At 40.4% G+C, this 72,089-nt stretch overlaps 1 long non-coding RNA gene across 1 annotated transcript; it reads left to right on the forward strand.

The window, feature by feature from the left end:
• The first annotated feature begins 373 nt into the window (after positions 1-373).
• LOC109495971 lies at positions 374-54,011 on the forward strand. Its single transcript, XR_002151700.2, has 3 exons — positions 374-1,371; positions 52,005-52,076; positions 52,195-54,011. It is a non-coding gene; the product is annotated as an uncharacterized LOC109495971 (long non-coding RNA).
• The last annotated feature ends 18,078 nt before the right edge of the window (positions 54,012-72,089 follow it).

Here is a 72,089-nt window from a genome sequence, read left to right on the forward strand (position 1 = left end):
CTCATGAACTGCGAGATCATGACCTGAGTCGAAGTCAGACGCTTAATTGACTAAGCCACCCAGGTGCCCCTCATTCATCATTTCTTACAATCAGTAAATGTGTATTGATCCCCATGCTCTCATGTAATTTGCAGGTCAATGGAGGAGACAGATGGTAGATAACTAAACCCAGTATTTAATATATAATGAAAAATAAATGGGAATTTTATGTAAGAAAGAGCGTGGGGGCAGATTTTCAGGCATCAGGGAAGACCTCGTTGAAAAAAGGACCCTTCGATCGGACACACTGAAATCACACTGAAATCTGAAAAGTCTGTGTAATTGCTGTGCCGTGCGCCCTGCAGTCAAGATTCGTTCAGAACCTTCATAAGGCAGAACGAGGTCCGACTTCCTACCGGAAAATGGAGGCGGAAAATCAAAGTCTTTATCTGGCTGACATAGGGAGAGAAACACAGGTCCAAAGTAAAGCTTTGGCAGATCTGAAGGCTAGAGCCTGAGATCTCACGGCAGGATTCCAGACGATTGGACAAAGGCAAACTTCAGGACCGGCTGTGGCCTAAGGGGATTGAGTGAAGAAACGAATATTCACCCTTTTAGTCTTGCCTACTTTCTATTTTCCTTGGCTCTTGGAAATGAGTAAAAAATGATCTTGAGGGCTCACTACTAGACAGAAATACTTGCCATTACTTCTACCACGACTCTCTCAAGAGGGTGAATAATCAGGTTGAAAAACTCGAAGCAAAGCTACTTGTAACTGATTCGACTCCTTCCCGTTAGCATGCATTTCACACAGGACTCCTAGCCTATTGCCACTTCTCTCTTTCGCTTTTTGTTTGTCTTCACAACCGGACGCTGATCACAAAAGTAGAGGGCAGATATACGCAGGAAAAAAAAAAAACCCACAAAAACACGAGGAGACACCTGTTTTCCTTTAAGTATCAAAGCAGTTTGGATGCGGGTGGCTTCGTTTTATTTTGTGTTACAATTTCATCTGCGTAAGTAATTTTGATTTTTTCAAAGTGCGACTGTGAGTGTGTTTGTATTTTGCATGTCGACAATTCACACACCGGAAGACTGTTGGAGAAGCGGACGGTCTCCTGCTGGCAATGACAAGGAGTTCTGGAAAGAATTCAGGCTGCAGTAGGGCTGATGAGAACATCAGTGGGCAGCTCTCCAGTCTCATTGGCACAGGCTACACTGGAGATGAAACAGGCCCCTGATTCACTGAAGATCCAACAGCAAACGGGATTATTTTAAGGCAACCCTATGTTAAAGAAAATGTATTTTCTTTATAGCTTTTCTCACAAGGTTCCAACCTCTCATTTGTGGAGAAATGCAAACTCAGATCAGAAGATTCCGCTTAGGATCAAGGTAATTGTCTTATTGCCTTAAAGTGCGTGGCAGTACGTTTTGTTCTGGGAAGAAAATAGAATGAGGGTTTCTAAGGGTCCCTTGGAGGGCCTTGGGGCCTTAAGGAAGGCAGTGGCCGTGTGGGACAATGGCCATTTAAGACTATTTCAGTAGGAGATGGTTTAGCATTAAGAGTAATCGAGAAGCTGGGAATGGGCAGTGGGTTTTATGTTAGGCAGAGGTGGGATCGACTTGAGTGAGGTGCACAGTTCCTCCTGAAGTACTTTGTTCAGACAAATACTTGGCGATATATTTTCAGTGATTGGCGCTGGGTTAGGAGTTGGGATTACAGATTTGAGTGATACAGTTCTTACTCTTGTCCGCTTTAGAGTCTCATGGGACTCCGTTGGGGGGAACAATAAGCAAGCAATAATTTCATTGGAGCTTCATATGCATTATGGTAGAATTAGCTGTCGTACACGGGGCTTAAGACTAGGGATGTTCAAAAATGAGAAGAAAGAGATGATGACATTGACAGCATTTGAAGTGGGGCCGATCTCAGGGGAGAACTGTGAAAAATCTAAATTTGCCGTGAGATGCCTTCTTCACGGAGGCCCATGTCCCCCTTCTCTCCAAGCTTGTTCCCATAGAGATGCTGGGACCTTGGCAGTTGGGTCCATCCCACAGGAAAGCAATCTTAAAACTGAGAAACTCTTAATGCCTCCGTGTTTGCTTCATATACTTCAACCAAAACATCTTGCAACAACAGACAATGTAAGAGCAAATAGGAGCTCTCAGCTGTCTTCTGTTATACGAGGCATTAGATTTGCACAAATGTAAAACAGAGCCATACTGACCACTAGTTTTTGCTTATTTGTTTTGGAAAAGACCATTTTTCTTAAAAACATATCATTTCTATTCACATGACATATTTATGATTATTTAAATAATTTTTTAATGTTTTTATTTATTTTTGACAGAGAGAGAGAGAGACAGAGCATGAATGGGGGAAGGGCAGAGAGAGAGGGAGACACAGAATCCAAAGCAGGCTCCAGGCTCTGAGCTGTCAGCACAGAGCCCGACACGGGGCTCGAACTCACGAGCCATGAGACCATGACCCGAGCCCAAGTAGGACGCTCAACCGACTGAGCCACCCAGGCGCCCCAATTTATTATTGTTATTTTAAGACAAATCAACAAATATTTGTAAGAGTCTCGGTTTCTTTTTCTAACGTGATAAATATCAATAGATATAATCCACATAAGCAAAAGTTCTTTGGGGTCCTTGGTCATTTTTAATTGTGTAAAGGGGTCTTGAGATAAAAATGTGCGAGAACTACCAGTGTCATCAAAACAACAGGGCTTGGTTTCTTGTCCCACCTGCTGAGAACATGGACTTGAACGAGGAACCCAGTTTACTCATCTGTAAGATGGGCATGGGGACATAGCCACCTCACATGGTCATTGTGAGGAGTTAGGCAAACATCTTTGTAAGTTACCTAGATAATGCTTAATAAATACTTAATATGCTTCATCGATTAAAAAATATGCTTCGAACGCTTAAAAAATAAATATGTATTTTCTGCACAAAAAATTCAAATCTGGGAGGCATAACCCTCTTGGTCACAGATTTATTTTGTGATAAGATCCACATAATTCACCATACTGTTTTCATGTCCTAAGTAGACACGTCTTTAAGGTAACACCATTATTTTTTCTCTATGTTCTTGTTCATTTACCAACATTCAGACAATACATTCAGCTTCCTGGTTCTTCAAGGAAAGGGAAGTATCTTGGACAGTGGATGAGAACTTATATATCTAACCGCTGGAAGTTAATAATGTTCTTATTTCTACATCTATCTTTCATTTCAATTCAGGCGGCGTATGATCATAATAAAACCTGCAATTGAGCACAGACTCTGGTAAGGCCTGGGCTAAGGCTGTGGAAATAAGTCCGTAAAGCATTTTCAAACTGGTCAAATTGAATTTAGGAGCTGAGAATTTAGGCAAAAATATAGTACCCCAAAAATGTACCGATCTCAACACTCCCTGGGTGACCCTCTGTGTGAAGAAAAGGCCCCTTACCAATTTCTACCTATTTCTTCTTACCTGTTGTATAGCCCTGGATATATATATATATATATATATAGAGAGAGAGAGAGAGAGAGAGAGCACCCTGCTGTAGAAGCAAGATTATTGTTAGCAATGTTTCAAAAAATTATTTTTTTTTTCAACGTTTATTTATTTTTGGGACAGAGAGAGACAGAGCATGAACGGGGGAGGGGCAGAGAGAGAGGGAGACACAGAATCAGAAACAAGCTCCAGGCTCTGAGCCATCAGCCCAGAGCCCGATGCGGGGCTCGAACTCACGGACCGCGAGATCGTGACCTGGTTGAAGTCGGACGCTTAACCGACTGCGCCACCCAGGCGCCCCTCAAAAAATTATTTTTATCATTAACAGCTTTCTCTTATTACATAGATTTAAACTTATAAGTTAAAAAATTATTTTCTTAAAGTATCTTAAAATATATCCAAGGAAATATTATACACATATGGTACTTTCTAGAACAGCATGACGGTCAGTTGAAAAATATTTATTCCTCAAAGCAACAAATTAGAAATTGTGGACTGTTGAGGCACCTGTGTGGCTCAATCGGTTAAGTGTCTGACTTTGGCTCAGGGCATGACCTTGTGGTCCGTGAGTTCAAGCCCCGTGTTGGGCTCTGTGCTGACAGCTCGGAGCCTGGAGCCTGCTTCGGATTCTGGGTCTCCCTCTCTCCCTGCCTCTCCCCCGGACAAAAAATAATAAACATTTAAAAAAAAAAAAGAAATTGTGGACTATTTAACCACCTACCTGATGTCTCAATTTTTTTTTTGTCAGTTAAGAAATTAGGATTTTATGAAGCATTGCCTCTTCCTTCCTGTGCTGTGTAGTGCCCTTTTGAGACTAAATTTATGTGGAAAATGTGAGCCAAGAATTTTGCATTAGGATCTTAATCTAATGACCAAGGCTGTTCTTTTTTTTCCCCAAATAGTGCTCAATGTAGCAACACAGCTTTTTAGTATCGAAGGAATTGAGGCAATTAGTCCAATAAAACTTCAAAAGGATTCCTTAATTGAGTAAGTACATTCAAGAGGTGAATAGTCTACTTTAAAAACAGCAATAAAAAATTTTTTTTAATTTTTTTAACGTTTATTTTTATTTTTGAGACAGAGACAGAGCATGAACGGGGGAGGGTCAGAGAGAGAAGGAGACACAGAATCTGAAATGGGCTCCAGGCTCTGAGCTGTCAGCACAGAGCCTGATGCAGGGCTTGAACTCACGGACCGCAAGATCATGACCTGAGCCGAAGTCGGACGCTTAACCGACTGAGTCACCCAGGCGCCCTCCTCCTCTCTTTGTCTGTTCATCAACATCTTCCAGTTTTCTTTGTTCTTTCTTTCTTTCTTTCTTTCTTTTTCTTTCTTTCTTTCTTTTTTTAATGTTTATTTATTCTTGAGACAGAGCACGAGCAGGGGAGGGGCAGAGAGAGAGGGAGACCCAGAATCGGAAGCAGGCCCCAGGCTCTGAGCCATCAGCACAGAGCCCGATGCAGGGCTTGAACTCATGAACTGTGAGATCGCGACCTGAGCCAAAGTCGGAAGCTCAACCGACTGAGCCACCCAGGCGTCCAGGGTGAAGGATTCTTGATTGTTGCTGTTTCCAGAAATCCGGGGTTCCAGTAAGTCAGCATCATCACAGATTCACTTCAGGAACCAGGGCAGTACGGTGAGTCCTGCGATTCCCCAAGTCAACAGAGAGCACAGAGAGCCATGTGAGGGGAGCCAGTGCACCAAGGAACACACACCCTTGAGGTGGCTCCCCCCAGGGAGGGGCAAGAGAGCTCATTTGTCAGGGTCTGGCATGCAGTGGCAGCTTCTGGTTAGGAAGTCCCAAGCCTTCGATTTGGGCCCTGTGTGTGGTGTGGTGAGGGACGTGTTGCCGTGCCCACGGCACGGGGACAGATGTGGACAAGTGACGTGGTGATCGCTAGCGTGGCAGACTCTCTCAGGAGCCGTATTCCCATGTGAACCCTTCCGGTGGGCACCTGCCGGAGTGGGGCGGACGGTCTGATAGGGAACCCCAGTCTGGGGCCACGGTTCCCAGCCCGAGAGGGCGTGTCCTTCGTCTGCAACTGTCCGGGAGTCAGACGTGTCCCGCTTTCCAACCTGACACCGACGGACAAGCCCTGGCGCTCACCACGGGGATTCCGCTTACTTAACACCAGTGGACCGGGCTCAGGCGCTGAGGGCGACTTGGGTGAGCTCAGGATCCCATAGGGCCCAAGACTCTGAAAGGAGACCCTCTGGCGGGAGGCTGCCTGCTTTTGGACGCTGCCTCTCTTTTCCAGAGAGGCTCTGCTCCGCGAAAATCCTCAAGGGTTGCAGAAGCTGCGTCTGTCTGTAACACCTATGACGTGTCCCCCGTCTCTTCGTAGGCACAATGGGCTATGATATTTGGATAAAATCCTAACTGCTTAGTGTTTGTTTTGACCTCACGGCGTCTCTTACCTCTGTGAACCAAAACATTACCTGTAGCCCGGATCTTTAAAACCTCACGGTCTGTGCCTTAAAATGCAAGGCACAGCGTTGTTTCGTGTGGGTTTGCCTCGCCTTTCCTGAGAACAACTACGGATCGTGTGTGCATTCTTATGGTTTTGGTCACGTGGGCATTCTTAGGATTCTGAGTTTTCAGACAAGCAGATGGTCTTCTGTAGATCACCAAACATTGCACATAAGCACCCAAAGTTTAAGCGTTGTTTGAAAAATCAAAGCCCGGGGAGGGCAGCCCTCGTCTTTCTGGTCTTTCTGTCACTTGGTGATTTTCTGTCGCTCCCATCTGGTGACAGTGACCATGGTTTCTAATTCAAAAACCGAAGCTCCTGGCTTCACAAAAAGCATACGTGCCACTTTGGGGACTAAGAGGCAATTTGAGAGGTAAGTCAGTGGAAATTCTAATACGTCTTTATGTTCTTTGGGGACATTGTAGCAATGCAATTGAAATTGAGATTGTTCCCGACAGGGAACCTATACTTGGTAATTGCCAAATGATATTTTTCAAGGGATCAAATGAAATAAAAATAGATAAAGTTAATCTGGGCTGTGGCCGATAGTTGTTGTCGTTGTTTTTTAACAGTCACCCTAACCCTGGTGGCTCCATAGCCACATCCAGAGTGGACAGAGGCCCTTGAGAATGGATAGTAAAGGAAACAGAGTCAGCAATGGCAATTCACACCCAAAACTGGATTTTCCCGACACAACATTGCATTCCGGCATTCCCTGATTACTTGTGTTTATGCTTTCCATCTCAATGGACTACTGCAGAGACTCTAGTTTCTGATAACGTCATAGGTACAGAGACATGACGGGCCCATGGATAGAGAGAATACTGCTGGTACTGAGGGCTCCAAAATGCACAGATAGCTGGAAGAAAAGAGAGGGATGGTTAAGAAACTCTCCTTCCTATGAGGCGTTCTGCCAGTTGGTGAGCGTGAGCATCTGTGGGCAATGATCAGGTCTGACTGCCTCCCAGCAACGACTGAAACACCCTGGATGGGCACCCTGGGGACCCACTGTTTCTGAGCAATGGGGTTCTGTCAGGGATAACGAATCCACTTAATCTCATTGGAGACTGGTTTCTCGCTGTGAACGATTTCTCCTGACATTTAACCGCAAAATGAGGCCCAAATATTTAAGCAAGTTGTTAACCACGAAATAGTGTCTATCTCAAAAATGTACTAGAATAATGTGACCAAGAATAGTCAACAAATCTGCAGAAAAGACCTAACCATGTTTTCCATACATACAGCACTCGCAAAAGGGGAGGCGTAAGATCAACGATCTGATTTCACAAAGTTGAAATTCTTTGTACGACGAACTTGAAAATTCTCTTTCCTGTTTCTTTTACTCTTCTTTTAAAATGTTTACTTGTTTAGAGAGAGTGTGTGTGAGCGAGCAGGGGAAGAGCAGGGAGAGAGGAGAGGGAGAGAGTCACAAGCAGGCTCTGTGCTGACAGCACGGAGCCAGACATGGGGCTCGATCCCAGGAACTGTGAGATCATGACCTGAGCCAAAATCCAGAGTCAGAGGCTTAACTGACTGAGCCACCCAGGCGCCCTTCTTTTTTCTTTGTTTATTTTTTTTTAAGTTCATGTATTTATTTTGAGAGAGACAGAGACAGCACAAGCGAGGAGGGGCAGAGAGAGAGGGAGAGAGAATCTTCACCAGGCTCTGTGCTGCCAGAGCACTGTGGGGCTTGAATTCATAAAACCCATGAGATCGTGATCTGAGCTGAAACCAAGAGTCACGCGCTCAACCAGCTGAGCCACCCAGATGCCCCCCTCTTTTCAGTTTCTCACATATTTTTTATTTTGTGAGGAAGTAATCATAATATGACTGACATCAATTTTATACGTTTTAAATATACTTGGAGGAAAACATCCTCTAGATTCTTCTAAGTCTAAATTTATGAATCGTAATTGATAAGTATTAACAGTTTTTATTTTAATCCATTTAATGTTATCTGTCTTGTCATACAACGAGAGCATTCTGGCCAACAAGTTAAACTATAACAGATTCTTTAAAAAACGTTCTCAGATAATAATTAACTAAGCCAATCCTAAATTATTTTCTTTATTTTAAAGATCTTACCAGTTTGGTCAAATAGGAGGTATAAATGGGCACAATTATGGGGATGATCTGAGCACAAGGGAGGCCTATTATTTTTGGTAACAGCTGACCCATCAGTGTGCAAATCAGACTCCACTCTATTTCATAGTGGAGTTGGTTATCTTAGAGAGATAATCAGTAAAGGCTATTTTCTTGAGCTACCCAAATTAACTTGATTTTAGAAGAAGATTAGAGGGCTAAATCTGTAAGTAATATAATTTTGCCTGTCCTCGGGGCACCTGGGTGGCTCAGCCGGTTGAGTGTCCGACTTCAGCTCGGGTCATGATCTCATGGTCTGTGAGTTCAGGCTCTGTGCTGACGGCTCAGAGCCTGGAGCCTGCTTCGGATTCTGTGTCTCCCTCTCTCTCTGCCCCTCCCCTGCTCATGCTTTGTCTCTGTCTCAAAAATAAACAAAAACATTAAAAAAAATTTTAATTTTGCCTGTCCTGGATATTTCATAAATTTGCGTGGATACCAAGCATTTGATGTCTCTAGCTTATGCCGTCACAGTGCTCTTGACCTTGCCAAAGGATTTACCCTGACACCCTGAAGTCTCCATTTCCATGTAATAGTGTATTTTAGGAAGAGGGTAAAAGGAAATAGGGTCCTTGAGTCCAGTTGGTACAATTATGGAGCCACTCAGACACTGAGGAAACTTAAATCATGAACGGAAACTATTACCTTACTGCCAAAGAGCCCGAAAGATGTAAATGGAGAGATGCTACAGTGGTTCCCCCAATATCCTTGCTCAAAGTCACCTGGAGGCTATCCAGATATCAAAAAATTGTAGACTCCCAGACCTGACCTGCTATGTAAACCAATATGGGGGTTATGATGCAGCCTGAATGAGGTCACCAAGATTGCAAAGTATGAGGCCTCAGGATTCAAATTAGAAAGAAAAATTAAAATTTTCTGTTTGCCGATGATATAACTTTGCATAGAGAAAACCCTCGAGACTCCACCAAAAAGCTGTTAGACCTAGTGAATGAATTCAGTCAAGTTTCAGGATACAAAGTCTACATACAAAAATCCGTTGCATTTCTATATGCTAACAGCGAATGAAATGAAAAAAGAATCCCATATATGATCTTATCAAAACTAAGAAAATACTTAGGAACAAATTTAACCAAAGAAGTGAAAGATCTATACACTAAAAACTATGGAATAATGATGCAAAAAAAAATTAAAGATAAAAATGAGTGGAAAGATAGCCCATGTTCCTGCATTGTAAGGATTCACGTTGTTCAATGTCCATGCTAGTCCAAAACGCAAACTCTATCAAAACTCTAATAAAATTATCTACAGAAGTAAACAAAAACAATCCTGAAATTCAAATGGAAACACAGAAGACCCCCAGAAGCCAAAGCAATCATGGGAAGGAAAACAAGTGGGAGGCATCACATTTCTTGATTTCAAGCTATATTATAAAGCTACAGTGAGTAATCAGAACAGTAGGCAACTGGCATAAAACCAGACACATAGAACAATGGAACAGGACAGAGAGCCCAGAAATAAACCCCCACGTATATGGCCGAATGATATTTGACAAGGGAATGGGGAAATGAGGAAATGGTGGTCTCTTTAAGAAATGATGCTGGGAAAACTGGATATTCAAATGCAAAAGAATGAAATTTAACTTCTATGTAATACCACTCGCAACTTAACTCAAAACGGATGAAAAGATAAGACCAGAAGTCATCACACTTCTAGAGAAAAACATACGAAAGAATTTCCTTGACGTTGGTCTTGGCTATGATTTTTTTTTTTTGCACAACAATAAACAATGAGCAAAGAAAAGGCAGCCTACAGAATGTGAAAAATGTTTGCAAACCATATATTTGATAAAGGGTTGATATCCAAAAAATATGAGCGACTTATACAGTTTGACTGCAAAAAAAAAAAAAAAAAAACCCAATAAAAAAAATGGGCAGAGCACCTGAACAGACATTTTTTTCAAAGAAAACAAAAATGACCAACAAGCACATGAAAAGGTACACGACATCACTAATCATCAGGGAAATTCAAATTAAATCCAATATATACTTAATTGAATATTATCCAGCTATAAAAAAAAAGAAGGAAAACCTGCCAATTGCAATGACATGGATGGACCTTGAGAGCATAATGCTAAGTGAAAAAGTCAGACAGAGAAGCAAATACTGTATACTCTCCCTTATATGTGGAATTTAAATAGGAAGGTGGTTGCCAGGGGCTGAGGGGTGGGGGAAGTGTGGAGATGTCAGACAAAGAGTACAAGCTCTCAGTTAATAAGATAAATAGGTTCCAGGGATCTAATGTACAACCTGGTGACTGAAGACAATACTATATTGTATGCTTGAAAGTTTTTGTGAGAGTAGTAAAAATACATCAAATAGTAATTATGTAAGGTGAAGGATGTATTAGGTAACCTTATTGCGGTAAATATTTCACAATAAACATGTATATCAACTCATCACATTGTATGCCTTATACTTACACAATGTTATATGGCAATAATATCTCAATAATGCTAGGAAGAAAGTTTCAACCCATCAATATGATGCCAAAACTTCGTGGGGCACCCGGGTGGCTCATTTGGTTAAGTGTCCGACTCTTGATTTCACCTCAGGTCATGATCTCGTGGTTCATGGGATCAAGACTCTGCTTTGGATCCTCTCTCTCTTTCTCAAAATAAATCAATTAACTTAAAAAAGTTCTAATTAGTGTACTATAACAATTGTGTTTCACTTCTAATGTGCCCCGGAATAAACATTACTTCAAGTAACAATACCCTGGATTACATAACTGAGTAATATCAGTACCCCAGGATTGCCCTGCAATTAAAAAACATAGAAATATTATATATATAAATGTATATTAAATACATTTTATATATTAATATATTTACTTATAAATATATATTATTTCTATATAATGTATTTAATATATAATAATATATTAATAATATATGTTTAATATATTGATATTATATGTGTGTGTGTGTATACACTTGGAATCTCTAGAATGATGAATATCTTTTGTATGCTAACAATATGATGGGTGGCTGGGGGCCCCTAGATAGCTTCAGGCTGGCTACTGGCTGCCAGAAGTCCCAACCACTTGATGAGAAGGTTGGAACTTTTCAGGCGTCTCCCTACCCTATCTCCTCTAAGAAGGGGAGACAGCCTAGAGATTGAGTTCATGTAATCAGTCAGACCTGCATAACTGAACCTCCATAAAACCTCTAAACAACCGGGTTCGGAGAGTTTCCTGGTCGGTTAACACATCAAGGTGCCAGGAGGGTGGTGAGCCCAGAGAGGGCGTGGAAGCTCCATCCTCCTTCCCCTATACCTGGTTCCGTGCACTGCTTCAAGTTGGCTGTTCCTGAGTCCCTTATATGTTCCTGAGTCCCTTATAATGAACCACTTATGGTAAGTAAACCATTTTTCCTGAGTTCAGTGAGCCATTCTAGCAAATTGGCAAATGGGGGGGGGGGAAGGGGTTGTAGCAATTCCCACTTTATAAAGAATAAAGGAGGCCCAGGAATGGAGATTGGTGTCTGAAGTGGGACAAGTCTTATGGGGCTGAGCCCTCCACCTGCGGGGTTTGTACCCATTCCACAGGTCGTGTCAGAATTGAGTTGAATGATAGGACACCCACCTGGTGTCAGAGGGTTGGAGACTTGGATGATACAAGGAAATGCAGTGGTAGCGGTAGAAATGTGTTGTTGGAAAATAGGGGGCAGAGTGTGGGGTCTGTCCTTACAAAATCTCCCTTTGTGAGCCCACTGAGAACCACAGGTATAGTGGAACATGCATGGAAAAAAAATCTGGCGTTTAAATGTTGCCTCAGTCTTACGACCTATCACTTACGTGCACTTAGGTGCTTATCACTTACGGGCCCTGTAACTAGCACCTGCCGAGAAACTGTGCAAAGTCACATGAAATAAAAGCAGGTCCTTATTTATTCATGGTTTGTGGTCTAAGTTTTTGTCATTTGCTTGGAAATGTAAACACACTTCTCTCTTGAAGCTTACTGCTTAAATCATTTCCTGGTTCAATTACGTATTTAATTGATAGTGTAGCCACGGCACAGCCTAGTGCTGAAATTCTTGGGTGCTTAGGACACAGCCAATGCTTGCTGAATGCTCACTGGCCGCTGGCAGGGCCACCGACGAGGACCCTGCGAGCTGCTCACCACCGCATGGGGCGTCCCGCCCCTGGCCTGCTGCCCTCGCCTAGAGGGAAGGACGGTGCCTCCCTCCCTCCCTCCCTCCTTCATCAAAAGCAACAGGTTCCCAAATGTCTGATCCTTGCCATCGGATACATGAGAGAGAGTATCACAATGTGTTTTCATATGCATGCATCTTATAATCAACAAAATGGAGCATCGTTTCATTTATTGACGAGCCATTTTTAATCCCATCTGTGATTATTTATTGGGCTATTGATCTTTATTGATTTTCAGGAACCCTACATGGGGATTTATTTATTTACTTACTTATTTTTTGGGAGAGAGAGGGTACAAGTGAGAGAATCCTAGGAGGGGCAGAGAGAGAGAAAGAGAAAGAGCGAGAGAGAGGGAAGCAGGACTCGTGTTTCCTGGAGCTAGGGATCCAGCTCACCGGATGTGAGACTCAGACTCACAAACCGTGAGATCATGACCTGATCGTTGATCATGACTGAGCCGCCGAGGTGCTCCATGGGGTTATTTTAATTTATTTAAAAAAATTTTTTTTTAAATGTTTATTTATTTTTGACAGAGAGAGAGAGAGAGAGAGAGGGTGGGGAAGGGGCAGAGAGAGAGGGAGACACATAATCCAAAGCAGGCTCCAGGCTCTGAGATGTCAGCACAGAGCCCGACACGGGGCTTGAACTCACAGACTGTGAAATCACGACTTGAGCCGAAGTCAGATGCTCAACTGACTGAGCCACCCGGGCACCCCATCCATGGGGTAATTTTTAGATAATAGTCCTTTGCCTGAGGTATGAGCTTATCACTCTAGGCCGTGTTCAATCTGAGCTTCCTCTCCCTGGCTGCAGGGGCTGCTCAGAATGACAAGTTACGTTTTCCTGTTGACTTTCAGACTCAGGTCCTGTTGCTGGGAGATGCGGAATGGTGCAAATCCCACAGGTTCTGATAGACAAAGGAGTCTCTCCTCTGTGTGTCTGCAGCCTCCTGAGGGTCCCAGGGGAGTGTGTCGGTGGGGGGGGGGGGTACTCCTGCCAGCCAACCTGCAGGGTAGGCATCTCGGGTGCCCTCCCTCCCAGTCCTCTGAAGGTCATGTGCACTGAGTACAGTCCCACCAGTCACCATGGAACTTCTTCCCCTTGAGGTCCTCTGAGCAGTAAGCACCAAGCTCTTTCTGGTTTTCCAACATCTCGACCCCCCTCCCAGTCCTGGGCCCCCACCCCCTCCGCCGCCATTGCTAGTCTCTCAGCAGAACTGAGGCCCCATCCAAGGTCAGCCTGCAAGTCTCAGTGCAACCACATACGGGAGAAGCCTGGTGACTGGAAGTGGGGAGTGCGGGGTGCACTAAATTCACAGGTCCGTGAGGGAGAATAACAGCTTTATGAGCTGAGTCTTTCTCTCCAAGAACATGGCCTGACTCTTTATTTCTTTAGATCCTCACTTTTGTCTCTTGACGACATTTCGAATTTTCTTCCTCTAGATTTTGCGCGTATGTTGTTTATCTGTGCGTATTTTATTTTTTCCTAAAAATGTATCCCCAAGTAAGTTTATTGCTAAGTGTCGATTGCCTCTGTAGATATTGTCAATAAAGTATTTGCTTTCAGTAAATATGATTGTTACTTTGTTGTTATTTGCAAAAGTTGTTCAGTTGATTTTCTTGGGATTTTTAAAGTGCATTGTTCATTTATTTGCAAATAATATACCAGACTAAGTAAAATGGAATGACAGCAGATATCCTTATCTGATTCTGACTTTAAGGAGACTGTTTCTGGTGTTTGCTCATTACTTCAAATGCTTAATGGGTATGTATTATTAAGCTTAAAAAGTTTCCAAGTATTTATATGTCATTAAAAGGTTTTAATTAAAATAGATGTTAAATTTTTAAAAGTTTCAACATGAAAATCTGCATATTTTTCTTTCGTTTAGTAATACAGTAAATATTAATAATAGATTTGAAAAATGGAAATATCTTGATATTCTTGAAATAGACTACTTATTCTTGGTATATTGTTTTCTAAATTGGTTGTTGATTTCTGATTTTTATCTGCAGTTTGTGTGTATGTTTTCTTATGGATTTTCAGCTCATTATCCTCATTTTATGAAAAATTTAGAAAGAACATTTTTTTAACGTTCTGAAACTATTTGAATAACATTAGAACCATCAGTTTCCGGATTTAATGGTGATATTTTAGGTGTTTGTGTGTGTGTGTGTGCGTGTGTGTGTTGAGGGGAAGGGGCTGGTTAGATTCATGACAACCATCTCCATTTCTTCTAAGCATTTAATACATGTAATTTATATTTTCCCATTACCCATTTCATTTAATTTTTTTGTACCATGAAGAGTTGTTTTGTACTGCTAAATATTTTTTTATGTCTATTATCCAATTTATGAGCTTCAAATAATAGTTTTTGTGCCTTAATTATCAAAAAGAGTGAAACTAACACATTTACACTGCTTCCCACAGTGTTATCCCTTATCTTTTTAAAATACTGATTTGGGACATTAACATTTATATGATATTCTCTTATCCCTACATTTGTTTTAGTCTAGTGTATACAATTAATTAGATTGAGGGCTCATTGTGAGCCCTCATATAATTTTTCCATTTGTTTCTTAGTGGGCTGAGTTCATTCCCTGCTCTTTCAAGATGGGTGCATAAGACAATAGTTTCTATCTTCCTTTTTAAATGTTACCAAATGGTTTGTCTCTTGCTTTTAAATTTGAATGACAGTTTAGGTGGGTATAAAATTTGGGAAATCTTATCTTTTTTCTTCAAGTACTTTGCTCCTCTCTCTTAATAATCTAATGAATGGGGCTATGGAGAATATTTTTCCCATTTGAGCATCTTAATGTCATTGCTTGGTTACTAAATATGTCTTTATTTCTGATGTTCAGAAATATTACCACAACATGTCAGAATATTTACTTTAAATCTGTGGATTCATGTCTTTGTTTATTTCTTTTAAATTTTGTTTTATTAAATTATATCTTTCAAAAATTTTCTTTCCATTATTTATGATTTATTTGGGGGATAAGGGAGTCAAATTATGTATATTTTTCATCTTTTTTGCTTATCTTGCTCCTCGAGTATTTTTTCTCTAATTATTTATTTTATTTTATTTTTTCCTGTTTCATTTTGCTCACTCAAATCCTCCCCACCTTCTTTTTCCTGTGGTGTTCATTATTCACAACTTTCTATTTTTTACTCATTCCTGTGATCATTTTTTGCTTTCGATATTTTCCTGAGCTCTACCAACTCTTATTTCATTTTATTTTGTTTCTCTGCCTTTTCTTTTCTGATTTTTTGCATCTTGTAGTTTTGATATTTTTAAAAGGCGATCTTTTTTTAGATTGTGGTGGTGGTGGTTGTTTTAAAATTTATTGCGGGGCTCCTGGGTGGCTCAGTTGGTTAAGTGTCCAACTTTGGATCAGGTCATGATCTTGCGGTTAGTGAGTTCAAGTCCTGTGTAGGGCTCTGAGCTGACAACTCAGAGCCTGGATCCTGCTTCGGATTCTGTGTCTCCCTCTCCCTCTGCCCCTCTCCTGGTTGCACTCTGTCTTTCTCTCTCTCCCTCTCCCTCTCTCCCAAAAATAAACATTTTTTTAAAAATTAAAAATTATTGCAAATGGCTAGTCAAATACTTATCTGCTCTAATGGCAACAGATTTGCTTCAAAAGTCTATTCTGTTCACATTTTGCAAACAAAAGATTTTGTGTGTTCCCTTTGGCGTATACACTACCATTTGGGCGTAAACTTTGTCAGCTTGTTCCAAAATGATACAGTAATGCTATTGTCACAACTTTCTATATTCTGAACCATCCCCACACCTTTCCAATTGTTTTCCAGGGCCCCAGGTATTTTCTAGTTTTGTAAAAAAAAAAAGCTTTTTGTTTTTTTGTTATTATTATTATTATTATTACTATTATTTTAGTTTTCAAGGGAAAATGTAATTCATGAGCATGTTTAAGTATCACTGGGACATATAATTAATTCCTTGGTTGTATCAAATTTTTAAAAATTTGTGTTAAAAATAAGGATAGATTTCATAGAGAATAGAAGAATATAATGAAGTCCCACAGGGGATACATAATTAAAAGTTATTTTCACACAAGTCACTAGTCTCTTTCTCAGCAAAAAAAAGTAAGTTCTCTTTTCACAAGGACCTCATTAAGGAGCTAACTGGTGGACACAAAGATAAGCCCCACATATTTGCTTGTGATGTTCTGTGTGCTGTCTGATAATATTAGCATTCTAAGGACACCAGTGAATTTAACCTAAATTCCCAGAGATGTTGCCAAGGAAATTTCCCATTATTATACTTATGAAAATAGCTGATAGCTCCCAGGAAAAAGAGGGTAATTTTGAAATCTGATTCTGCTTACTGAAACCTTATCATAGGGGAAAATGCATTCAGAGACTTGTTTTGATGTTTGATGAGGGAGATGATGAGAAGGCAAGGGTTGTGGGAGAAGGATGCCTAACTGAAGTTGCCCTGATTGTAAAAAGAACAAACCCTCCATCACATTATGCATTACACTCCTGTTTTAAAGATAATTAAAGTGACTTACTACATTGTGTCTGTAAGGTTAAGCATTGCCTTGGGCTGATACGGACATAATTCTTGGTTTTATTAGCTACTGACATTTTAGACTTAAACCTTAATGCATTCAATAAGCAATTTTAGAATTAATTCAAACTATTCTCCAGTAACAGGGTGTGTTGTTCAGAAAACGCAATTTGGGGGGCGCCTGGGGGGCGCAGTCGGTTAAGCGTCCGACTTCAGCCAGGTCACGATCTCGCGGTCCGGGAGTTCGAGCCCCGCGTCGGGCTCTGGGCTGATGGCTCGGAGCCTGGAGCCTGTTTCCGATTCTGTGTCTCCCTCTCTCTCTGCCCCTCCCCCGTTCATGCTCTGTCTCTCTCTGTCCCAAAAAATAAATAAATAAACGTTGAAAAAAAAATTAAAAAAAAAAAAGAAAACGCAATTTGGTTAACGCAGATGAAATCCAAATGAACATACTATGGTCCCATCAGTCGATGTGCTACTAGACCATGATGGAATCTGAAAAAAGACGACTAAAAAATGGGTAAATGTTCAGTTGGGATGCATCCAGAAAAAGCAAACTGGTAGACTGCCTTATCTTTGCACTCAGTCTAAGTGCTTCCTTATGGAACTACAGCCTTATAGGTAAGGGTTGTTATACTATTTGCTGAGGTCAACAGAAATTGACTTTTATCTTAATAAATAATTCCGTCACTTTTTTTGTTTTGTTTTGCCAGAATACATTTAAGCAATATCAAATGGAAAGTCCACCAATTAATATTCTTTAGTTAAAATAGCTAAGGAATAACCTCAGGTCCCAACCATCTCAATGTGGTGAGGAAGTCTGTCCTTGGGCAAAAAAATATATAAATCTGTTTTTTTTTTATCTTTCTTTTTATTTTTGAGACAGAGAGAGACAGAACATGAGTAGGGGAGGGGCAGAGAGAGAGGGAGACACAGAATCCGAAGCAGGCTCCAGGCCCAGAGCCCGATGCGGAACTCGAACTCCCGGATCGTGAGATCATGACCTGAGCCGAAGCCGGATGTTTAACCGACTGAGCCACCCAGGTGCCCCTGTTTCTTTATATATCTTTATCTCTATATCTGTATGTTTGGAATCTTGGTGAAATGTTCTGACAGCATACTATATATAATGTGTGTAAACTCCTCACATTCAGGTCCTTACTCCCTATTTAAGTTGTACTGTACAGTTCCTCTTGAAGAAGTTTCGATTTGTGTGAAAATAGTTCCACCCCACTGCTATACCTTGTTCTCCACGTATGCTTTGGGCCTCGTGCATTTTCTCACTCTGCCTTTAGATAATGAATCATGGTTCACTGTAGGTATACTGCCAGCTCTGCACATTCTACCCAGTGCCCCTGGCCCACTGGGTCATAACATGCACGGAATGAGACGCAAGACCAATCAAGGCTATGTCACATATCCAATTTGCATGCACCTTGGTGGCCCCGTATGCCCAGTTCCTAAGCGTATAACTGACGGCAAGCCTGTCCGTCATGGTGTTAACCAACTACAGTCTGCTCACCCCCTTCGATCTCCTTGCAAGGAGTGACCCGGATGCCACTGCGGGGCTCTGAGAGTTCTGGGTTCCTACTGGGTTAGTGACGATTTGATGTACAAATCCTCATTGCTTCATCTTTGAGGTAATCCTCATTGCTTCATCCCATAAAACTATCAAAAGAAATCCTGATCCTTGGTGGATCACCAAACCAGTCCACAAGCACGAGGAGATGTGAGGGCTAACATCTGCAGGCTGCAAGAGCCATGGCCTTGAGAAGGGCCATAGGAAGGGTCACAGTTCCACCATATTGTTGGTGGTTCTTGACCCCAGGGTTGGAGAAGACACAGTACTCTCTGGCTCCACTTTTACTGCTAATATAGGCAATGTTCGTAAAATTCTTGCCTAATACACAACTTATGACCATGTAAAACCTAAATTAAAAATGGAGCTACCATATTAATCCAGCAATCCCTCTTCTGGAGATATACCCAAAGGAAATGAAATCACTACCTTCAGGAGTTACCTGCACTCCCAGGTTCATTGTAGCATTATTCACAATAGTCAAGATACAAAAAAACCTAAATATCCATCCAGAGATGAATGGATAAAGAAATACACACACACTATACACACACACACACACGCACACACACACACACACACACACACACACACACACTATGGAATATTATCCTTAAAAAAGGAGATTTTGCCATTTTTGCAACAACATGGATGAAACTAAAGGGCACACCAGTTACCCTAAATAAGTTTAACTTATTTCCTTTTTATTAACTAAGTTAATAGTAGCACATGTGCATGGTAAAAACTCAAACTCTGTATATATTTATATGACACAGTACTTCTCTTCCTTCCACACCAGACCATCAGCAACCCAGGCTCCCTCCTCAAATGCAAACAACGTTTTCAGTTTTTTTTGTGTGTTGATTTATGAAACTATAATGGGCATACACAAATCTAGACCCACCTTTTTATACACATTTGGGAGGATGCTATCTATGCTAATCTACTCCTTGCTTTTTCACTTGAAAATATTTCTTGGATGGGATGCCTGGGTGGCTCAGCCAGTTAGCATCCAACTCTTGATTTCGTTCATGAGTTGAACCGTGGTTCATGAGTTCGAACCCCATATGGGGCTCTGTGCTGGCAGTGTGGAGCCTGCTTGGGATTCTCTCTGTCTCCCTCTCTCTCTGTGCCCCCCTCCTAATTGTTCTCTCTTTCCTCTCTCAAAATAAATAAATAAACTTTTTTTTAAAAAAAGGGGGGGATACCTGGGTGGTTCAGTCGGTTAAGTGGCCCACTCTTGATTTGGACTCGGGTCATGATCTCACGGTTTATGAGATCGAGTCCCACATTGGGCTCTGCTCTGGCAGCACAGAGACGACTTGGGATTGTCTCTCTCCCTTTCTATCTGTCAACTTCCCGCCCCCAGCTCTCTCTTGCATACATGCACTCTCTCTCACTCTCATTCTCAAAATAAATAAACTTAAAAAAAAACATTTCTCGGAGATCATCCTATATAACATAGAAACGTAGATCGGTCAAAATGTTTCATGGATCATTTATCCTTTTTCAAATGCAATGCCAAATAATATTTGCTTCCAAATTTCTGCCTGAAAGGTGGGTCTACAGCGGCTGAACTTCCCTGAGGCTTAGAAATGGCTCTGTTCACTTACAAGTGGAGGGGATCACGGACTTTTCTCTTCACCCTACAGCTGAGCAACTGAGGAACCATCAGAAGACAGAATTTAGCAGTTTTTATTACTCTCCGCAGGGAGCAACCAAGCGTGGGATCCAATCAAAACCTTCTCTTCCTTGCTAGAAGGGAAAGGAACACATTTCTTTCTAATACACATACTGAGACCAAACTATAAAAAAAAGAAAGCAAGATGTTTTTTTTTTTAATTTTTTTTAACGTTTTATTTATTTTTGAGACAGAGAGAGACAGAGCATGAACGGGGAAGGGGCAGAGAGAGAGGGAGACACAGAATCAGAGGCAGGCTCCAGGCTCTGAGCCATCAGCCCAGAGCCTGATGCAGGGCTCGAACTCACGGACCGCAAGATCGTGATCTGAGCCGAAGTCGGACGCTTAACCGACTGAGCCACCCAGGCGCCCCAAGATGTTTTTTTTTTTTAAAAAAAGCAAGAGATTTGCAGATGTTATGAATTTTCTGGTAGTACAGAAGTAAGGAATAATTTTTGAAAGTGACACAGAGACCTGTATAAAGCCAAAATGGTCATAGTCTATTAGTTCCCCTGCTCCCAGGAGAAGAGACAATCACTATGTGATGGTACCCAGAGCTTCGAATGCCTTTTGAGGAATCCCCCAAGGCATTTCACAACAAAGTTGAAGTTCTAGGTCAAACAGATTCTGAAATTTATTTTTGAAAGATACTGACAAGTGTCTCTCCTAAAAGGTTGTACTGATGTGCACTTTAACCACAAGTATATATAAATTGCTGTTTTTCTGGGGTTTTTTTTGACTCGGGCTGTATATTTTTAAAATATGTTTGTCAGCTTTAGTGAAGTATGATTGATATATAAGAATCTGCACCTATTTAATGTATACAATTTGACGAGTCTGGACATATGTAAATACCTGTGATACATTATCTCCAAAAGGTTCCTTGCGTCCCCTTGCTTTTTTCTCTTTTCTTTCTTTTCTTTTTTCTTTTTGTGCTAAGCACACTTAATATGAGATATACCCTTTTAAGAAGTTTTGATTGGCAAATAATGTATTGCTAACTCGAGGCACTGTGTTGTACAGCAGATTTCTAGAACGTATTCATCTCGTATGACTGAAGCTTTATGCCCTTCCTTTTCTCCACCTCCCATTTCCTGACAACCACCAATTTCTTTTCTGCCTCTGTCACTTTGACTGTTTTAGATACCTCATGTAAGCAGACTCATATAGTATCTGTCCTTTTGTCACTGACTTATTTCACCTAGCATAATGTCATTCAGGTCCACCCGTGTTGTTGCAAATGGTAGGCTTTCCTTCATTTTTTAAGTCCAAATAACAACCCATTGTACATTTATACCCCGCTTTATCCATTTGTATTCTTTTAAAAATTTTTCTTTAATGTTTTTATTTATTTTTAGACAGACAGAGACAGAGCATGAGCAGGGGAGGGGCAGAGAGAGAGGGAGGCACAGAATCCCAAGCAGGCTCCAGGCTCCGAGCTGTCAGCACAGAGCATGACGTGTGGCTCGAACTCATGGACTGTGAGATCATGACCTGAGTTGAAGTCGGACACTTAACCGACTGAGCCACCCAGGCGCTCCTATCCATTTGTCTTCTATGGGCTCTATGGGCATTTGGGTTGTTTCCATATCTTGGCTGTTACGAATAATGCGTCAATGAAAATTTCTGCCGCTCTTACAGGTTAAAGTAGAACTCAGTATTGTTTAAATTATCATTTTTTAAAACGATCTCTTTTCAAATGTTCATAAGTCATTTATTTTTGTGTGACCTCTTCATTGCTTTGTTTGCTTTTTAAGTTGAGGTCTTTTCTTTCATTTTTCTGAGATTTATGTGTTAAAAAGAACGTGTCCTCAGGTGCATTGCCAATAACATTCTTGTTGTTTTGTTTTGCTTTTTAAATCTTTTCATTTTTTTAACTTAATTAAGTCATTAATTAACGAATTTTTGAGAGAGCATGAGCGGTGGAGGAGCGGAGGGAGAAGGAGAGATAGAATCTTAAGCAGGCTTCACGCCCAGCATGGAGCCCAACGCAGGGCTTGATTTCACCAACTGTCAGTCAGATCATTACCTAGGCTGTAATCAAAAGTCGGATGCTTAACTGGCTGAGCCACCCAGGTGCCACTATTTTGTTTTTCATACCGAATTCTTCTGTACACGAAGTCATCAATTTCCTTTTACATGCCTTCCGAATTTTATGTTTGCATAGAACGGCCTCCCTGTCTTCAATTTCATAAGAATAATTTTCGCCACGTTATCTCACAGTTCATTTGTCTTTGTTGATCCATTCGGAAGTGATTTGGGTAGATGTTTCTTTTGGCAATTTATTGAATGATGCAGTTTCCCCCATTATGTTAAGGATTACATTTATTATACCATAAATTTCCATACGGGTTTTAGCATGTTTCTAGGCTCTGTATTAATTTTATTGATTCATTTATTAATATGTGAGAATCAAATGCTTTTGTGTGATAAACAGAATAATGTCCTCCAAAGGTCCGCATCTTAATCCCCAGAATGTGTGAATATGTTACGTGAATGGAAAAGAGACTTTGCAGATGGGATGAATTTGAGGATTTTGAGATGGGGAGGTTATCCTAGAGTATGCAGATAAAGTCTGTGATGATCACAGGAGTCTGATAAGCAAAAGGAGAAAGTAGGAGGTTCAAAGTCATGGATGGAGATGACAGAGCAGAGATAGATGAGGGGAGACATTGGCATTGGAAGATGCTTTGCTGCTGACTATGGAAATGGAGGAAGAGACCAATTAATGCAGGTGACCTGTGGAGACTAGAAAAGGGAAAAAAAAAAGGGATTCTCCCTACGAGCTTCCAGAAAGAACTAGCCCCGATGACCCATTTTGGGCTGCCGATGTCCAGAACTGTAAGAGAACAAATCATCGCATTTATGGCCATTTGTTATAGCAACAATGGTAAACTGGTCTTTCACCACACATTTTTGATTAATGTTACCTGTTGGGATTAATTCCCTCATAGCTTCTTTTATTTCAGGCCTTTCCTATCTCTTCTTGCGAGTTTATTTTTCCAAATAACCTTTAAAACTAGTTTGTTGGGTTCCAAAAATACCCCATTCCTTTTTTTTATTACTATCACATCAAATTTATTCATAGCAAATATCTGAGTCCTAATCAAGGTTCGGATGAATTTGTCAGTGGCAGACAGATCAGTCAGCGCCTGGAAGTTATAAGGGCAACACTCAGTTCTCAACATCGTCGTAACATGAAAATTGATCCCCCAACAAGGCAGAAACAAAATTTCTGAAACAGAAAAAGAAGGTTTCTGATTCAAGACTGTGAAATAGGAACATTCTGCCCGAGTTTCCAGCTTCCTGCCCTGCCCTATCAACCTGTCCTTGCCAACCCTCACAACTGCCTGAGCTGATTCCCTAAAACAGATCTGTCTTTCAAAGCTGTCTTTGGAAAACAAATTGTCTTAAAGCAAATCTATAATATATGTGTCTCTCCAGAGAGGTAGAGCCAATATCTATCAGAAGCAGAACCAATAGGATATATTGGTCCTACTTCTCTGGAGAAAGCTGACTGATCCAAGTGTTAATGCAAACTCAAATGGAAAACAAAATTTGTGCATTCAGCGAATTAGAACTGTGTATCTATGCATTGATGTCTGCGAAGAAACCAAGCCATATTAGGATAGAGTTCAACTGATCAGTTAGGTTATAACTGTTTCTTAGTAATCTTCAGGAATCTTTTCCTTCAAATCAGACTACGTGGTGACATAGTGGCAAAATCATTTCTGGCTTTATTAGGCAGTTTTCATTTTCTTAGGTTGTATTTCTGTGGACATTGGAGACCTTGCAATTGTCATTCAGTTTTTCTGGGTTCTGGTACAAATCTACCATATAATCTGATAATACGATATGTATAATTCTGGTTCAAGATATCGCAGACAGTGAGGTCAGTTTTGAGCTGAGGTCCCAAGTCTTGCTGCTACTCTGCTTGTGATCACTAAAGACTTTGTAGGAACATGCTGGATGACGCTTCCGTGATTCCGTCTTTTTGCACGTTGGCAAATCAACAGAGAAATGAACAGACACATTGGTTACCACTACCCTGTGGCGGGCCTTTGGAAAAAAAACTGCATAATGTCTGATTTAGAAGAGTAAAATACCACTGCTATCAATAGCTTCTGATGAGATATCTGACTCAGTTTTCATTTGGAGTAAATGAAAGAACAATTTTTCATGTACACAAAGAGGTCTGGCTATATTTAGTTAACTTGTGTGGGTTGGAGGAAATACAGTGATTATTCCATGGAGTAAATATTTTTGACAACAGCAGTTATGCTTTATATGCTATGTAAATATCTTATGGTTCCATTTCTCTGGAGAAATATCTCATATATATTATACTATATTACGTTATATGTATATTATATACATTACATAGATATCTATATCATAGATATATCAATATATGTATATATATGAGAGAGAGAGAGACTTTTTAAGGAATCAGCTCATGTGGTTGCCTGGAAGGCCTAGAATTGATAGGGCAGGCCAGCAAGCTAGAAACTCAGGCAGAATTTTTCTATTTTACAGTCTCGAAGCAGAATTCCTCCTTTCAGAAACTTCAGTTTTTGCTCTTAAGGCCTCCAACTGATTGGACGGGAGTCCACGCACATCACTGGGGGCAATCTCCTTCCCTCAAAGTCTACTGATTGTAGATGTTAATTGCGTATACAAAATACTTTCACAGCAACTTTTAGACTTGTGTTTGACCAAATAACTGGTTCTTGCAGCCGAGACGAGTTGACGCATACTATTAACCATCACACAAATAAATGATCTTAATCACCAGTTTTTAGAGTGATAGAGTTGAAGGAGTTCAGAAACATGAAGTTATGAAAGAGTTGAAAGTGCAATCAAAATAAAGTAACTTTTGAGTCCGATCCTCCCTGGAGATCATCTGTGTGAGTGAAATATACTCAACAATGAGGCAATTAATCATGTGTCTGTTATGTAATATGAACAATTCTATGGAAGTCAGTTACATGTTATAAATCTATACCTAATCACAAAGTGAGCTTGAGTATATAGCTCATTGCCCCAGGTGAAATGGGCATCTGGCAACATCGAAGTAATCTAATTGAAGATAGCAATGCTTTATCGTTTACTCATCTGTGAGTAAACCTATATAAATGTGTGGAGTCTAATGTCAGTCAGTCAGCAAATGCCAATCAACACCAACAGACTAGCGCATACAGATAAGTTTGAAGGCAAAACATACATGGCTCATGGAAGCTGATGGAATAACACGCTTCTGATGACTGCAAGATCAACCATGAAGTTCAAATTCTGGAGCTTGAAAGGATGACAGAGACTATCTTGTTAAGTTCTCTCATTTTACAGCCCAAGAAACTGAAGCTTTTAAGATGATACCCACACCTTCTGACTCAAAATCTAGTGGTCTTTCTGTTATGTCCCAAAGTGCCTCACGAATTGTTGGCAGTGTGATCAGATACCCTTTGTGTGTACTAAGAGTTGTCTGATGAGGACAGTGGAATTAACCACTAAGGACTTCACAAGACAGGTCAAATCTTCCATCAGACAACTGAAATTAGCCACAATGGAGGCATAAACCATTTTCCATTTTCTCTCCTTGGCAATTCTCTATAATCTGACATACTGGTTGCTCAAATCTTTTGGCTTAAACTGCTAACACCATGGGTACAGAATTATGTAATAACAAGTGACAGTATTTGACTTAAAAAATTGGGACTCTTTCCCCTTTCATCACCATGCTGCTGGGATTATGAAGGCTACTCCTCTATTTGGGGTCGTTATCAATGAAATATATTGCTTTACTCAGGATCTCTTTCTGCAAATAATATCAAACAAATAAATTTAGTGTCTAAAAGGGGAAAGAGTCTATTTAAATACTTTGTGGATTTTTCAGGGTTACATTCCTTTTCAAATTTCAAAAATGTTTAACGATCAATATTTATATTTTTCATATTTGTACCTTAAGGGTAGAGTGTCCTCATTAGAAGCGACTGTTGACGTTGGAAGCTTGGGATATACTTTCACTACCTGTCTTACTTGAGGTATTTTTTTTTGTCTTTCTCCAAAGAAAATTTAGACAATACTGAAAAATAGGAAAGAAACTACATTGTCCTACTGAACTGTGAAAAGAGCTAAGTTATCAGGGCTGGAAGAATGCTTTTCATGGCAAGAGTGGAGCACACAGAGGCAAAGACCGTCGCCTAGAGACTGGGAACAGGTTCAGAGTACATGTGAGGCTGTTTTGTGAAGGGACTTGGCACCACACTACAGGCCTGAGTATTATGTGGACTCCTCAGAACATTCTAGATATTCTAAAATGTAAAGCATGACTAATGCTGAGTTTGTTTCTGAAGGTATAAGACTTTTTGCTTGCTTATGGTTCATAACACAGATAATGTAATCGATTGCCTTATTGATTCACTTTAAGATTTTTTTTTTTAATTTTTTTTTCAACGTTTATTTATTTTTGGGACAGAGAGAGACAGAGCATGAACGGGGGAGGGGCAGAGAGAGAGGGAGACACAGAATCAGAAACAGGCTCCAGGCTCTGAGCCATCAGCCCAGAGCCCGACGCGGGGCTCGAACTCACGGACCGCGAGATCGTGACCTGGTTGAAGTCGGACGCTTAACCGACTGCGCCACCCAGGCGCCCCAAGATTTATTTTTGTAAAAAGAAAAAAGTCACTTTCAAGGGAAAAAGTACAAAGGAATGGTTAGGAAGAAACTAATTTTCTAGCTTTGGAGATACATACAGATAGTAGCTCTTAAGAAAATTTATTACAAGTAAACAGAGTCAGCCATACACATAAATTGATGAATGATTATTTGTTCTTATAAAAAAAAATCATTTGCTTTATCAAATAATTCAGCAGGGTAGTAAAGACAACATTCTCTGGGGTCTAACTGCTTTGTCTGAATATTGACCTCCAATAATTTAATTTGTCAGACCAACACCACCCTTAGATCTAAGCAAGAGGACTCTGATCCCAGCCCCTACCTCTGAGAGGCCCCTTTCCCACTTTAGAGTGCTTTCATTTGAGTGTTCTAAGTTCTCCTCTGGTATCTGAGATTGGTCTCCACTAGCATTATACCTGCACAAAGCTCACTAAGCTCAGACTAGGACAAGTATAGTCCCTGCTGTCCATCTATCTGTGTCAGCAGGCTTTCTAGTCCACTGTGGAGGGGTCGACCAGATGCTTAAGGAGCTTCAGGACCCACACCTATGAGGGATCTAAAGCCCTGTTGCTAAGCTTTAGTTCCTCGAAGGGGTCCTGGCTAGTGTGGTATTTCTTTTGCATATTCATTCAAGATTGGGCCACCAGAACAGTACTAACATGCTGATTTTGGATGACCTTCATATCAGAGGAGGAGTCTAGATTTCTGGACTTATTAATAATAGTCCAATACCTCCCCTGGGCTCGAGCCATGTGCATGGGCCCATGCATCACTTGATCCATCTGTGTATGACCATAGGGCCATTGACCACCGGGACAGTCTGGTTAACAACATCTTAGGAGAGTGGGAATTGTTATACTTTGTTCCCTCTGCCCTTGGTACCTGAGTTGCCACTCCCCTTGCAAGAAGCCCCACTCCATATGTGTCCTCTGGGGGGTAGCCCAGCCTACATCCTCAGATGACTTTCAAGACTGTTTTTCAGCAATGCCAATGGGTCCAATTAATGTGATCGCATCAATGCTCTCCTGGGTTGGTCTTAGGCTGTGATGGATGAAGAATACAGATTCCTCACCCTCCCAGCTGGGGATTATGTATGAAAAACAGTTATTCAGTTAATGTTGGAACACACAACACTCTAGAAATGCAGCAATTGTGGCTAGAAGAATTCAAGAGGAGCTATGTGGATGCTGTGTTATTCTGTAGCTACGCTCTGGAATGCCAAATGGTAAATTTCACACGAGTATCTGTGATAGTTAATTTTGTCTGTCAATTTAACTGGACTAAAGAATGACTAAGCTAGATGGTAAAACAATATTTCCGGGTGTGTCTGGAAGGGTGTGTCTGGAAAAGATGAACATCAGAGTCAGTCAGATGGAGTAAAGATCACCAATGCAGGCGGGCATCATCCAATCTGCTGAGGGCCTAAATAGAACAAAAGGCAAGAGGAAGGGGAAATTCTTCCTCTCTGCTTGAGCTGAGACACCCATCTTCTCCTGCCCTTGGACACTCCCAGTTCTCAGGCCTTTGGACTCAGACCCAGATCTATGCTATCACCTCCCAATGCTTGAGCCTCCTTTGAACCTGGACCTCACTGTTGGCTTTCCTGGTGCTACGGCGTGCAGACAGCCCTTCATGGGACTTCTCTGCCTCCATAACCACATGAGCCAATTCCCAAAACAAATCTCTTCTTTTTCTATCTATCTATCTATCTATCTATCTATCTATCTATCATCTATCATTTCCTAATGGTTCTATTTATCTGGAGAACCTTGACTCATATGTGTTATATTACATAGGGGTTCTAGGGGCGCATGGATGGCTCAGTCGGTTAAGCGTCCAACTTCGGCTCAGGTCACGATCTCGCGGTTCATGATCTCAAGCCCCGCGTCGGGCTCTGTGCTGACAGCTCAGAGCCTGCAGCCCATTTCGGATTCTGTGTCTCCCTCTCTCTCTGCCTCTCCCCTGCTCATGCTCTGTCTCTCTCCTTCAAAAATAAATAAACATTAAAAAAATTTAAGAAAATTAAAAAAAAAACAGGGGCTCTAGGGGTTATCTCTGAACTTGATAGAGTTTAGTAATTTCCCAAAATGACCAAAATTTGTTCCATGTGAAGATACCAATTCTCTTAAGTAAGAGTGAACAACCACAGGGCACCTGGGTGGCTCAGTTAAGCCTCCGACTTCAGCTCAGGTCGTGATCTCATGGTTCATGGGTTTGAGCCCCACATTGGGCTCTGTGCTGACAGCTCGGAGCCTGGAGCCTGCTTCAGATTCTGCGTCTCTCTCTCTTTCTGCCCCTCTCCCACTCATGCTTTTCTTTCTCTCTCTCTCTCTCTCTCAAAAATAAACATTGAAAATTTTTTTAAAAAGACTGAACTACGCACAAAGTATAAGAAATTACATATACTTGAAGTGTAGGTGAAGAGAGGCATCACATTTTCCTGCAGACCAGAGTCCTCTGGACCCCAAAAGTCCTAGAATTCCAGATTGAATGGAGCAGTTCTAGATAGTGAAACTTCAAGAGACTTATTAGGCTCTTGTGTTTGCATATGGTATAATATATTTTGTGTTTAACATGCTTTGTGTTGTCTGAGGATGCAGCAGCTTTATTTAGGTGGATATGTTGAAAATACTATCGTGCACGAAAGTTTACTTCTAGGTAGGACCCTGTCGTCATAAAACTTGTCATTGAATTCTGTGCTGCAATTTTCTAGAGTCTCATTCTCCAGGGTAATTAGGAATCTCTAATACACAACACACCAAGCAAGAGATTCAGGCTTTTAAAAAATGGTCTTCCTAATTTGCAAATATTAATAAAGCCATGGTACCTAGGAGCTGCAGAGTCAGTTAAGGATTACAGCTTCCCTTGCTCAGGTTTATTGAGATATAATTGATATATAACATTTCGTAAATTCAAGGTGTACAATGTGATGCCCTGATGAAATATGTATTCCAAAATGATTTCCACAATAAGGTTAGTTAACATCCATTCCCTCACATAATTACAAGGTGTGTGTTCGTGTGTGTGTGTGTGTGTGTGTGTGCGCGCATGTGGTAACAATATTTAAGATCTTAGCAACTTTTTTTTTTTAATTTTTTTTTTCAAAGTTTATTTATTTTGGGGACAGAGAGACAGAGCATGAACGGGGGAGGGACAGAGAGAGAGGGAGACACAGAATCGGAAAGAGGCTCCAGGCTCTGAGCCATCAGCCCAGAGCCCGACGCGGGGCTCGAACTCACGGACCGCAAGATCGTGACCTGGCTGAAGTCGGACGCTTAACCGACTGCGCCACCCAGGCGCCCCGTGAGATCTTAGCAACTTTTAAGTATGTAACACAGTATTGTTGACTATAGTCTCCATGCTGTGCTTTAGATCCCCAGAATCTATTCACCTTCAAACCGGAAGTTTGGACCCTTTGACCAACATCCCCCCATTTCCCTCACCTCCACCCCTGGTAGCCGCCATTTTATTCTCTGTTTCTAGAAGATTACAGCTTTGACGTGGATAAGCATAAACAACAACAACAAAAGAGGCTAATGCCTAATGAATTTTGGAACAATCAGATCATGCACGTTTTAATCAAGTATTCTGAAAAATCTTGGAGTAGAGCCGTAAAAGAAAATTGAGAGAAACAAAAGCATTTGCTTTCACTTAGCTAAAGATTTTAACAGAATGCAGTTTGAGGCGATGCAGGAATATCCCCTAAATTTCAACTGAAGTGGTAAAGGAAACCTGTTTTGGGTGAACGATACCAGATAACTTTTAGGGAAAGGAGGTGAGTCCAGACTTGTTCCTGGGAGACAGCAAGTTGTGATCTTGAGGGCGGGTTGGGGGGGGCGTCTTCTCCCACTAAAGGATCAGAGTACATGAGATGCCACCATTCTTTTCTATGTTTTCCTCAGAGGCCTACCCTGTGACCCTCTCATGCTGGCTTTAAATGGTCACAGTAAAAACGATTAGACTGTCTCAGTGTTTTATCCTCTTCTTATTTTCCATTTGGGAATATCGGTAAAGCTGCTATTTTCTGGTGAACCTAATTATTTCTCCAACCTTATTTTCTTCCTAACTGCAAATCTATAGCACATAGTCATAAACATTTGATGGCAGGAAAATGACAAAATGCGAAACAAAGTTACTTACATACAGAGGTAACTTTCTAGACTTGCCTAAAAATATTTTGTTAAAGAAGAGGGTTCCAGAATAATCAATGCCCATTAACTCAAACTCTTTCTAAATGAACAAAAGCAGGGACAAATTATTTATAGCAAAGGTATGGAGTCCAGGGGCTGTGGCCTTGAGATCTAGGAACGTCAGGAGGGAGGTCATAACCTTCAGGATCATTTCCAAGAGTGTGTCCTTGCCTCTGGGCCTTAATGTCAAAACTTCCGTGTTCTTGCCTTGTTTCTGAGCTTCCTTCTACCCCTGTGTTGGATTCTGTAAACCACATGCTGTTCTTCCAATAAATTCTGAAGTTAGCCAGAATCCATTGCTGGGTCTTGCAACCAAGAGCACTGACTGATTTAACCTCCCAATCTTGGTTGAAATAACCAGTGTTTCCTTGATCACTTAATTTCTAGAAATTAAAAAAAGTTAACACTTGGCAATACAAGTGATCACATAGGTTATTGTGGGTTTTATAGATATGTAACCATTAACGTTGGTACATTTTCGAGCATAAAATACCTTTCACATTCCAAACTTACGTTTCAAAGAACTTTGGCAGAGATGTTATTGTTTTAGTTGGGAGTTCCTGAATCAGTAGCAGGCAGAAGTTTTCTTTCGATGCAAAGAAAATTAACCATACGAAAATGATTTTTTTCACAGTCAAGCTTTCTATCAAATTTCCTAGCCAAGCTTTTTTCTTCAAAAGCCTGTTATTATCCCAGTTAAGGAACTATATATAGGAGTTGAAATTTTCATCACATGGAGGAAATGTCAGCTCTTTCAGAGAATGGGTTTTTAGTAATCCATCTGGTAATGGTTTGAATTAAAAAAAAAAAAACTATGAGATTTCAAAATACAAGACGAGATAAAAATATTTTAATCCTTTTCCATATTATTTTGACATAGTAGCATATTTAGTTAATAGAAGGTTTTCACCAGCAATTATAGTTTCCATCAAGGGCATTTCTTATGCTCAAACTGTAATCAGTTTGGATTTGCTATAGTTCACATCTCATCCTCTAACTTACTTACAAAGAACATTATGACTGAAATTTAAAACTTTCAAAATTGTCCTTGAAACTCTTTGCCCCTTCCTAAGAGAAGACATTCCCTTTAAAATTTGACCAGAAGCCTAACATGAACCCAAAGTTGGGAAGGCTTACCTCAAGGTTACGTGGCCCATCAGTGACAAAATCAGGATTTGAACATAGGTTCTTCTGGTCCAAGGTCATGTACTGTTATCAGCAAAACACTGTCTTCCTTAGTTATCACCATCTCAGAATATTTGCCTCGAAACAAACTTCTGACGCCTACCCTTGTAGGCAACTATCCCAACTGTTTTCTTCATCTTAGTCTGAATGCATGCGGTGATTTCGAGTTCCTCTCTGCCCATACAGAAAGGAGCCTATGTTAGTGAATTCTAAGGCTATCCTTTTAACATTAACGTTAAAATCAATGAAAGACTACAACCAATTTATTTTAACCCTTTTTGATAATATTTGGGTGCTTCTTAAGAACATTTTCAGACTAACAGCTGGCTCTAATGTCTTTTATGGATTGAACCGATGTTACTGAGCCCTGATTGTGGACCAGGCACTGCTCTGGCACTCGGAATGCCTCAGGGGGCAAAAGAAACACAAATCTCTTCTCCCATGGAACTTACGGTTTAGCATTAAAAATAGATAAAAAAGCAAACAAGATCCTTTGGATAGTTTTAAGTAAAAAAGCAATATGTACAACCTGAAATGAATGTAAGCTTGTGTATCAACTACACTTCAATTAAAAAGAAAGAAATAAAATAAAAGAAGCCTAAAAAAAAAAGACCAACATGATCTGGCTTATATTTTCAAATGAGAATTCTGAGTGTCACATGGAAAAAAGGACTCGAAGGGGGTGCGGGGGGGGGGGGAAGGGGTAGAAGAAGAAAGACAAGTTGAAAATGTGTTACAATAGTGTAGGTGAGGGGTGGTGGTGGTGTGGATGAGGTAACAGCAGTAAAGGTGATAAGGAGGTTACGTTCAGGAAGTATTTTGAGAATAGGACCAAGAGTGATTTCTGGCAGATGGGATGTAGGGTATGAGATGAAGAGAGGATTCAAAGATGAGCCCAAGGATTCTGAATAAATGATTCTGCTTTCAATGAGAAGGAAGATAGCATGAAAGAAGCCAGTTTGGGGAGAAGCCTTTGTATACAACAGATTAAAAATAGATGAAGATCTTGGAAGAGGCCAGTGACATGGGTCTTCATGTGTTTCGTAGAAAAGGCTATGTTCTTTGGATCTCTTTGCGGTGAGTTTGAAGACAAGGAAGACGACTTATGTTGACATCCAGATGTGGGCTCTAGTAAGGAGAATCAAGATCCTAAGAATAAGCATGAAATATTTGGCTTTCAAAGGCATTTATTCAGTGCCATGGAGAATTTCACACAAGTGATCTGGACTGTTGATAAAGTGAATCCCCCTGCTGTCTGTGGTTCATTCTTTCATTCCCTTGCTCACTGACCTGTGCATTTACTCGACGCTCCATCATCAGGGCAACGAAGACAAATAAAGCACAGTCCTTCCCCTCAAGGCAAAGAAATATACAAAAGCAAATAAATAAAAATGAATTCCTTCTTCTTATTGATGAGACCTTATGATATATATGTTATATACGGTATGCCATTTATAACATATTCTGGAGGGATCCATAAATTACCTGTAAATTTTTAAATGTTTGTAATTACAATGTGATTATGAACATTATAATTAATCGATCAAAACATCAATTCAAGCCCTATTCTGAGTCTGCTAGATCACTCCTTACCTGCACTATTATTGTTCAATTTCTCTTCTTGCTTTTGTGTTTGAGTTCTGTGTTCGCTTCCCAGGGCTGTTCCAAAACAGCACAAAATGGGGAGCTGCGAACAAAACAAACTTATTGGCTTGGGCTCCTGGGTGGCTCAGTCAGTTAAGCGTCCGACTTCAGCTCAGGTCATGATCTCACAGTTCATGGGTTGGAGCCCCGCGTCGAGCCTGCTTCTGATTCTGTGTCTCCCTCTTTCTACCCCTCTCCTGTTCACGCTTGTCTCTCTCTATCTCTCAGAAATAAACATTAAAAAATTTAAAAACAAAAACAAACTTACTGACTCGGAACTCCAGAGGCCGGGGTCCAAAATTAGGGTGTTGTCAGGGCCATGCTCCCTCTGAAGGTACTCAGGAAGGATCTGTTTAGGCATCTCTCCCAGCTTCTGGTAGTTCTTTGGCTTATGGCAATGTAAGTCCGTCTTCACATGACATTCTTCCTATGTGTGTCTGTGTCCAAATTTCCCCTAATTGTAAGGATTTCCATCAGGATTAGGGTCCCACCTCACTCCAGCAAGATCTTATCTTAACTAATTATATCCGCAGTGACTGTGATTCCACAGTCCGAGATACTGGGGGTTAGGACTTTAACACATGAATGTTGGGGAGATAGTCCAACCCATATGTTCACAATATTTTTTGTTCCAGGAGATCACGTAAATTGACAGTATTTCTTGATTTGAGGTCCATGGACTCCTACATCAGCAGATCTCTTCTCCATGTTCAGAGGGTCTCAAGTTTGAAACATATGGATGTAGAGACGCCTCCTTTAGACGGAAGCCCTGGGGGGGGGTGGTGATATTAGAAGGAACTGAGCTCCTTTGTGGAACTATTCTAGCCATTTAACTGTGACTTTGGCCCAAGGTCAAACATGCCAAAATCAAGCCAGACAAATCAAGCTTCCCCTCAGTTTGGGAAGAAAAAAGAGTATCTGAGGTGAAGCTGAAGCAGTAAATAAGACGTGAGACCAGGCCCTCAGCAATGGCATGCTACTGAGACTAGCCAAACCTGAGGAAATAACTGTCACCGTGGGATGAAAACCAGATCCAAGTGGGGCCGAAATGCTAGAGAGTATAGACATTGGTGCTGGTGCTTAAGCTCTGGGACCCTCCAGTGGGAACCATCCAGTTCTCTGCCTGATGTTGTCTCAGGGGTCAGACCCTTAGCGCGTGGAGTCACACATATCTCGCGTAGTTGGACCGATGTGGAATCATCTGAGGAATCTGGGCTAATGTGGGGATCTTGTGCGTATTTTAAGTGTTCGCACAACACGGCAGTACTTAAAGGTCTCTGTTTGAGAACGTGATCTTCATTTGGGGAAGAAGGCGGGCACTGAAAACTGTTCTTTCGGCCGATAGGATTTGATGTTTCAAAATTCTTAACCATAACAAAGTGACACATGTTTTGGTTCACTCTGTTGTTCCTAAGGCTATTTGAAAAAGGAATTCTTTAGATAGGTCTGAAGTCAAAGGTAAGACCAAAACATAATAGTTACAACATTGAAAATACAATTTAATCTCCCATTTGTAGGCAAAGTCAGTAATACGGGGTAAACTAGAACAGAAAGAAACTCGGATTCAACACTGTTTGTAGTGTTACCACAAAGTAACACTAAAAGTAAGTTACAACAAAAAGATTAAAGGGCGTGGCTAGATAAAGCCATATTAAGAACATTGTTTCCTTCTGCAGTAAAGAAATATTAAAGTTTTAAAAAATCTGCTTTCGGGGCGCCTGGGTGGCTCAGTCGGTTGAGCGTCCGACTTCGGCTCAGGTCACGATCTTGGAGTCCGTGAGTTCGAGCCCCGCGTCAGGCTCTGGGCTGATGGCCCATCTGGGCCATCAGCCCAGAGCCTGAAGCCTGCTTCGGATTCTGTGTCTCCCTCTCTCTCTGCCCCTCCACCGTTCATGCTCTGTCTCTCTCTGTCTCAAAAATAAAATTAAAAAATGTTCAAAAAAAATTTTTTTTAATCTGCTTTCTACTTACACTGGTTACGTAAATATTAAACATAAAGCTGAACAAGCTATTTGTTTTCCCTTTGTGAAAGTGAACCGGCTGGTCAATATTAGCTGATATTTATACATTCATAGTTGCAAGACAAAATTCTAAACTGGAGAATACTTTAGATTATTATTTTTTTAATTTGAAAAGAAAATGATCGATACTCATATTCTCTGGAGGACATTTTGTTTCTAAAAAAATCCATTTGTTGTTGCTGTCAGGAGCTATGAAAATATTAACAAGGTCATCAAAGCATCCTAATGATGTACTGTCTCTTCAAGAGGAATGCGATGTTACTGAGCTAGGATGTAAGCATCGAGTGGCCAAAATATTACATTTTTCTGGCCAATAGCACATATAACATGGGTAGTTTTGGAGGGGACATGTAGTGGGGTTCAGGTGGGTATATACTCAGACTGTCAACTGCATAGGGAGAGACATTCCCAGGTATGAACAAGTGGACTGTGTTCTGCTGTGATCTATTGAAGTGAAATATGTGTCTTGAGTATTTTCAGAGGTGTAGTTAGGTTGATAATTTTCACTTGTGCTTTATGCATATCAAAGGGGCATATGAAAGGCAACAACACAGGCTACAAGGCCATAATGTCCAAAGAGTTGGGGCTATTCTGGCTGTCAAATATCCTTCCCAACTGTCACTACGCCTACATATTGTGTTCTTCGAGTTAAGTAGACTTTTTGGTAAACCATGGGTGTGGGTATATCAACATGTGTTTGACCTTGGTCTTTTGCCATTCAAAGTACAATTAATTGCACTCGAAATGCAATGGGGCTCGAACCCATGAACTGGGAGATCATGACCCGAGTCAAAGTCGGACGCTTAACCAACTGAGGCACCCAGGTGCCCCAGGGAGCATTTTTAAATTATATGTTCCAAGGCTAAAGGAAGTGTTTTAATTTACGGACTTCACTGCTCTCATAGTATTTATCACATGCAAAGTTTTTTCTGAACTATTATTTATTTGATTCTCACAGGAACATGACATATTATCCCATTAAAAATTGACAATTTAAGGGACTGACACAGGGGTTAAGTATTATCCCAAAGATTACAGTTAGGAAGTGAAAAGGACTGGTACTGAAGCATCTTCCCCGGGAGTCAGTTCACTGCACTAATGTGGTCCCCCAAATACCCGTATCTGTCTAATATCTATAGCCGTGTTCCTCTTTTGCTAAACCAAGAATTTTGAGATTTTTAGCCAGTTCCAAATGGTTCATCTGACTTTAATGGTTCTGTATCACCCAATTAATTACACTTAAAGAAGTTCCCAGAACCTGATCAATTTTGCCAGCTGCATTACACCTGAAGTTCAATTGTCAATTCATTCAACAGGTACTATTACTTCTATACAGTAAATAACTCTAATATGATCCATGCATATTTTATATTATCTAGCAGCAACCGCCATTTAAATATCCAGATCAAAATCCACACTTTACCTCCTTAAAGCCTTTCAGCTACCTCCATCACATTCAACACCAAAAGTCTACCAATTGGCTTAATGGATGAATGATGAATGACTTTTCATCAGCAAAATGAATAGTGTGCATGAACAGAATCTAAGACCTTACACAAATTATGAGGAACGGTGATTACTTGAGATTCCCATCTGGTTCTGGATTCACGGATTGTAAGAGAATTTTCTCTCTGGCCTCTGGCTGGAAGGTTAGCCAAACTGGCCAATAGAATATAAGCTTATCTGTCTTATAAGAGGCCTTTCTTACATTGGGGCTCCCATCTAAAGGGATGGAAGTTAAGACTCATTAACAGTGATATACATGGCAGGATTTGGCACAAGACGTGCCTTGATTGTTACCTCTTTCTGGATTTCTTTATATATTGTAGAGAGGAAATTTATAACACTGACAAACTTCTAAGCATTAGAAACTATGAATACTTACCCCTTAAGAATCTGATAATTGTGAGTGATCAAATTTTCTGAGGTCAGTTTTCAACTAGATCCTTCTAAATCTATTATTAAGCCTAATGAAAACCTTAGAAAGAGTATTCCAGGTTCATAAGAAATATCAAAATAAGTAACATAAAATCACTTGCACTTTTGCCTCTATAAGGACTTGGGGAATAAGATTGGCCTTCGTTTTTTATTTTACATACCTCTGTATTATTCAATTTGCATAATTGTTATATTCTGTCTAATTTACATCATACAATGATGTTGGTGATGATAATGATGTATTATTCAAATTACAAGTAAACTTGTATTACTTGTATTACATGTATAACTTTTTAGTGAAAAAGAACTAACATGACGGAAAAGAGCGAAACTAATTTTATGCCAAGACTGATGTAGGAACACAACTTTTGCTACAACTCCTCATTTCAATTTTTGAGATCTTCAACATAGCATCATTATTTTCTTCGTAACTTACACAAATGAATGTTATTTACTGGAACGTATGCATCATTGTTATGTTTGCTGCTAATTTTCTGATACTGGACGACAAAGGTCTTTTACACAACACTGAAAGTTTCACTTAGGACTCTTATTATCTTCATGCTCCATAAAACTGAGTGATAATCCACTGTGTAGAAGCACTACAGTTGGGGTGTCTGGGTGACTCAGTCAGTTAAGCATCTGACTCTTGGTTTGGGTTCAGGTCATGATCTCATGGCGGGTGGGATCGAGCCCCACGTCAGACTCTGTGCTGACGGTGTGGAGCCTCTTTGGGATTCTCCCTCTCCCCCTCTCTGTTCCTCCCCTGCTTTCTCTGTCTCCCTCTATTTTTCTCTCTCTCAAAATAAATAAACTTCAAAAAAAAAAAAAAAAAAAAAGAAGAAATGCCATCAAATGCCAAGGAGAATCATGGCTATTACAAAAGATCAAAAATCATAAACACCGTGATGTGGTAAACTTATTTTGTTTTGTGGATGAAAACTCAATGATAGAGGCCGTACTTTATAACCTTTATTGAATAAATGCATGAGTCCCATCTCAGTTGGTGTCTATGTGTTTGAAAACTGGTTTAAAAACTCAGCTTCCTGTATTATCAGAGATTTTTTTTTAAGCAAAATCATTCCTGCTAGTCTTGATATTTCCTATAAGAATTACATTGAAGTATAAAGGTATATAAAGTGTATCAGAAAAGATTTCTCAGTTCCTAGGTTTATGACACTTTGGGGCCTGGGGTAGTGCACAGAAAGCTAGCCCATAAAAATAACTCCAGAATCATTTAAAATATGGAACAGATGTTGCAGGTGAAAAAAAGATCATATTCTCAGAGGGCAGCCCCCTGAGGCCTACATAAATGTGTGGTAGAGTCTGACCTCCCCACCTCTAAGAAAGCAAAAAAGTAAGAAGGGGTGTTTTAAAAGTAGAATGAGGGGCGCCTGGGTGGCGCAGTCGGTTAAGCGTCCGACTTCGGCTCAGGTCACGATCTCACTGTCCGCGAGTTCGAGCCCCGCGTCGGGTTCTGGGCTGACGGCTCAGAAACTGGAGCCTGTTTCAGATTCTGTGTCTCCCTCTCTCTCTGTCGCTCCCCCGTTCAAGCTCTGTCTCTCCCTATCTCAAAAATAAATAAAACGTTAAAAAAATTTTTTTTAAATAAAAATAAAAATAAATAAATAAAAGTAGAATGAATGCATGGAATCACCATTGATGCTATGCCCTTTCATTGTTGGCAAAACAAAGCTGCCATTTCTAATATCAAAACGCACCTCTTCTGCTTATCTTTTTCTTTAGGACTTCTACTCTATGAATATGTATTAGCTCCAAAATCTGGCTTCCTGAAAGTCAACTCTCTTACCACCTGCATTTAATCCTCCTCATGTAGACTTTCAGGCTTATCCCTTTTCTAAGAGAACATTAAGGTAAGAAAAGTGGCATTCCATTATCAGCTTTCTTCCACTGGAAAGGAAGGAATTGTTTCCCTTTTAGACTCCAAATGAACAGAAGAACAATAACTCTAAAAATCCTTTACCCTCCCATCACCACTCCTGCAGACAGTTATGTTCAAAGAAATGCCTTCAGATGTTGAAATACACACTTTCTAATCCAAGAGATTTTGGGGACTTCCCAATTTGACTATAGGTTTTATGTTGATGGACACGTAAGTTAAATTTGAAAATACATATCTAAGCTCAGCCGCAATAATTTCTTACTTGACACATCCCCAAAGGCAAGGGAATTAAAAGCAAAAATGAGCTATTGGGACCTCATGAAGATAAAAAGCTTCTGCACTGCAAAGGGAACAATCAACAAAACTAAAAGGCAACCGACGGAATGGGAAAAGATATTTGCAAATGACATATCAGATAAAGGGCTAGTATCCAAAATCTATAAAGAATTCACCAAACTCCACACCCAAAAAACAAATAATCCAGTGAAGAAATGGGCAGAAAACATGAATAGACACTTCTCTAAAGAAGACATCCAGATGGCTAACAGGCACATGAAAAGATGCTCAACGTCACTCCTCATCAGGGAAATAAAAGTCAAAACCACACTGAGATATCACCTCATGCCAGTCAGAGTGGCCAAAATGAACAAATCAGGAGACTATAGATGCTGGAGAGGATGTGGAGAAACAGGAACCCTCTTGAACTGTTGGTGGGAATGCAAACTGGTGCAGCTGCTCTGGAAAACTGTGGAAGTTCCTCAAAAAATTAAAAATAGATCTACCCTATGACCCAGCAATAACACTGCTAGGAATTTACCCAAGGGATACAGGAGTGCTGATGCGTAGGGGTGCTTGTCCCCAATATGTATAGCAGCACTTTCAACAATAGCCAAATTATGGAAAGAGCCTAAATGTCCCTCAAATGATGAATGGATAAAGAAGTTGTGGTTTATATATTCAATGGAATACTACTTGGCAATGAGAGAGAATGAAATATGGCCTTTTGTAGCAATGTGGATGGAACTGGAGAGTGTTATGCTAAGTGAAATAAGTCATATAGAGAAAGACAGATACCATATGTTTTCACTCTTATGTGGATCCTGAGAAACTTAACAGAAGACCATGGGGAAGGGGAAGGGGGAAAAAAGAAATTAGAGAGGGCGGGCAGCAAACCATAAGACACTCTTAAAAACTGAGAATAAACTGAGGGTTGACGGGGGGTGGGAGGGAGGGGAAAATGGATGATGGGCATTGAGGAGGGCACCTTTTGGGATGAGCACTGGGTGTTGTATGGAAACCAATTTGACAATACATTTCATATAAAAAATGAAAATGCATATTTATAAATCCTGTGTCTTTCAGGCTAATGGTTATATATTTGGCTAGATTTATTGTCTACATAAGGTGCAGTCATAGAAAACTGTAAAACTTATTTGCCTAAGGAGTTGAATATTTAAAATTCTGCCAGTTCTGCCCCACATTCGGAATGATTCAGTGTGAGCCTGAGCAACTTCCGGTCACATGCCACAGGGGCATTAATAATGGGTTCCAGGTTATACCCTGTGTACTCCAATGTCAGCCTGCACAGGATGTAGTTTGGGAGATTTGTCAGAGAAAAGAGGAGAGAGAGTCCCAGCTGACTTTGCTCATGGATAGAGCATTTGAGATGGCTGATCTGAGTGAGGGATCTAGGAAAGTCTCCCTTAGACCCCCCCCCACCCCAAATCTTGGAGTGCCTGATTCATAGCCTGAAATCCTGCCATAAAAAAGTCATTTTTTCAGGTCTTTCTTCCCTAATGGAAAGGTAAACGTCCTTTCCAGTCAGTAACAAGTATATAATCATTTCCCAATTGCAGTTGAGATCCGGGCTCTGAAACACTGCTTATTTATCTCTTAGTACAAAATAATAATAATAATAATAAAAACATTTTCTCCAACGGTTGATGAACTTTCCTATGCACACCCTGTTGCATTTTCTGACTTTCCAGAAAAATTACTAAACAGACAGCAGCAGCAGCAGCAACAAATAGCAGACAGTAAACCCTAAAGGAAAAGGTGTAATCTCTAGAGTTGTCACAGTATGTTGTTTGAAGTGTCCAGTTTTCAACAAAAACATTATCATAATGCAAAGAAATAAAGTATGGCCAATAGGAACTGTCATGGAAGAAGTCAGACATTGGACTCCCCAGATAAAGAGATTTTGAACCAGAATTATAAATATCTTCAAGGAATTAAAGGAAATCATAACTGAAGAATTAAAGAAAAGTATGACAGCATGTCTCCCAAATAAAAAAAGTCAGTAAAAATATAAAATTATTTTTTTAAAAATGGACATTCTGGAGTTCAGTACAATATTTGAAACGAGTAATCCATCAGAATGGCTCAGCAGCAGATTCAAGCTGACAAAAGAAATAATCAGGGAACTTGAAAATAGGTCAGCTGAGGTCATCTAATCTGAGGAACACGGTGAAAAAAAGAATGATGAGAAATGAACGGGGCCACAGTCACCTGTGGGACACCATCAAGATGACCAACATACGCAAAATGGAGACTCGGAGGAGAGGAGAAAAAGCAGCAGAGGAAATATTTTAAGAAAGAGTAGCTGAAAACGTTCCAAATATGAAGAAAAACTGCTCATCTACACATTTAGGAAGGTCAATAAATGCCGAGTAGGATAAACTCAAAAAGATCCACACCTAGACACATTATATTTAAACGGCTGAAAGTTAAAGCCAAAAGGGAACTTGGGAGGTGCCAAGAGAAAGATGATTTTACACACACACAGGATTCTTGATAAGATTAACAGATATGACAGTAAAAAACATGGAGGCCTGGGGGCGCCTGGGTGGCTCAGTCGGTTAAGCGTCAGACTTCGGCTCAGGTCAGGATGTTGCAGTCCATGAGTTTGAGCCTCACGTCAGGCTCTGTGTTGATGGCTCAGAGCCTGGAGCCTGCTTCAGATTCTGTGTCTCCCTCTCTCTCTGCCGCTCCCCCTCTCATGCTCTCTCTCTCTCTCTCTCAAAAATAAATAAACATTAAAAAGTTAAAATAAATAAAATTATTAAAAACGTGGAGGACTGAAGGCACTGGGACACTATGTTCAAAGTGCTGAAATAAATCCTATAGGTTCTAAGGAGACCATGTTTTCTAGACACATAAACTCCTTTCTTCTTCATATTTAGGTCTCCGTTGTACCTATTTGCTATTTATGTCTCAATTTTTTACTGTTTCTGATTATGGTATGTGTGTCACTCCCAAGTTATTTTTTAAAGGTCTACTTGGGTTATCACCACTCCGGAAGCATCCTTACTGTAAAATATCAAAACACCGTATCAGCGTAAAAGGTAAAACCGGGGCAGCTGGGTGGCTCAGGCAGTTCAGCATCCGACTCTTGGTTTCGGCTCAGGTCGTGATCTCACCATCCGTGGGATTGAGCCCCGCAGCGGGCTCTGCACTGACAGTGAGGAGCCTGCTTGGGATCCTCTCTCTCCATCTCTCTGTCTCTCTCTGCCCCTCCCTTGAGCTCCCCTCCCCCCAAATAAATAAACTGAAAAAAAGTAAAACTTAAATTTCCTTTTACCATCGATCCCACATTCCTCCCTCTCTTAAGATAACCACCCTCGATCAGAATGGCATACTCTTGGCATATTCTTTCCAGACCTGCTGAGGTATATGTTTAATTAAGGAGATCATGCCTGAGCCCAGTAAATGCAGAAGAGGGTAAATGTTACCATCACATGCTCTGGGGCCTGATGGTTTCAGTTCAGGTATTGGCTCTGACTTCTTAGTGTCTAGACTTAGGCAAATTCCTTCATCATTCTGTGACTCAGTTTCTTCACATGTAAAATAAAGATGAATGCATAACAATCTTCCAATAAATGTTATAGTCCATATAAATTTTTCACATTAGGAACAGTATGATGCACATGTTATTCTGGAGCTTAATTTACTTTATATCACAACATGTAAGGATTATATGATTTTAACACATGCACATCTACTTCATTATTTCTAAAGTCTATAGGTTATTCTTTACTATGCACGTGATATAACTTCGCCATTCTGTCTTTGAAAGCTAGGTTACTTCCAGCTTTTTTGATATTATAAACAGTTCTACAGTAATTCACCTTTGTAATTCAAATGTGTGTCCATAGAATAGATCTCGAGAGGGATAACTTCTGGGTTGAAAGCACGCAATTTAAAAAATATTTTATCTAATGTGAAATTACCTCCCAAAATGGCGAGTCCGATTTTCACTCATTATAATAAGGTAACAACATCTAGGAAGTTGTTATGACCACAATGTACAGACAAGTAAGCAACGGTTCTGGATAGTCAACAGGTGGCACGGTCAGATGAAACCCAAATATGTTCTTAGTTTTAGATCTTGGCCTTTAAAGAGGTGATCATGATTTGTTCATTATCGCTTGAGCACTTGGTCACATGACATACATCAAACATTATTATGTGGCACACATGATGTTGTTAGCCTTTTTAAGATGAGGACGGTGAGGCTCAAAGGTCACACGATGCAGCTACAAAAGCAGGTGCTTGTACTCAGGCCTGACAGCTCCCCAGGCCGCTTCTCACCCTCCCGTGTCATCGTAGTCACTCAAAGTCAAATGCAAGTTTCCACACCTCTCGCGTACCTTAGAATGTGCTGCTGCACGAAATGATTCTGTGTGTCCTTGTCACCTCTCCCCATGGGATGACAGATTCTTTGGGAGCTGGGACCATATCTTCATTCTTGTCTGGGCCCACTATAGAATCAAGCCTGTTTCCCAGCACATATATTCAGAGTATGGTATAAGTTTTCTTATATTTACATTTTTAAATGTTGATTTATTTATTATTTTTGAGAGAGAGAGCGTGGGAGAGGCCGAAAGAGGGACAGAGAGAGAATCCCAAGCAGGCTCCACACTGTCATCAGCACAGTGCCCCATATGGAGCTTGAACTCATGAACCAAGAAATCATGAGCCGAAACTGAGTCAGGCGATCAACCAACTGAGCCGCCAAGATGCCCTTATATTTACATTTTTGATATTGTGGTGATACTTGGGGTTCCTAAAATATGGAGTTAATATGGGAAGCCTGCATTACAGATTAAGGACTTGGTATTAGCAAACAAAATAATGAATACCTAAACATTAGATTAAAATTTTTATCTAATGGAATATTATATAGCAATTAAGAAGAAGACGATATATTTTTAAGGCTGGTGTCCACATCACATGGGAATATGTCTATATTACATTTTTTTTAAATTTTTTATATTTTTTTTATTTTTGAGAGACAGAGAGAGACAAAGCATAAACAGGGGAGGAGCAGAGACAGAGAGGGAGACACAGAATCTGAAGCAGGCTCCAGGCTCCGAACTGTCAGCACAGAGCCCGACGCGGGGCTCAAACCCATGAACCGTGAGATCAGGACCTGAGCCGAGGTCTGACGTTGAACTGGCGGAGCCACCCAGGCGCCCCTCACCAGATTTTTAAATTCTGTTATGGTGGGAGCAGACTCAGACAGACCACAATCTGGAACGAGACTAGAAGTGCAATGTGCATTTAGGAGCAACTCCTGGTGACAGAGGGATTTTTGGTGTCAGTCATAGGCCAAGCAGGGGCAGAGTCTGGTCATTCCAACAGAGATGTCCCTGTAGGTCAGTAGAGAGCTTTGGAAGAATCTGGGTACAGGCAATTTGCCACAATTCAAGTGAGCAGTGGCTTTGGGGTGGTCTAGCTTTAGTCGCGTAAGTCAAACAAGCCCATGAAGTCAGAACCAGGTCATGGAATCAGCACTAACCGAGCTACTTCTATGTCACATAAGCTACAGAAATCAATGTTTTTAAAGTCCATGACTAGAAATAGGATTGCTCATTTGCTTGAAGGTAAAAGGCACCCACAGTTGGAATGTGGTTCTCTAGTTCTATAGACTGGGGGAAAGTTACCAGACAGAGTGAGGTTTACCATCGTAAAATATACTATATATGGAGCTCAGTGTTAATACCATGTATTTGACCTAAAAAGAATGTGCTGGTAATTTAACAATTTAATAACACTTTTATGGGTCCAATAATAGCAACTATTGTAATAACTTTGTCTTATTTTAATGCTCAAGATCATTTGCATGAGTTAGTACTTCTTTTCTATTTTCCTTAAATTAGTGATTTCTTTTTCTTCTAACACATTTTCTGCAAGTTTGGACAGTATTTCATTGACCACAACGGGCTGAAATATACATAACCTTATGCTAATCATTTTTCAGGGACAATTATAGTCTTGACTTAAATAACATCCTCCTAACTGTGGCTTTAAGTTTAGACTATTGCAGTAGCTTACTCACTCCCCTCCCCATTACTTCCGATTCTCCAAAGATGCAAACAGTATTTTCTATCAGCCAAAATAAGTGTGTTTTGATGCCAAAAGTGCCATAAATCACTCCCACCTTTTATGCGTACAACAGGTTGTATACTGCAATTAGAACACTTCACACATAATTAGAAAGTTGGGAAAAATAGATTTTTTTAAGTTTATTTCAAGATTTAAGTTTATTTTAAGACTATTTTAAGTTTGTTTATAGATAGATGATAGATAGATAGATGATAGATGATAGATAGAGAATGCAAGCATACACAAGCAGAGACGGGGCAGAGAGAGAGGGAGAGAGAATCCCAAGAATCCCAAGCAGGCTCCACGCTGTCAGCAGAGCTCTGTGTGGGGCTCGATCCCACCACCCATGAGATCATGGCCTGAGCAGAAACCAAGAGTCAGATGCTTAACCGACTGAGCCACCCAGATGCCCCGAGGAAAATGGAGTTTTTAAAAAGTAAGGAATTGGACTAACAACAAGTCTTGACTACATATCACTGTGAGAGAGAAACTGAACACATAGGACCAAAACATTGCAAGAATTGGGGTCAGGTAGTTACTAGGCTGCTAAGCTTTACCATGGCATTTTGTTTCCATCTCTGCAGTCCCTGGCCTCTTATCTACTAGTGGTGCATATGGTTGGCAGATGCAGACGGCAAGAGAGCCCCTTCCCTTCCCTCATTCCCAAGAAGCCAAGGAGACTCAAATTAATAGCCAACAGTGGTTGGACCAATGAGGTTGTTCCGCCCTCTGCTAATTTGTAGTAAACACACAGTTTCAATCTTCCATCACTCCATACACTGACATTGACCTTTCCATCTCTCCTTCTTTGATCAGTTAAGTGATATTTAATTAGAAGGCTTGGAGTGGAAACTTTCCCCCCCAGCTAGAGCTTAATCCGTGGATCTCCTTCCGTATTTTCTAGCAGGCTTCTGTTCTCTGTGCCTCTGAAAAAAGTCAATGATGATGTTAACAACAACAATATTTACATCATCATACCTTTAGGATAAAATGTTCTGCACACAGCACCTAAATTGAATTAAAGGCTATTAATCTTTTATTCCAAGGTAATAACCTTTCTCTACATACCTTCCTAAATACCTAATATATATAAGGGAAATGCTTTAAAATATCTTTATTCTAGGGGCACCTGGGTGGCTCAGTCAGTTAAGTGTCTGACTCTTGATTTCAGCTCAGGTCATGATCTCAAGGTTCATGGGATGGGCCCCCGTATCTGGCTCTGTGTTGAAAGTGTGGACCCTGCTTGGGATTCTCTCTCTCTCTCTCTCTCTCTCTCTCTCTCTGTATCAAAAATAAATAAATAAACATATAAAAAATAAAATAAACACATTTATTCTATGAAACATGTAACATTTGGGGTGGGATCTCTAATGAAGTTTCTCTGAGGTGCAATTAATCGGACACCACTAAAGTACGAACCCATAGTTATTGTCCTTCCTTTCATGTTGGAAGGGGGGTAGGGTCCTTTCAAATCAGAGAGGAATAAAGAACTGCTGTGGGGCAGGTGGGAGTCCCGGGAAGCAGGGGGACCACCCAGTTGGCACGGATCAGCTGCTCAGTGAAGAAAGAGTGACCAGAGAAAGTGTATATGGTGCTCTTTTGCTATTCTTGTTACTGCTTTGAGATTATCACAAGCAATTCTTTCAGAATGAAACAGTCCTGTGATATTATTTTGTAAATAGCAAAGAGTAGGCTTGGAGAAATGGTGCCTCACAGTGTGAGTCTCTATGGACAAAGAATCCAAAAATGCAGAGGAATAGCATAACTCCGAAAAGGAAAGGAAAGCAAATGGAACCCTCGGGAAGCCAGCCTTGAGGGCACAGACTTCAGGAGGCAACTCAGTCCTGGGAATCAGTCATTAGCAGGCCCATGACACCCATTCAGATTATGCTGTGTTCAAGTGGCTTGCTCAGGGTATTATAGGCATAATATATGCAGGCAGAGCTGAAGTCCTAGGACCCAAAATGGAGTCTTGACACCCACTAGGTTAGGAACTAACTACTTTGAACCTAGGTCTCCTCAAACTTTAACTACCCGCAATATTGTACCTACAACACAGAGTTTTTTATGAAGAATAAGCGATATAAGGAGAAAAAAACACTTTGCCAACCATACTATCTCCACAAATATTAGAGTTCACACTCAGAATACACTTGAATGATTTTGAGGAAGCAGGTGGGAATTAGGAGAGAAGATAGCCGACAACATGTCCCCACTTGGATCTACCAACAGTGGCTTGATTTCCAAAGCCAGGAACATCACTAGTGTTAGTCCAGGAGCCCAGATGTTTTCTTTCCATAAACTTACAATGTCAGCTGATATTCTAGGCAAAGAACAGTGCCTTAATTTAAACTCATGGAAAACATTAAATGTTGTTGCGTCTGTCTTCTATTCATAGGTTTTCATTTCCATGAATTTTAAGCAAATGTAACCAGTCTGTTGTCTTCCAGGTTACTTAGAAAGTGATTGTACTGTCAAGCAATCATTTCCTCTTTTGCCCCCTTACATTTGCCCCCATTGTTACAAGCGTATCCCATACGGATCAGCCAAGTGAGAGACAGGCCACAAGATGAAAACTGTTTCAGGCTTCTTACTGTATAAAGGTTCCCCTTTCTCTTTCTCTACAGAGAGATTGTGAAGAACAATTTCCAGGCATCCATATTGAGTGTTTTTCACCCAGAAACGCTGGGGGCTAAATAAGCCACTAGTTTCTTTATCTGAATGTCAGGCACATGATCAGTTACATCAGAGGAGATGGTGAATGGAAAGAAACTGGAACGAAACAAAACAAAACAAAACAAAACAAAACAGGTCTTCAAGCCCAGCCACAGATGTTCAGGTTTTTCCAAATGCTTACTTCAAGACCCAAGGAGCTTTGTTGATCACTTTCAAAGAAGGAAACTTGAAGAAAGAAAAGAAATCTTAGTGGTGTTCACTGCTAATTATCTGACAAAACACTCAAGTGTTGAAAGCTATGGCTGAACACCAGTGAACTATGGGAAAGTGGCAAAGTAGTCAGAGCAAATCAATACGACATAAATAAGCCAACTCGGTACTTAAAACGGGAACTCAGCATCATTTAAGATCATCTTCAAAAGCTTTGTAAACACCAAACATCACCTCTTCAGAAAACTTAGACCTATGGCATACAGACAAAATTTTGTGTTATGGCTTTAGGGATGCATAGCTCACAGATTCGTTCTCTTAATTTAGAAAGATTCATCTGAGCCATAATTTATACTGCACGACCACGGCTTCCATGATAAGAACATAAGCCAACGGAGGTATATGGTAAATGAACCTAACTGAGAGAGTTTAGTTCGAGCAGTTCTACCAAACAGACAAACAAACAAACAATCCTTCAGTCAACCCATCTGACTGTTTGCTGGGTGTGGACTCGTCTAAGCACTGCTTCACGAGAGATGATGCATACATAGTCCCTGCTTGGCCCAGAGAAGGAGAGAGACAGCTGAACCCAAACAATGAGAAACTCCAGGGTGGAGTTGCATGTGAAGTGCAGACAAGGTAACATTCCACTGTACCAAACAGATCCCATAGTGGATCGTACCTGCTTCTAACCTGGAACTGCTTGTTCCTTCTCTTGTTACCCCTGCAGTTTGCTCATGTGATGGATGAGCTCAACATGCATGAGCATCGTTTAGGAGTTATGGGCTATCCCCTTCCAAGCACAGAATGAATAAAACATTGAATGAGGCAATCTGAGCCGCCCAATCTCTAATTCTGGTCTGGTGTAGTGGAAATACAGTCTTCGGTAATTAGTAGCTCTGGTAAGAGAGGGGGCCTGCAAGAAACGCCCTTTATGCAAAGAAACATATTCAGTCCTAGGGCAGAGTCTCTCTGGGAGAACGTGGGTCATGGCCTCAAAGAAATGGGTGTAGACTTTGACGATAGGGAGCCTGTAAGTATGCTGAGGACATCATTGTACCTAATGCACCTGTTCATTGTAGGTACTACCTTATGCTGACCTTAGGACTCTGATAGGGAACAATCAAGTCCTGGATCCAATTGTCCCTGGCAGGACCCTTACACAATACAACTCTTAACGAATGTATAAGAAAAATGAACCCCATGAGAGAACCGAAATAAAGTCGAAGGGATGACATAATACAATGACACCAAGGAGCCATACTTTAACATCCATGTCCTTTAAAAAGGAACCTTTTTATTATAGAAAATGCCAAACATAACAAAAGGAGAAAGAGTGGTATAATGAACTCCCATGAAATGCTGTAGCCGTTGCCCACTGGTCCAGTATTGTTTCATATATACCCTCCGCCATCAACATACCTTTTTGTATGCAAATATTTCAGCAGAGATCTTTAAAATATAAAGACTCTTTAAGAAAACAATCATTGACAATACATTTCATCTACTGAAGAAAAAAAAATGGAAACCAACTTGACAATAAATTTCATATATTGAAGAAAAAAAAGAAAACAATCACAATAATATTACCATACATGAAATTGTAAATTCCACTGTGAATTCTTCAATATCATCCAATATACTATCAGTATTCAAATTTTCCTAATTGTCTTGCAATTTTTTTTTAATTTGCTTAATTAGGATCTCGATAAGGTACATTATTGCAGTTGGGTAACTTGTCACTTAAATGTCTTTTAGTTTTTACATTCTGCTTTATTTTGTTGTTGTTGAAAAAACTAATTCGCTTTTCCTGACCAGAGTGGGATAATTTACTTCCCATAGTGTAGTGTGCTTCACTCCCTTTATTTTTGGGGGAATCTTGAGATTGATCAGAGTCAAGTTTGATTTTTTCATTAAGAATATTTCATGAGGGTTGGCATGTAGTTCCTTTTGGAAGCACAGGTACCTAGCCATTTCTCCTTTTCTGGTAAACGTTGTTTAGATTTATTAATTTAGTAAAAGGAAATCCATGGAAAACTGAAGGAAAACTATGCCTCTTCAAAACAAGGAAAAATATACCTTTGAGACAGAACTGGTGCAACATTGGCTGCCTCTTAACCCGAGCTCTTTCTGGGTATTCATTTCCCCTAATGTTATCTGCCTCGTGGATTATCTGCCTCGTGCCCTGCAGGGGCTTTTGCTTGTCTGATGAAGAAGGGCTCATCTCTTTCTTTATGATGCAATATTTGAATCCAAAGAAAAACTTACAAAAAGATGAAATTAGTTGTAATCAGATGCTTTATAAAGATTTATGCACACATTTTATGGTTGTATACATTAGTTATAACCCTTTAGAATAAGTTTAATAATATCTTAGTACCCTTGTATGCATTGTATAAAACTAAAACTATACTATTCTTCCAGCCACAAATGTTTCACCATTGTCTAAGATTGTATATCCTTCCCAACACAGTCTTTGAATAAAGAAGAACATATAACTTTAGCAATTCATCTATAATTTTTTATGACTTGATCACTCTGAAAATTTCAAGTAGTATAGCAAAGTATGAAGAAGAAACTGAAAATCACCTGTTTTTATACCACCCAGATATTTTTTTAAGTTTATGTATTTATTTTTGAGAGAGAGAGAAAGAGTGCACAAGCAGGGGAGGGGCAGAGAAAGAGAGAGGGAGACACAGAATCTGAAGCAGGCTCCAGGCTCTGAGCTGTCAGCACAGAACCCGATGTGAGGCTCGAACCCATGAACCATGAGAGCATGACCTAAGCCAAAGTTGGATGCTTAACCGACTGAGCTCCCCAGGACCCTCCCACCTAGATATTTTTGTGAATAGAATTACTATCATAAACATGGTAAATGAAACTGTACATGGTTCCTACACTCCTCTAGAGTTAATGTACAAATCTGAACTCTAGTCTTTATTTTATAAACACTGAGGGTTTATTGTGGGCAGGACAGTATGCTATGCTATGCTATGTTATGCTTTGCTCTGCATTGAGATAGTGGACGGATTTCCTTCGTCAGGAAAGCCTAAAAAGGTATTTGTAAACCACCTGTCCTTGTCCTGCATCCACATGAACTTAGAAGTGGTTCCTTTTCCAGTTGAGCCTTCAGATGAGGCCACAGACCCTGAATGGACAGCCTGCTTGCAGCTGGATCCACAGAAACTGTGGGGTAAGAAATGTATGTTGTTTTAAGCTGGTAATTTTTGTGGCAATCTATTTTGCAGCAATAGATTATTAATATCTGAGTTGAAGGGATTTATCCACTTTTATTTGTACTTTGTTCTCAGGAACTATCTCCCAACTCCGGTGATCACGCGTAGAAGCAGAGCATGTAATTGCTCCTGAAGACAAATTGCTCCTGAAGACCTTTGTCCTGAAGACAAAGCTTGGGGATTTTAGCTCGTTAAAAATAAGTGTGTTGTGATATTTAGTGATTCTTTCAAAAGACAGTTCTTATCTAAAATAGTGATTGTGAGCTAAATTTTGAAAACAATCCCTTTCCTGATGCAAAATCTTGTCGTGAGTTGTTTGAGGTCAAGAGAAAGGTAAGAAATGTACCAACTGGCACATAGAGCCTCAAGGCACGATAGACTGGCATTTAACTGAAACCTTTCTTTTTCCCTGCCAGCAATTCTCCATCAGTTAAAAAAATAAAGAAATCAAGAAAGTTCAAATAAGTAATCGACTGTTCTTAGAGTGCTTTTAGAAAACTTGTGATTTATCTAACACCTGTGTAGGCCATTTAATGAACGTATTAATCTTTTGTGTTTATTACAAGTTGGGTTTTAATAATTAAATAGCATCTTTACTATTTACGTGTCCAAAAAGACAAAACCCAAAAATGTATTTAATTATTTATTTTTCTACTTTTCTGTGTTTTCAATAGTTTATTTCTGTATGATTAAATGATTTGTGTATCTGCCTATGTACGAAGACATGTTTACATACACCGTGGGAAGAAGAAAGTTCATGGCTGTCCATTTGTTCTAGATCAATTAGCATTGCATTTAAGTATCGCTTTTCTGATATCTAGACAAAAAGGGAACTATAGAATTATCTCCATCTAGTAGGAATTCTTGAAGAACGGGAAGCATATTTTCATTGTTATAGCCCCAGTAGGCCAGGATTTTTGCCAAATAAGGGAATGAATGAATGAATGAATGAGCATATCTCTGATTTCTCATGCTGAAGCTGTGCCATTGTCTCCAAGTTTTGACTTCTCTTAAGCTTTTGAAAACTCAGCAGATTGGATAACCAAACTCCAACTGTTCAGACATGAAAAATCAAGGGTAAATAAGCAGCCATACAAAATTTAAAGACAGAAATTTATTTTAGGGCATGCTGTTATAATTCCTCAATTGATGTCAAGGTTACGTTGGGAAGCAACATTTATCTTTATAACCTCACCAATTTGGTAACATGTATTTTGAACTCAGTAAAATAGGAGGGTCAGCCTCTGTTCAATGGGAGAGAAAATTTAACCTGTTCCAAATACACAGCTTTAAGATGGGGATATTTAAAATAGCAAGTAATACCATTTATTAAGCTCCACCCGGTGCCAGAGAACCAAAAGGTTTATGCTGATGTATCTATTTAATCTTCATAGCAATTTGAAAAGTAAATCCTGTTATATCTGTTTTAAACATGAAGAGACTAAAATCAGAGTGTTTGAGTAAATTACTCAATATCAAACAACTGGTAAGAACCTGAACACAAGTTGATTTCAATGCAAAGCTCTTTCAGATCCAAAACTAATTACTGAGTTTCCTTGACTGAAAAATGCTACTGACAGTGAGATTGAGGATGAGCATTTAGGGGAGAAGGGACCAAAACATTCAATGCAAACACAAATAATGTCACTGATTGATGGTAATAATATACATTTAGTCTTACAAGTAGATAACTGCCTCCTATAGAATCACATACGCAAAAAAACAACGTGTAAACTTCTTGCACATTGAAAATGTCAAAGTCGTTTTGAATCAGTTGTGTCCATTGACAGTTAAACAGTATCGTGATAATTAACTGATTTTCATAACTTTCACTCTTGGTCTCTTTGACACTAATATTAAAAGTACCAATATAATCGCTAAGGTTCATTGCAGATCACCTGGGTTTTATTTATATGTCCTAATTGGATTCATAGTTTAAATTACAGGGTTAAGAGGTTTAATTAAAAAAATTTTTTTTTAATTTAAGTATAGCTAACACACAATGCTACATTAGTCTCAGGTATACAACACAGTGATTCAACATATCCATACATCTTAACAGCATTAATTTGTGACTCATGCAGATCTGTATTTGAATCCAAGACCTGCAATTATGTGAATTTAAGCTCTTTTCTTCTCAGGACGGGTTAAGCCACGCTTTGATATGAAACGACGCCAACATTTCAGTGGCTTACAACAGCAAAGGTTTAGTTCTCCCTCAAGCCACTTGCACCTTCCATGTTTGCCGCCATGGTCTTGCCCGTCTTTCAGGGTTAAGATGGTTACTTAGAGTCTGTGACATCTAAACCAAGACTGAAGATGAAGCGGGAGGGCTGTGGATGTGCCCGGAGAAAAGTCTTCCAGGCAGAAAAACAATGTAAGCAAAGGTTTGGGACTGGAGAGCTCAGAAATCAAGAGAATCGTATCTTAGAGGGTATGGTGTTCCAGAAGCCATACTGAGTCCTTGATTTGCCAAATATTTCTGTAGTCCCAAGAAATCTACTTAATCTCTCTGAGACTCAGTCCTCATCAAATGAAGAGAATAACACCAACACTTTAGTATCATACGTATACCGATCAAATAAGATACTACCGGTGAAAATTTCTAACACATGGCCTGGCTCATATTGGACATCACTTCTGTGTATTTTGGTTTTCAGGAGGGGAAACGGTGATGTCTCTTAGATGTAAACGTAATGAAAACATCAGTCAGAATCTCTCAACACACACCCTCTCAGGTCTTAAGCTGAGGTAAAAGAAAAATGGAATCCAGTTACTTTGTGTTTCCAAGCAAAGACTGTAATTCAAAACATTCTGCTTCCCTCAACGTTTGTGTTTTATATTTTTTCAACCAAGCAAAAATTTTTTTCAGTATCCATAGACAACCCCTTCTCTGGACTCTACAGGGATATCACAGCAAGTAAGACATAGTTTCTGAAGATTTGTAGATATCGGGGCGCCTGGGTGGCTCAGTCAGTTAAGCGGCCGACTTTAGCTCAGGTCATGATCTCACGGTCCGTGAGTTCGAGCCCCGCGTCGGGCTCTGGGCTGATGGCTCAGAGCCTGGAGCCTGTTTCAGATTCTCAGTCTCCCTCTCTCTCTGACCCTCCCCCGTTCATGCTCTGTCTCTCTCTGTCTCAAAAATAAATAAACGTTAAAAAAAAAAGATTTGTAGATAGCAAAACCTAGTGAGAGAGACAATACAAACCATATTGAGTTTGCTTGGCTTTTGTTTGCTAACTGGTCCCACCTATACACAGTCCGTTCTAAAATAAATTTCGTTTTTTTTTTTTCAGCCATCACAACGAATGCCTATTTATGTCATTGTTCCCGTCCAGTAAAGATAGCCAACAAAAATAGACACATTCTAATTATTTTGTTTCTTTCTTATTATTTGAGTTGTCATGATAACCGAATTAGGCTGGCTAATTAAAGTGTGACTGATTCATTTAATTAAGTTATTATAATGACTAAAAGAACCCTCACTTAAATCAAACGATTGACTTAATGATATTGTATTCTTGGGTTGACACAACCTCTCTTTAAAAGAAGGGAGACACAACAGAATATTTAAAAGATTGGACACTGACACCTAAAAGAGTTTTCTTAAATGCAGGAAAGTATTGGTTGTTGGTGGTGGTTGTGATGAATTACGACATCTGATAAAGAAAGATAATGCTGGGGCGCCTGGGTGGCGCAGTCAGTTGAGCGTCCGACTTCAGCCAGGTCACGATCTCGCGGTCCGGGAGTTCGAGCCCCGCGTCGGGCTCTGGGCTGATGGCTCAGAGCCTGGAGCCTGTTTCCGATTCTGTGTCTCCCTCTCTCTCTGCCCCTCCCCCGTTCATGCTCTGTCTCTCTCTGTCCCAAAAATAAATAAACGTTGAAAAAAAAATTAAAGAAAGATAATGCTGAGCTTTTCTCTCTTCTGTGTCCAACTTCGTAGAATAAGACATAAAAGGCTTTTCATTGACATGACTTTATTTTTTCTTTATAATGCCCTTCTATTACAGGGTTGCAAAACTTTTTTTAAATCAAAAGCAAATGGGAGAAATTTGTTTTCAAATACATGTTTCTGGCAGTTTCGTGCTATACTAGACTTGGGGTATTGAGTGGTGAGGCACGGGGAGTTCTTTATGCTTCTTTAATTATGTAGGTATCAACTCTAGAGTTACGTCTTCCACCTAACAACTTAAAGCAGGAATCGGAGGAATAAATTTCGATTTGCTGATAACTCACAAGGAGTTCAACTTTCATGGTTTTGCCTCCTTTAACCTTGAACCTGGTATGCACCATTAGGTAGTGTGAAAGAGACCACGGGGACCCGCCAAAGAGCCAGCGTTTTCTATTCGACTGAAGGGAGCTTCCCGGGGCCCTGATCACGTGAGCTGCATCTGACAGTGAACATGAGCAAGAAAAACATCTTTATTGCTGAAAGCCCCCGAGGTTTGGGGTTTATCTGTGACTTCTGGCTAGCCTCACCTCCTCTGATCGCCCTGTGGCTGAGGCTAGTGGAGCTCACCAACACTTAGGCACCCCTTCACCCTTGCAAGTGCAGTGGGGCTAGGTGGCTGGGTTCTGCACTCACTCGGGAGTTGTAGGAGCCACCTGGTCTAAAGACATCATCGCTTAATTTTTTTTTTAAGATTTCCTCGGGGTTTGTTTTTTTTGTTTTTGTTTTTCAATATAATTTATTGTCAAATTGGCTTCCATACAACACCCAGTGCTCATCCCAACAGGTGCCCTCTTCAATGCCCATCACCCACTTTCCCCTCCCTCCCACCCCCCATCAACCCTCAGTTTGTTCTCTGTACTTAGCGGTCTTGTGTGGTTTGCCTCCCTCCCTCTCTATTTGTAACTATTTTTTCCCCTTCTCTTCCCCCATGGTCTTCTGTTGAGTTTCTCAAGATCCACATATGAGTGAAAACACTATCTCTGTCTTTCTCTGACTGACTTATTTCACTTAACATAATACCTTCCAGTTCCATCCACATTGCTGCAAATGGCAGGATTTCATCCTTTCTCATTGCCAAGTGGTATTATTCCATTGTGTATATAAACCACAACTTCTTTATCCATTCGTCAGTTGAGGGACATTTAGGCTCTTTCCATAATTTGGCTATTGTTGAAAGTGCTGCTATAAACATTGGGGTACAAGTGCCCCTATGCACCAGCACTCCTGTATCCCTTGAGTAAATTCCTAGCAGTGCTATTGCTGAGTCATAGGGTAGATCTATTTTTAATCTTGTGAGGAACCTCCACACTGTTTTCCAGAGCGGCTGCCCCGATTTGCGTTCCCACCAACAGTGCAAGAGGGTTCCCGTTTCTCCACATTCTCGCCAGCATCTGCAGTCTCCGGATTTGTTCATTTTTAGCCATTCTGACTGGCGTGAGGTGGTATCTCAGTGTGGCTGTGATTTGTATTTCCCTGATGAGGAGTGACGTGAAGACATCATCACTTTAGAATGCGCAGTATTCAAGCTCTCTCTAAAGGCTTTAGCACCACAACTGGGTGTTAACCATTCTTTCTCTACGGTGTGACTCTTGGATATTGAACACATTTTAAATAAGACAGGAGTGTTTCTTGTGAATATAGATGAGTCCCGCGTAAGATGCCTCTGATTGAGAATTACTGTCTGTTAATATCAGGAAAGGAATTTGTCTGTATCCTCATAAAAGTTGGAATGCTCGAACAACAGACACACAGTATCTGACCTATCGTCCTCAGGGAAATCACATTCGGTGTACGGAAAAAGATAGATTTTGTTGAAAGCAATGAAATAATTATACTATAACGAAGCCTGATTAATACTCTAACCTTGTATTCGCAATGCTACATGAAACTGCTCTCTGAGGCAATACGAAAATCACAGGTAAAAGCAATATTGTGGAAGCTGACAAAATTTGTGGCTGGTACTAACGTTGACAGTTGAATGTGCTGGGCAATCAATCACAGTCCCCTCAGGGTGCTATCCCGCTGGAGAGGAACCCTCCCGAAAATTTAGACTTGATTATGATAAATTCACTATGGTTGTGAAATCACTCCACAGATGTATGCCATCAGGTCCAGGAAACTATGACTCAGAAATGGAAAATAATTGTAAAGTGAGTACAAAAACGTGAGAACGTCTGCATTGCTATTGTTGGATGGTGTGGCTGTTTAAAGCCATGCCAACCCCGCACTGCTTATTTTAAATGTTTGGAACGTGCGCATTTCAGATGTTTATCTGATCGTACCCTCTTGCAAGGCTGACAATCACCACCAAACAAGCAGTGATAGTGATTGTTTTGTCAGAAGAGTGCCTTGAGTCCAGGTCAGGGATGTTTTGCTGATGTAACAATTTTGTCTTTATTGCACTGACCCCTGGTCAGAGACTGACATCTACCGATTAATAACGTTGCTCTGTGACCACGAGGCTGGGGCAAGTCTCGGGTGGTGTGTACTAGATTGTCAGCATTGTTTCTTGATGAAACCGAATCTCAATGACATTCTAGAAGGTTCCACCACTGGAGTTGGCTGTGTAGCAAGAACACGCCTACATATCCAGCGGGGAATAAGGAGCCCTGATGAGACTCTATCTTTGGATCCCTGGTCTGAGGTGCTCTGTGTACAACCGGTGGTTCCTGAATAAGAGAGAAAAAGCATGTCGTGGTATCACCCTGCAGAGAGGGCAATTGGCATTCATCCCTCCTTTTTTTCCCCTTAAATGTTTATACTTTTGAGAGAGAGACAGAGACAGAGTGTAAGCAGGGGTGGGGCAGAGAGAGAGGGAGACAGAATCCGAAGCAGGCTCCAGGCTCCGAGCTGTCAGCACACAGCCCGGCGTGGGGCTTGAACCCACAAACCGTGAGATCATGACCTGAGCCCATCAGATTCTTAACCGACTGAGCCAGGCAGGAGCCCCTGCACCCATCCCTCCTTGCTCTCCAAACTTCTGGCTGCGAGGCAGCTTCTGGATGCGATGCGTATCTACACTTTAATTCTGTTGCCATGTTGGACCCTCCTTCTACAATACAGTGAATTTTTGTAAGTATGGCCGGTTTGAGCCCTGTGAATCTTCTTTAGTAACCGAAGCCTATCTAATTGCCACAGGGAGTGCAGTTCCTGTGTCCCCACTTTCTGGCAAGGTGCCTGGCCCGTGGGATGCATCTACTAAATATGAAATGACATCTACCTTCCCTTCCTGGGTGGGGAAGAAGCCAATATAAGTAGTGGTCAATTTAATTAAGCCACATTGCTTACCAAATTAAGTAAACTCTTTTATCTTCAAAGAAAATCTATAAACACCATTGGAAAGAAAGAACGGCTGCATGGTCCTTAAAAATTAATAGCTAATATTTATCGAGCTACTCTGTGCCAGGCACTGGGCCGAGGGCTTCATATTTATTTTTTCATTCATCCATTCGTGTTTTCGACAAATATTTGTTAAGTACCTATTTGATAGCCAGTAACGTTTAGGTCCTGGAGATACAACTCGTTCATCTCAACCACCTGGTAAGTTGAGCCCACCTCCTCCTTTTGCAGATTACAAAAACTGAATTTTGTTGGAGTTAACGTGAATCAGATTCTAACAGAAAAATTCCAGGAATTTAGTTCACCTCTGATTCGTGTCAAACCTATGCTTGGACTTCACGAGCCACAATACCCTCCCTTGAAAATTGGACATGGTAAAGTTCTGCCAACCTCACAGGGAAGTGACTCAGGACCCCGAGAGAGTGTGTAAAATCGAAATGGCTTGTAAGCTGCCAAGGGTTAAATAAAGGCACTATATGCCTAAGGACAACTTTTGCCCACAAAATAAGTACGATATTTCTGAAATCCTTTTCGTCGTTTGCTTTTCCTACTTAAGAATCAGTGGTAATCTATTTGAAGGAAGTAGCATAAGGATGCTTCTTCTGAGAAGAGCAGTTTCAAACCCCACAGTCAAAGTCTGTATTATTTCAAGGCAGATAGTGTCACAGCCACAGAGTCATGTCAAGGGTAGCGTTCCTATCGACGTGAAAAGCTCTTGAATTGGACTATGTTCATTACCCACCCGATTTGATTTTGCATTTCACCTTAAAGATCGGAAGTCACGGCCGTATGTCTCAACCAGGGTAACTCTACCCAAAGGCAGAAAAATGGATTTAATGACCTTCTGAATCCCATCCCTACAGACTTAGAATTTTCTTGTTTTCGGAAATAATTATAGGAGAACATCTACCAGGACTAAAATGATGTTCAAAAATGTAAAATGACTAGGAGCACATTTTAGGCACTAAAAGGTTTTATTTGACTGTTTTTTCTAACATCCTGACTTGAATTTAGAAAAAGAAAAGATAGACAATGTTCTTTTTTTTTTTAATTTAAAATGAGATTTGAAAGTTACAGAGCATCTTAAAGCGTATACAATAGCAATCACCATGTAATTAAAAATCAGATGGTTCCTGAGCATAAATGTCATGAAAAAGACTGCCTGTCTGATGGATTGTCTTTAGGAGGCATTGCTAAGCACTGGCAGTGGATAAACAGTGTAAACAGTGTTGAGTTATAGAAAATCCTCTCATTGGGACAAAACTTAATTAAAGGAGTAGAATGTGTTATTTACAAACATTTTAGGCTTTTGCATGGAGTTTCAGAAATCTGACTAGAGAACAAAAGGACAAAGGGTTTGGAAAGGGGCTGGTTAGTTACCATGCCATGGTGGTTCTAGAGTCTCATTTTTATTTGCACTTGATTTTCCAAACACCTGCCAACAGGAAGCAGTTGAGAAAGTGAACGTTCTCTGTGTGTCCAATAAGAACTCAGACCTAATAGCTGCTGTTGGATTCTTATGGGCTGAATCATTTCCCTCAGAAAGATAATTTCAAGCCTGAATCCCCAGTGCCTCAGACTGTGACCTGATTTGGAAACAGAATCTTTACAGAGGTAGTGAAGTTAAAATGAGGTCATTAGGGTGGACCCTAGTCCACTGTGACTGGTGTCCTTATAAGAAGGGGGAATTTGGACCCAGAGACAAGCACAGAGTGGGAACCAGGTGAAGACACAAGGAGAGCCACGTGAAGATCAGAGTTGTGTTGGCACAAGCCAGGGACCATCTGGGGCCACCAGGAGCTAAAAGAGGCAAGGAGACAGTCTTCCCTTACAGGCTTTAGAGGAAGCACAACCCTGCTGTCACCTTGATTTCAGACTTCTAACCACCAACCGCGGGGCAATCGATTTCTCTTGTTTTAAGTCATGCAGTCTGTGCTAGTTTGTTAGAGCAGCTCTAGGAAACGTACACAGGATCTATCTAAAGAAATCAGCTCGGTGTGGTCAGTATGAGGGTGGGCTCCAAAGTCAATTATTCCTTCGGCCAATATATTCTGACTTCCCTGCCCTGGGCACTGAGCACATGGGGACAACACGGACAGGCAGGGTCCGCCCTTCACAGAGCTCACATCGAGGCAGAGGAAGACAGAAAAAGAACAAGTAGACACATACCTAAAGCAAGCTCAGAGCTGGTGATTGCTGCAAAGAGACAGGAGTAGGACAATAGCTAAAGAGAGAAACGGTTGGGTGTTTTAGAAGTGCCTCCGAAAAGTGACATTTGAGTGTAAATGGTGAAAAGGATCTAGACCCATGAGTGTCTGGGCAAAGAGTATCGTAGGTAAAGAGATCAGAAGGAGAAGGGCCGTGAAGTCGGAACATGCCCACTGTGTTCCAGGAACAGAAAGAAAAGTCTGGCAAAAGAGTATTAAATTCAGGAGGCAGTGACAGGAAGTAAGGTGTGAATGGCCAGGAAGGCCTAGTGGGTCATGATGAAGATGTGGATCTTAACCCATGGGTAAAAGAAAATCATGGAAGCTTTTGAAGTAAAAGATTGCTGTGACCTATTTACATCTTTAAAAATTCTCACCACAGTGCAGCGATAAATGTTGGTGGGGAGTCAAATTAGGGACAGCCAGCAGTAAAAGTAAGAGAGAACACAGGGCGGGGTTAGCAGGGAAGTGAGCAACCAGAGATAACAGTGGTCGATGTGGGGTATATATAGTTTGGATGCAGGACTGGCTGATAAATTCAGTCTAGTTGAGGAAGGATAGGAAAGAAGGGATCATTGAGAGTCTTTCCTTTCTGCCATGAGCAAAGGGATGGTAATGTCATTACATGAGATGGGGAAGGGCAGGAATGGTGGGGGAGAAAGAGAGAGAGAGAGAGAGGAATCAAGAGTTCCATTTGGCCATGTTTCATTAGCAATGTCTGTTAGATACTTGCACTGTGGAGGAAGCAGTTGTCTGGGACTTATGACAGAGATGACTGCTTAAGACATGAATCTGAGAATGATCAGCAAATCGGAGATATTCAAATCTTTGATGGAAATAAAACTACCTAAGGAAAAAGTAAAGCTAGGGAGGAGTGTTGAAGAACAGAGCCTGGGGAGCTCCATCACAAGCAGAAGAGGAAGAACCAGGAAGTGAGGATATAGTGGAGTTCAAGGGAGTGTCAGAGCTTGTAAAGTAAAAGACAGGCCCACAAAAAGCACTAACACACACACGAGCTTTATCAGAGGTGTTTGGACAAGAGTGCTTGCGAAGGGAAGTCTCTCCCAGGAAGAGACCTTCTGGAACATCAGTGTAGGATCACCACCCAGAAGGGGACAGAACAAGGAAGCTCCCCAGGGGCAGGGGTCTTATGTACATGGACAATGCTTCTCTGCAGCAAGGTGGGGAGTCTGTGTAAGAGCGCTCCGAGGGGCAACAGAGGCTAGGGGCCTTTTGTAGCCTTGGAGTGCAACTTATATATGGTTAGCAGATCTTAAGTGCCATTTTGAAAAGTCCGCAAAGCAAGCAGGCTCTACGTGGATAAAAATACGCTTATTCAGGCTACATCTAAAGCAATTGGATGTGTAAGAATTTGAGTTTGGCACCAAATTTTGAGCCAAAGGTCCTTGCCCTCTGTGAAGAAGTAACTATGTGAGGGCCATTGTAAGGTAGCATCTGCGGCCCATTTAGGTAACAAAGGATGAGACAGAAAAGTTCATGTGTAGGAAGAAAAAAAGCAAGAAAGAGAAAGAGACAGGGACAGAGACAGAGGGAGGCAACTTGGAAGAGGAGTGAAGAACATTGGAAGGAGGAGGAAGCAGTCACGTGGTGCTGGGTGGTCGAGTGAGCTGACAGGATTGATGTGGGAGTTGTTTGAATGAAACAATTGATGACCTTGATGAGTGCAGTTTCATGGAAGAGTGGAAGCAAAACCCTGACTGGAGAGTGTTGAGGAATGGAAGCGTCAACAACCCTTCCGGGGAGAACTTTCCAACTTTTGCAAGGAGCATAATGCTATGGTCTGAATGTTTGTGTCCCTTCAAAAGTCATATTGTTAATATCCTACCCCCAAGGCAATGGTGTCAGGAGGTGGGGCATTTGGGAGGTGATTAGGTCATGAGAGAAGTGCCCTCATGAGTGGGATTAATGCCTTAGAGAAGAGACCCCAGAGAGACCCCTCGCTCATCCCTCCTGCCATCTATGAACCAGGAGGCTTGACCTCATTAGACATCAATTCTGCTGGCATATTGATCTTGGACATCCAGACTTTGAGAAATCAATTTCTATCCCACTCAGTCTATATTTTGTTTAAGCAGCTCAAACAGACTAAGACTACTGTTTGAAGGGAAGAAGAGAAATGGGTTAGTTCCTCTACATACTAGGGGATACAAACATGCATCAGAAACTTTCTAATGGGAAATACTAAGAACATGCTGTGTTGGTGGTGGGGGTAAAGAGAACGTTCCATGTAGAGAGGTCTCCACCAGAGTAACGCATTTGGCCTCTTGCCCTACAACTTACTCTTTAGCTGCTCACACTGGAGGAGTGAGTTGACTAATCCATGGATAAAACACGCTGGTCCTGTTTCCCAAGTTGATGGAGTCAATCTACGAAAAGTCTGAGAACACTGGAGAACTGTCTCTTTCTATGCCAGATCAGGATGAGGCAGTGATCCTGGAGAATGTTTCTGCCCTAAGCCTGAACTTTTGAGGTTTCCCAAATGTCTACACTGAAGTGGTAGCAAAGTGCTAGAAAGAGCTTGGGGCAGCAATTTAAACCTCAAGCAATGGACTTGCAGTAATGGTGATGAAAACGTTACTCCCATTATCTCCATTGATTCCATACTTGGTAGGAGAATAAAAATGTATTGTACATGGACCTGTTAAGAATGATTTAATAACATGGGGACATCAAAGGAAGAATGGAAATTGGAGGAGCTAACACACTGAGTAGGGTGGACTTGAAATATCATCTGTTTATTATAAGCAAAGAGAAAAGAGAATATAAGGGTACAGAGGCAGATACAGCCGGAAGACAGACTTGGAATCACGTCTTGACTCTATCATTTGGCTAGATGGCCTTGAGAATATTCCTTACTTGTAAAATAGGAATAATAATATTTATCACCATCAATTTACTATGAAGCGTATATGAGGTGTCACATGAAAATACTTAGCAAAAGATCCAGTCCCTTAAAATCAACAAATGAATAATAATAATAATAATAATAATAATATCCGGGGGTGCCTGGGTGGCTCAGTCAGTTGAGCGTCTAACTCTTGATTTCAGCTCAGGTCATGATCCCAGGGTTGTGGGAGCCTGCTTGGGATTCTCTGTCTCTAAAATGAATACAGAGACGCCTATGTGGCTCAGTCGGTTGAGCGACCAACTTCAGCTCAGGTCATGATCTCACGGTTTGTGAGTTCGAGCCCCTCGTGGGGCTCTGTGCTGACAGCTCAGAGCCTGGAGCCCGCTTCTGATTCTGTGTCTCCCTCTCTCTCTGCCCCTTCCCCATTCATGCTCTGTCTCTCTCTGTCTCAGAAATAAATAAACATTTAAAAAAATTTTAAATGAATACATACATATATACATAAATAAATACATAAAATATCTGTAGTAATGTATATATAATAATAAATATATATATACCAGGCCAGGCCAAGTATAGCAAAATGTGAAGACAAGTATAGACATGCTTCTGATGTCCAGCAAAGTTGTTTAATTGGTAGTTTGTCTATCCATAAAGCCAAAGGGATCTTTCAACATCACAACTTTGTAACTCTTTCTTTAGTTAAAAATCTTTTTTGATGTTTGGTATTCAAAAAGTCTTTCTGATGTTCACTTCAGGCAAGATAAACATTTTGTTCTTACTGCTAGAAATTATGAACAATCTGGAATGGATGATTGTCCCGTTTCATACTTTCAGCTCCGGGAAAATGTAACCTCCCTTGAAAATGGAAAAGTTTACAGAGAGTCTGAGAACAGGTTTTTCTTTTTATCGTAAAGATTTTGTAAGGAGTCTTAGATAAATTTTATTGCTTCTCCTGATTCTCTCTTTATTGATCAGATAATTTAGACAGAAGCCCTTATCAAAAATTTCAACCACATTGTAATGAGTTTTCTCCACCAATGTATAATAAATATAACTGAAAAAGTGTTTCAGGAGAGCATATTTCTTTTTATTTTATTTTATTTTTTTTAATTTTTTTTCAACGTTTTTTGTTTATTTTTGGGACAGAGAGAGACAGAGCATGAACGGGGGAGGGGCAGAGAGAGAGGGAGACACAGAATCAGAAACAGGCTCCAGGCTCCGAGCCATCAGCCCAGAGCCTGACGCGGGGCTCGAACTCACGGACCGCGAGATCGTGACCTGGCTGAAGTCGGACGCTTAACCGACTGCGCCACCCAGGCGCCCCATATTTCTTTTTAGCCCATACCATGAATATTTTTTCTCCGCTAGTAAAAATTCTTTCACCAGATATGCTAATAAATTAAGTTGCCTACCAATTTCTTCTCAGGCAAAGTACTATGCTCAGGCTTGTTGAAGGGACAACTTTTAGAAAATCATGCAACACTCAATTCTGCCTCCCTTTTTCCAAGGCAGGCATATGTGTGTATCTATAGAGAAGTTGTTTTAAGATTAAGGTATAATTAGGGCACCTGGGTGGCTCAGTCAGTTAAGCATCTGACTCTTGGTTTCAACTCAGGTCATGGTCTCAGGGTTCAAGAAATGGAGTCCCATACTGGGTTCTGCCATGACAGCGCATAGCCTGCTTGAGATTCTCTCTCTCTGCCCCTCCCCTGCACTCTTTCTGTCTCTCAAAATAAAATAAGTAAACATTAAAGAGGGATGTAGGTATACTTTGGGGTGCCTGGGTGGCTCAGTCGGTTGAGCGTCAGACTTCAGCTCAGGTCATGATCTCACGGCTCACGATTGCCAGCCTCCGGCTCGCTGCTGTGAGCGCAGACCCCGCTTCAGATCCTCTGTCCCCTTCTCTCTCTCTGTCTCTCCCTCACTCACACACTGTCTCTCAAAAATAAATAAGCATCGAGAAACAGATTAAGGCATAATTTACAGTCAGTAAAATGCATAGATTTAAGCAGTCAGGTTCATGGTTTTGACAGTCATACATATGCGTGCACACACGCCCACACACCTTGATAGAGCATATTTCCTATACTATGGAGAGCTCCCTTATGCCCCACTTTTAGCTAATGCCTTCAACCCCACTCCCACCCAAACACTCTCTAATTTCTATCCCCATAGACTAGTTTTTCCTATGTTTGGATTTCATTATATGGAATAATCCAGTATACTTTTTTTGTTTGGAGCTTGTGTGATTTTTTTTCACTCCACAGAATATTTTTTATGTTTATTCTTTTAATGTGTATTTATTTTTGAGAGAGAGAGAGAGAGAGAGAGAGAGAGAGAGAGAGAGAGAGAGAAACAGAGCATGAACAGGGAGGGGCAGTGAGAGAGAGGAAGAGACAGAATCTGAAACAGGCTCCAGGCTCCGAGCTGTCAGCACTGAGCCCGACGGGGAGCTTGAACTCACAAGCTGTGAGATCTTGACCTGAGCCAAAGTTGGCCACTTAACCTACTGAGCCACCCAGGCACCTCATCCACAGAATATTTTTAAAACTACGGGGGGAGGACACTTGTTGGGATGAGCACTGGGTGTTGTATGGAAACCAATTTGACAATAAATTCTATTAAAAAAAATAAATTAATTAAATTAATACTACAAAAATAAAAAATAAAACAAAACTAATTCATATCATTTATAGAATATGCAGTCTATTCCTTTTGATTGCTTATTAGCTTATATTGAACATTATTCTTTGGTGAGGCATCTTATGACTTTTGTCAATTATTTTGTTGGGTTGTTGTCTTCCTACTGTAAATTTATAGTTGGAACATGAATTATTTATCAGATAGGAGTATTCTCAATATGTTTTCACAGTCGGTGGCTTTTGTATTTATTATCTTCATGGCATATTTTAATAACCACAATTTTAAAATTTTTATGAAGTCCAACTTTTTAGTTATTTCAATATTAGTGCATTTTTATCGAGTATATTTGTCTACTCTGAGGCTAGAATGTTCTCTATGCTTTCTTCTAGAAGCTATAGGGTTTCAACTTTTATCGTTATACCTATAAAACCTCTCAAGATCTAAGAATGGAATAAGGCAAAGCTCAAACTTTATGTGTGAGTTTCTGTGTGTGTGTGTGTGTGTGTGTGTGTGTGTGTATTTAAGCCAGGTTTATTGACATGAAATTTACATGCAATAAAATTCACCTTTTTCAGGTGTGCTTGATGAGTTTTGATGTGTATACATTTAACCTATGCCACAATTGAGGTATAGAATATATTTATCAATTCAGTTTTCTAGACACATTTTCACTCAACTCTTTCCCTTTCTTGTACCCTTAACTCCTGGAAACTGCTGATATGTTTCCTCTCCTTTTAGGTTTGTTCTTTCTAGACTGTCCTATAAATGGGATCATGCAGGGGTGCCTGGGTGGCTCAGTCGGTTAAGTGTCTCACTTCAGCCCAGGTCATGATTTCACGGTTTGTGAGTTCAAGCCCTACATCGGGCTCTGTGCTGACAGCACGGAGCCTGCTTGGGATTCTCTGTCTTCGTCTCTCTCTGCCTCTTCCCTGCTTGTGCGCTCTCTTTCTCTCTCTCTCAAAAATAAATACACACAAAAAATAAATTCAAAAAATGGGACCATGCAGTCCAAAGCCTTTCTGTCTGGATTCTTTTACACGGCACAATACCTTTGACTTTTATCCATATCGTTGCATGTATCCATAGTTCATTATTTTTATTGCTGAGTAGAATTTGAATTCATGGATTTACCACAATACATTTATTCATTCATCAGTTGTTTGCAATTTGGGCCATGATGAATAAAGTGTTTATGAGCATTTGTGTACAGGTCTTTGTGTAGATACATGCTTCCAATTCTCTAGATGTTGAATTACTGGGTCATATGGAAAGTCTATGTTCAAAGTAATACCAGCACCACGTGAAAGTTTCACTTGCTCACATTATTCCCAGTATCGGTATTTTTGTCTTTTTAATTTGGCCATTGCAACGAGTGTGCAGTGATATTTTGATCGTAATTTCCATGATGAGTGCTGACAGTGTGCACTTCTTTTCCATGGGTTTATTCATGTATGTCCTTTAGGAAAATCTCAGTACAACATTATTTTTAAATTTAATTGAATTATCTTCCTATTATTGAGTGATAAGACTTCTTTATATAGGTTGACCCTGTGTCTTTTAAAGGTTATGTGTTTTGCATTACTTTTAACCAGCGTGTGTGTGAGCTATTATGAAAAGGTGTTGATATTTGTCAAATGCTTGTTTTGCATTTATTGAAATAATTTCATGGTTTTCCTTTTTCAGCCTACTGAAATGATCACTTTTCTTGTTCGATATTTGAATATTAAACAAACTTTGTATTCCTGAAATAAACCTCACTTGATCATATATTGCCTTTGTATATTGCTGAATTCTCTTTATTAGAATTTTGTTAAAGATTTTTGTGTCCACATCCATGGAGGTTACTGGTCTGCAGTTTGCTTTACTAATAGTGTCTTATTCTGGTTTTGGTATTAGTATAATGTTACCTCCATGAACTAATTTTGGAAGTATTCATTTCTGTTTTATTTTATGGAAGGTTGAACAGGATGGTATTATTACCTCCTCAGATGTTTGGTAAAATTTATCAACAAAGCCATCTGGGCAAGGTTATTTGTGTGTGTGTGTGTGTGTGTGTGTGTGACAGAATATTTGTAATTATGAATTTAATTTCTTTAATAATAAGGGCTATTCAGGTTACTATTTTTTCACAAGTGAATAAGCTTTATTACCTTGCACCTTTAAAAAAGTGTATGCTTTTCACCTAAGCTATAGAATATATTGACATAAAGTTGTTCATAAGATTCCTTTCCTAAAAAAATTCATTTAAATCCAAGTCAGTTTACATATAGTATAATAACAGTTTCAGGAGTAGAATTAGTGATCATCACCTACATATAATACTCAGTGCTCATTCCAACAAGTGCCCTCCTTAATATCTATCACCCATTTAGCCCATCCTTCCACCCATCACCCCTCCAGCAAGCCTCAGTTTGTTCTCTGTATTTAAGAATCTCTTGTGGTTTGACTCCCTATCTGTTTTTATCCTATTTTCGCTTCCCTACTCCTATGTTCATCTGTTTTGTTTCTTCCACATATGAGCAAAATCATATGACATTTGTCTTTCTCTGACTGACTTATTTCATTTAACATAATACACTCTAGTTCTATCCATGTTGTTGCAAATGGCAAGATTTCATTCTTTTTGATAGCAGAGTAATATTCTATTTTATATGTACACCACATCTTCTTCATCTATTCCAAAGTTGCTGTACCAGTTTGCATTCCCACCAACAGTGCAAAAGTATTCTCCTTTCTCTGCATCCCCACCTACATCTGTTGTTTCCTGAGTTGTTAATTTTAGCCAGTCTGACAGGTGTAAGGTGGTATCTCATTGTGGTTTTGATTTGTATTTCCCTGAGGATGAGTGATGTTGAGCATCTGTTCATGTGTCTGTTAGCCATCTGGACGTCTTCTTTGCAAAAGTGTCTGTTCATGTCTTTTGCCCATTTCTTCACTGCACTACTTGTTTTTTGGGCATTGACTTCCAAAAGTTCTTTTATAGATTTTGTATACTAAACCTTTATCTGATAGGTCATTTGCAAATATCTTCTCCCATTCTGTCGGTTGCCTTTTAGTTTTGTTGATCGTTTTCTTCACTGTGCAGAAGGTTTTTATCTTGATGAGGCCCCAATAGTTCATTTTTGCTTTTGTTTCCCTTGCTTCTAGAGATGTGTCAAGAAGTTGCTGTGGCCGAGGTCAAAGAGGTTGTTGCCTATTTTCTCCTCTAGGATTTTGATGGCTTCCTGTCTTACATTGAGGTCTTTCATCCATTTTGAGCTTATTTTTGTGTATGGTGTAAGAAAGTGGTCCAGGTTCATTCTTCTACATGTCACTGTTCAGTTTTCCCAGCACCGCTTGCTAAAGAGACTGTCTTTTTTCCATTGGATATTCTTTCCTGCTTTGTCAAAGATTAGTTGGCCATATATTTGTGGGTCCATTTCTGGCTTCTCTATTCTGTTCCATTGATCTGAGTGTCTGTTCTTGTGCCAGTATCATACTGTCTTGATGATTACAACTTGATGATTACAGCTTGAAGTCTGGAAATCTGATGTGTCCCTTTTTGGTTTTCTCTTTAAGGATTGCTTTGGCTATTTGGGCTCTTTTCTGGTTCCATACAAATTTTGGAATTATTTGTTCCAGCTCCGTGAAGAATGCTGGGGTTATTTGATGGGGATTGCATTGAATGTGTAGATTGCTTTGGGTAGTATTGACGTTTTAACAATATTGGTTCTTCCAGTCCATGTTTTTTCCACCTCTCTGTGTCTTCTTCAATTTCTTTCATAAGCTTTCTATAATTTTCAGTGTACAGATATTTCACCTCTTTGGTTAGGTTTATTCCTAGGTATTTTATGCTTCTTGGTGCAATTACAAATGGGATAGATTTTTTGATTTCTCTTTCTGTTGCTTCGTTATTGATGTATAGAAATGCAACCGATTTCTGTATATTGATTTTATATCCTGCAACTTTGCGGAATTCATGGATCGGTTCTTGAAGTTTTTGGTGGACTCTTTTGGGTTTTCCACATAGGGTATTGTGTCGTCAACAAAGAGTGAAAGTTTGACTTTTTCCTTGCCAATTTTGATGCCTTTTCTTTTGGTTGTCTCGTTGCTGAGGCGAGGACTTCCAACACTATGTTGAACAACAGTGGTGAGAGTGGACATCCCTGTTGTGTTCCTGCCCTAAGACGGAAATATCTGTTATTCCCTATTGAGGATATTAGCTGTGGGTCTTTTGTATATGACCTTTATGATCTTGAAATATGTTTCTTCTATCCCTATTTTCCTGAGGGTTTTTATCAAGAAAGTATGGTGTATTCTGTCAAATGCTTCTTCCGCATCTATTGAGAGGAACATATGGTTCTTGTCCTTTCTTTTATTAAAGTGATGTATCACATTGATTAATTTGTGGATATTGAACCAGCCCTTCACCCCAGAAATAAATTGCACTTGAATCATTGTGGTGAATAATTCTCTTAATGTATTGTTAGATCCAGTTTGCTAGTATCTTGTTGAGAACTTCTGCATTCGTGTTCATCAGGGAAATTGGCGTGTAGTTCTCCTTTTTCATGGGGTCTTTGTCTAGTTTTGGAATCAAGGTAATGCTGGCCTCCCAGAATTTGTTTGGAGGTTTTCATTTCATTTCTATCTTTTGGAACAGCTTCAAAAGAATAGGTATTAACTCTTCTGTGGACAATCTGGAATAAATGGACACATTCCTGGAAACATATAAACTACCAAAAGTGAAACAAGAAAAAATAGAAAATTTGAACAGACCTACAATCAGTAAAGAAATTGATTCAGTTATCAAAAATCTCCCAATAAATAAGAGTCCAGGGCCAGATGGCTGTCCAGAGGAATTCTACCACACACCTAAAGAAGAGTTAATACCTATTCTTTTGAAGCTGTCCCAAAACATAAGATTCCTTTATCTTTTAAATGTCTGTAGGATCCAAAGTAAAATACTTTTCTTCTAGGT

Source organism: Felis catus, chromosome F2 (genome assembly GCF_018350175.1).
Source record: "Felis catus isolate Fca126 chromosome F2, F.catus_Fca126_mat1.0, whole genome shotgun sequence".
Taxonomy (NCBI): Eukaryota; Metazoa; Chordata; class Mammalia; order Carnivora; family Felidae; genus Felis; species Felis catus.